Below are 61422 nucleotides of genomic sequence, written 5' to 3' on the forward strand. Positions count from 1 at the left end.
GAGAGGCGTGTCTAGTACCATAGCTTGGGAGGACAAGACCGCCCGTTCAGAGTATGGGAAAGTATCCCCATTGCCTTAAAGGACAGCCAATGATCAAAAGCATGTTGAGAATATGTCGAGAAATGACTAGTGCTGAGTCTCTTTGTAGACCTGCATTGCATGCTGGTAAAAACTAAGAAAAATGGAGTGGATGAACTATGGAGATACAAGGTTTCTGTCCAACAGCGTCAGTATGTTTTTCTTCTTTTTCTGTTCTGATGGACAGCTTGAAGGCAGAGAGAAAGACAAGGAGAGAGAGAGAGCCCTGTGGAATTTGATCCCTGGCCGGCACAGTTACATACCTGGGGTCAAGTGGCAGTGTTCTCAATCACTGCTTTATCTTTGGGCTCATTGGAGGGTGGTTATGATTCCATGGCCGATGGTATTGTTTTTGCAACAATGAAATCCAATAAAAGACAAGCAGTATGTTTAAATGGAACAAGAAAAAAGGTTTGGAGGTGAAACACAATTTGGCCTTGTGGTTGGTTTGGCCTGTCTGATTTAACCAGCGGCAAGCCTGGCACTCAAGGCCAGCATGCAAAGACAACTGCTTACAACTGTCACTCATATTCTCTCTCTCTCTTTCTCTCTCTCACTCACTCACTCAGTGAATACAGTACACACATGCACGCCCGCACATACACAGAGACACAGACACACATGCACTCAGACACAGACTCCACTGACTCTGAGCTGTCAGGCATGTGAAGAGAGGGAACAAGCATGCGGGCAGGGGGACATTGGGGAGGGGACATTTGCTGCCCACTTGTACACACATCTAGGTGACATATCCCTCACCTGCCTGAGTGGTTTATGTGACTGCTATGATGAGTTTACAGCTACTGTTCCACTTCCATCTCACACTAACACCACACACACACACACACACACACACACACACACACACACACACACACACACACACACACACACACACACACACACACACACACACACACACACACACACACACACACACACAGGGCAAACATTCCGGAGAATGGATGGTCTTCATACAAAGACAGGAAGTTGTCATAGCAGGCAAGTGTGAAATCTGGAGATTTGTTGCTGAGACTTCACTGCTCCTGAAGGTTGTTGTGGTTTTGCAATCTGAATGCTGTGTGAAACGTGTGATTTCCGTTGTGTCAGTGGGTCAGGGCAGGTTGTATAAAGCCCAGCTGTGTCTTTAAATGACTCTTTCTGTCAGGTGTTCACTGTTCAAAGATTCCCATCTTTACTTGTTTGGGGGGAGCCCCAAAAGATTTAGCCTCTTGAACCCTAGAATCCCTATACTGGGGGGGAACATTAGCGGAAAAGAGCAGATCTGCAAGCTGAGAAGCTCACAACGCATCACATTGCAATGCGCTCTGATCTTGTTGTAGATTGGCAATTTTTGGTGAATAGATTTAGTGTAGAGCAGGGGAAAAGAGCGGACCAAGTACCTGGTCGACTAAGTATTCGTTTACTATAGAGGGTTTAAGGGGTTAAACAACACAACACAGCAAAACCTCCTATGTCAACGTCCTGCCCACCACCTGCACCTCTTCGCATCCACCCCCCACCTCCGCTTTTACAGCCCTTTGTCATCTCACCATGTGGGGAGTGAAAGGTCAACAAAGCCCATGGAAATCCTTGCTCCTTTTGTTTTTAGTCATTCAAGATGGTTGATTTGATTGATGAAGCATCACCATGCTTCAGGCTCACAAGTCATTTGGTCTACATATACCATCACATATGGGCCACGAGCTAAGCTTAATAACTGCAGCCCATTTAAACGTACTCTTACATGATGCTGTCACCACTGCAGCTCATCAGCTATCAATCTCCAGCCTCCTCCTGGATTAACATTTACACCCATTAGTGTGGGTAAATTGTCATGTTCATTTCCGGGGAAAGCATCATCAGTGTCATTTTAGATTTCTTTGGCTATTCAAAAATAGCAGATCTACAAGCTCTTAACGCAGCACCGAGTGCCGCCCTACGAGCTTGTATAGATCTGCTATTTGGGAAAATTTGTCCAAATATTTCAACATACATATTTTTTAAAGCGAACATTTGTAACTCAAAACTTTGCTTTTTTTTTGGGGGGGGGGGGGTCCCTGGAACCAAATGTTTTGAGATTGGATGGGTGGATAGGATTTAGAAGACATTTGTAGATGCTTTCCCGGATTGAATGGGTTAATATCTCTGTATCCTTTATGGGGGGGTTTGTGAGCCCAGAGTTCAGACGGTGTCATGCTTGCACAGATTTGTTGTTGTGGAACATTACAGAACCAGACGTCATCGCAAAAAAAAGAAAGGTTTTATCCCTCGACGAGAGTTAAAAAAACATCTGAATTATGGTCTTCATCACACTGCATTGATAAGGACATCCGGTTAGGTGTCACTTACACATTTATGATTGCATGTACAGTATGAATGATGTACACCTCCTACTACTTCCATGTGTTTGTCTAGTTCACACACGCGCACAGATTGCTGCTATAGTGTGTATGTGGTTTGTGGCAGAGCAATGAATCGGAAACCTTGGAGGGTGCAATCTGACTCCCCCCGAGGCTCTTGCTTGACACATTCACACACACACACACACACACACACACACACACACACACACACACACACACACACACACACACACACACACACACACACACACACACACACACACACACACACACACACACACACACACACACACACACACACACACACACAGCATTGCCACGTGCCAGTGTCTGTGTGTGTGCGCTGGCAGTGCCAAGAGAGGCTCGTGGGCTCTTGTGTGAAGTGGGATTATATTAAAACGTCCCCTGATGGAAACACTTTCCTCCACTGCCAGCAATACCACCAGAGGGAAGGATGGCTGAATGGGAAGAGAGAGTGAAGGATGGAGCAATGCGTGTGTGTGTGTGTGTGTGTGTGTGTGTGTGTGTGTGTGTGTGTGTGTGTGTGTGTGTGTGTGTGTGTGTGTGTGTGTGTGTGTGTGTGTGTGTGTGTGTGTGTGTGTGTGTGTGTGTGTGTGTGCGTGCTCGCGCGTGTGTGAGAGAGAGAGAGAGAGATAGCAAGAGAGAGTGGTTAAGGTGTTTAACCCATTCAGGCCGGGGACGCATCTCTGTCATTTTAGATTTCAAAATTTATTTTCTTTTTTAAAAATAGCAGATATATAAGCTCGTAGAGCTTGTAGATCTGCTATTTTTGAAAGATCTTTGCTTCTGGAGGTCCCTGGAACAAAATATTTTACAAATGTTTGCTTTAAAAAATATATATTTAAAGATTTGCACACATTTTCACGATTTAAAAAAAAACTGATAATTTTGAATAGCCAAAGAAATCCAAAATGACAGAGATGCGTTCCCGGATCGAATGGGTTAAACCAGGCAATGATGGACTAGGTGAGGGATGAATGGGAACACTGCTGGAGAGAGAGGGAGCACGAGGACACCATGAAGGAGTGAGGCAGACAGAGGGATGGGATGGAGGAGAGATGAGTGAAACTGGGGGGATAAATGACGAGAAAGGCTTGGTTGGTGAACCTGAATCGGGTCGAGGTGAGAGGAAGGGAGGTGGGCACAGGGTTAAATGAGAAAGGGAACATTTTTCAAAGGGAGGGGGCACAAGTGGAAAGAGACGATAGATGATAGAAGAAAGAGGTACAGATAGGGAGGGATTGAGATTTCGCCCTGAAACCAAGGCCATCAGCCATCTCCTCCTTCTCATCAGCTTCCCTAAAGCTCTCTGCCTCTTCCTAACCTACCTGAGAGACCACAGGGGTGATTGCATGTGTGAGTAGTATGTGTATCTACAGTATGTATCTCATTGCTTGTTTACAAGCAGTCAGCACATACAGTATGAGACCCTTTTGGGTTTGAGTGTGAGTGAGACTGTGAAAGTCCTGCCAAGGCATGCTTGGCACAGATTTAGGAATTCAGGATTGGTTAGCAGCAGGCCAAAGGAATACTGGAACACTTTTCACACTGGAACCTCATTACATTGGTATTCTCACAGATTTAGGCATGTACGAAACAGGTTGCAATGTAACATCCATGTATGATTTATGACCATATGAAGCAGAGACTGGCGAGCTAGGCTATAGCTGGTGTGAGACTGGACTGGAGCCCTCCTTCGTGTTTCACTGGAGCCGGAGCTCCACCTGCTGGTGAAAGTTGGCGTTGTCATGATCACTACCGGATTTGCTGCCTGATACTGGGCCTTTCACACTAATTCCAAGGTTCCTCTGCTGAATCTGTGCCTGGTTTGGGAGATCATTATGATTACCAACAAACCTCTCACTGCGACTAGTATCTATAGACTCGTCGCATCATTATGGGTGGCAAAATATGTGCAGGTGTGCAATGCATGTCCTCGCCCCAAGACAAAGGTACATGTTGGGTCCTGTGGAGACTCGAGCGCTTTATGTACCCTTTAAGTGAATAGGAAACCTGCTGTCCTCCTATCACAAATATAAAAGAAATGTGTACTAAACCTTAACTTTTTCTTCTCCTCGACAGGCCCAAAAGAATGAGAGGGAGTCGATCAGGCAGAAGCTGGCACTGGGCAGTTTCTTTGACGATGGGCCAGGCATCTATACCAGCTGCAGTAAGAGTGGCAAGCCCAGCCTGTCCTCACGGTAAGACAGCTAACATGTCTTAAATCACTTGTTTCTCAACATGGGGTCCACGGACCCCCAGGGCTCCTTTAGAGGATTCGGGGGGGTCTTCAGCTAAATGATTGATAGTTAGGAACCAAATGGACCCTTGCGGGTATGTGAGTCTCTGAGTGTACAAATTGATATGTACACTCAGAGAAATGGACACTGTGGATTGTACAGTATAGATTGGGATAAACATCATTATCAAACGGGGGTCTGTGACCTCATGCTTATCAATCTGGCCGTCCATGAAATTAAAATGGTTCAGAATCACTGTCTTACATTGCATCACCAGTCACCACACTCTCACTTTCACTCCGTAGTGTGTGGTTACTATGCACTTCTCAGTGTTCCTGTAAGCTTGTTTTTCTCTGTGGCCTGTGGGGTTTTGGAGAAGCACAGTGCTGATTTATTGCTCGGTTGGGTGTCATTCAAAGCTTTGTTTTATTAACCACTGTATGACACACTTTCAATTGATATGTGAATAAGAGAAAGGGGAAACTTACACTGCCAAATGACAGTGTATTTATGCCCCAGGCCTAAACCCATTTGATTCTGGTGGGTTCAGTACCTGTGGAGGGTGATGTCACATCAGAGAAAAGGAAGAACAGAGAGAGAGAGAGAGAGAGAGAGAGAGAGAGAGAGCGAGAGAGAGAGAGAGAGAATGAACACTCATTCAGCTCAATTGCTCTCCTACATGCTAGTCTAGTGCATTTGATTGGAAAGAGCATTGGTAGGGGACAAAACACACACTTACAATTCCTGTGATCCAAATCATGTGTACATTTCCAGCCACAATACGATGATTGATCCCACAGAGTGAGTGAGTGAGTGAGTGAGTGAGTGAGTGAGTGAGAGAGAGAGAGAGAGAGGTGAAAGTATAATGAACGGGAGCACATGAAGAATGTGTGAATAAGAGAAAGGGGAAACATACACCGCCAACTAATGAGGGTCGATTTAACTCAGATAGTGTAGAAATGGGTGCATAAGGGTCAATCTTACACTCTCTGAATTACATTAACTCTGAGGACTAAAATAAAAACAGAGAGAGAGAGAGAGAAAGAGAGAGAGAGAAAGAGAGAGGGGGGAAATGAATGCACTCATCCAGCTTGATTGCTTTCACTTCCCAAAAAACACACACATTCATAACTCCTACATACTAGTGCCTTTGACTGGAAGGAGCGTTGGTTGGGGACAGAAACACACTAACAATTCCTGTGATCCAAAACATTTCCCATTATTTTAGCCAGAATCCGATGATTGATCCCACGTTCATCTTTAGGGGAAAATATAGTCAGATGATAATAATGCTCTAGAAGTAGAGTGATTATGTTCTGGTAAACAAGATTAGTCATAAGCCTAGGATTTTTTAAATAGTATCTGAACATGTGATGTCCACTTGTTATCAAATGAAGTGAAATTAGCAGCTCCCCCAACACTGTATAGCTACTAGTTACATGGAGTTTTTTGATGTGCCCTCTGCCCACAAAACCCATTGATCACACAGGTCTGATTCAATTTGGAGTGATTGGATCCGTGCTACGTAATCGATCATCTCTCTTTGTAATTACTGCATTAAATAAGCAGATTATTGATCCATGCTGAGCTGGATCCACATCTAGCAGAGTTCTGCTCCTCCGAGGCCCAAGCTTTCACCCCCCCACTCCGGTCGATCCCAGACCGATTGGATCAGACCTACCAGAGGCATCCTCCTGGATCGATCCATATTGAAGGCAGGAGGGGCGATGTTTGGAAACACAAGGCCTCGTTAAATCTGCTTCAAGACAGCACCGTACTCTGAAGGAAGCTAGAGTTCATGGCAGAACTCTAACTGTCTATATGTTGACAATTTCCTCTTATCTTTGGCCTCTCTTTAACATGTATACATATGAACGAAGCACACAGATACTATAGATACTATATCTCTGCTGTCGGGCAGAAACCATGTCCAAAATATAATAACTTTTCAGGAAAAGAAATACATGTTTTTAGACAACACGATACTGCCTCATAAAAATCGGTATGGTGACTTTATACATTGTCAGATACTTGAATGTATCCCTATATTATCACCCCTTTACCCAAGTACAGCTCAAGTGGAGTTAGGAGGTTTTTGACCATTAATGTGGTGATAGTATAAATAAATAAATATGTTTTGAGGGGCATAAGTTCAAACCGATGGGGCACGGCGGCCATGACCTTCATGGCCTCCATGAAATTCCTGCCCTGCTATATACAGTATATGTTTGACATGTATACATACAACGCACACACAATTACATAATGTACAATGTAAATTATATACTGAATGTTTGCTGTGTCTTGGTGTCAAAGATCAGCCTGTTACTGCTGTTTCAAGGCATAGCATTAGATCTGGCCAGAAGTATGTATTTTATGTACACCATACAATCCTCAGTGTTAATGTAACTGTGAGAGTGTAGCCAAATGGACCTTTGCATTTGTACACTACACAGGATTTATATGCTGTCATTTGTATTAATACAAGTGTTTATATTTATATCACTGCCATTTATGACCCTGATCCTAGTCTATTATTATATCGGTGACCTGATTTGACTCATCCCATTCTAATTATGACTTCTCTCCCTCTTTTCCCTGTGTCTGTGTGTCTGTCTGTCCCTAGGCTGCAAAGTGGGATGAACCTACAGATCTGTTTTGTCAATGACAGTGGCAGCGACAAGGACAGCGATGCAGATGACAGCAAGACAGAGACCAGTCTGGACACACCACTGTCCCCCATGGTACATCCTTACCCACTGTCACATGCACGCACACACACGCGCGCACGCACACGCACACGCACACACACACACACACACACACACACACACACACACACACACACACACACACACACACACACATAGGAACTGGGTATTTTGCCTGAGAGTATGATAGGTGAAGAAGCAGAACTCTTTGAGAACTCATGAAGACGTCGTAAAATAATTTCAAGTAATTTGGTGTACAGCAGTCAAACAATATTCAGGATGAAAGAAACGAGGGAGAGAGAGAGAGAGATTTGTTGCGAATTAGAGATAGCTGTCAATTCGTGAGTGTGAATCTCCTTTGCTGTGCTCTCTCTTTTTCTGGGCCGTTAACCATCCAATCCAGTAGCTGCAAATGAGAGGTGAATTCAAACCCATGGCTACGGATGACTGGCCACATTAACCCTCCTGTCAACCTGAGACATGCTTAACACAGAGAGAGACAGAGATAGAGAGAGAGAGAGAGATAGAGAGAGAGACTGTGATAGAGTGTGACACAGAGAAAGAGAGAGACACTGAGAGAGAAGGGGGTGGAGAGAGAGAGGATTACCATCATTCTCTATGTTAAGCACTCAGGTGTTATTCTCCATACAGTGACACATCCTTGTCAGTGAAGATCTGTATCCTTTTTTTGGGGGGGGATTTATTTTTGGGCTTTTATGCCTTTATTTGACAGGACAGTAGGCTGACAGGAAATGGGGAGAGAGATGGGGAGTGACATGCAGCAAAGGCCGTCGGGACTCGCAACGCACTGTCAGGCTACATTGAGCAAGCGGTCCAGGCCAAGACCTGTATCCTACAGTATATTAACATTGGCTAATGGGAGGCTGATGGTAGACCGGCCGGAGGACCAAGTCATCACGCTCATGTCACAATGACTCAGCCATAACCAATGCAGCTACGCCCAAATATGGAGTGTGTTGTGTAACTTCATTGTGTCGTCATGGCATCAGGCGCAAACAAATCAGTCAGCTCCATATATGGAGCTCTAGAACCATCACTACCGTATGGACTTTGGGTTGATATTCGTGACTAAATATGGCACCGGCCTGCCGCGGAACATGACAACAGAAGGGCGACAGGTGTGAGGGAAGCGTAGCGGCCGAACCTCTAGTAAAGTAAAATCCTCTGTGTTCATTTAAATCTGACCCAAATGGACCCATTTAAACAAATGAATGAACACTGAGGATTTTACTGTACGTGTACCAAATACCAAAGGCCTGTTGATGCTAATCCCCTGTCTTTGTTGTTTCTTGACCTCCATCCCCACCACCACCACCACCACCATCTCCCCATTGTCCAATTCCTTCTCCTCTTTCCATCTATCCGTCCTTTCCCGTCCCCCAGTCGAAGCAGAGTTCGTCCTACTCGGACAGGGACACCACAGAGGAGGAGGAGGAGTCCCTGGAGGACATGGACTTTGTGAGTCGACAGAAGAAGCTGCAGGCGGAGGCCAAGCTGGCTCTGGCCATGGCCAAACCCATGGCCAAGATGCAGGTGGAGGTGGAGAAGCAGAATCGCAAGAAGTCACCTGTGGCCGACCTGGTCAGTATGCCACAGTATTAACCCCAACGCAAACACCATAACCTCTATGAAGGATTCATATCAACACGCCTTTCACCAGATGTCGCAGTTTTTTCATTTGAAATTACAACGTTGGCTGTATATAGAACAGCAGTAACATAGGTTTAGAACGATACATCCTACAAATCTCGTCGTGAGATTTAGTTTTGCTTTATTCCATGAGAGCTGTTTTGTGTGTGTGTGTGTGTGTGTGTGTGTGTGTGTGTGTGTGTGTGTGTGTGTGTGTGTGTGTGTGTGTGTGTGTGTGTGTGTGTGTCTAACAGAATTGACTGGTTGAATGGAAAGATCACAAGCAAGCAGATTCTGAGAGGTGTATCAGCAATGCTGCAGATAATGATGTGCCCACTTCTATTGCTCCTTTCCTCCTCTCTTCCTCTGCACCCGTTAGGAGGCATGAGATGTCGGTGTTCATCATTATTTCATCCATTTTTTTCTGCCTCACTGCCCATTCAACAGCACACACAACACACACACACACATTCGCACACAGTCTTGTACATGCATACACAAACTGTATCCACATGGGCTGGCAAGCAGAGGTCTTAACTTATTCCGAGCATAGGGGGCGGCTTGGGTCCATCTATAATTCATCTGCTGGAAAGCAGCATTGACTTTAGTGTTTAGGGACGTGACGGTGCCAAGCAGTCAAAGGAGATCAATGTCACACCAGGACAGAACACAAGTGTTCATTAAAGAGTTTGAATTATAATAATTATTCTATTAAATTCAAACTTTATTCCAGACACTCGGGGGGTCCATAGAGTACATTAATAAGCCAGAACACACAACATGAAATAAATAAACAAGCAATTAAAGAATTACGATTGAATTAACCACTTCAACCCTATTGCTCAAAATAGCAATGACAGGGTTAATGTGGTTAAATCAGGCGATGAAACTTTATAGCTTATAACACCAGAGATTGATTTGTTCTTTGCCTCCACAAGCATCCTTTTATTCTAGCATTATCAGTTAACATGTTCAGTTACATTTTAAAGTACAGTGGACTGTTTGAGCCATTTATCAAGAGTGGGCCAGCACACTAAAGCCTCATTTATACTTCCACACACAATGGTGTTGCTCACCAAAAATTGCACACTGCGATACATCTCGTTGTTTGCTTGAGAATGGGTTATTTTCGGCGAGCAACTATGAACTATAATAGGCTTAAGCTTGTGTGTGCTAGAAGCTCTCGTAAGCCTGTATTAACAAATCAAGCTACACATGTTTGTGTGTGTGTGTGTGTGTGTGTGTGTGTGTGTGTGTGTGTGTGTGTGTGTGTGTGTGTGTGTGTGTGTGTGTGTGTGTGTGTGTGCGCGTGCGCGTGCGCGTGCGCGCGCGTGCGTGCGCATGAATGAAAAAGAGAGGGAGAAAGAGAGAAGGGGAGCTCAAATACAGGGGAAGAGACTGGTTTCACATCACACAGCTGCCACCCTGCCAAGTCTTACCGCAGATGGAGGGTTTCTTCCTCTTCTTTCTCAACATGTTTAGAGTCCTATAGACTGGACGGATGGCAGCTGGCTTGTGTCATACTTGTGGCATGGCAATAGTATGATCAATCTACCACAGAAGTTCCAGCAGAAAGTAGCCCCGTCTAACCGGCATCGCCCACCCGACTTCGCTGTAGTAGAGCACCCCTCGTCCCTCGTCTCTGTTCCGTAGTCACACTGAAACTGTGACACATTGACATCAGCATCAATGTGAAAGAGGAGTGAGAAACCGTAGCGCCCACCCACGCATGTGAACACAGAGCAAGCACAGGCAAAGAGGGAGAGAGAGAGAGAGCATGCACGTTTTCACCCTGACAGTGTGTCAACATAGTATGACGTGACACAGGCATGTAAAGAGAAAGGGTTTGTATACTTTTCTCTCTTGAAAATCAGTTAGTCATGGACTTGCATTGCTCTTAAATACATACTGCAGATACAGCAGGATAAGAGGAAAGCGTATAATATATATATATATTTAAATACAAGAAAAAGCTAATATAAGGACTGATAACTTGTGTTGAGCACCAGGTGTGCGTTATTTTTTGTGTTTTCTGCAAGGGAATGGAGATGCTAAAACATTATAAGTTTGAGTGTTCTTCCCTGTAAGTGCTACCACTTACAGGGAAGTAACACAGATTCACAGATCTTAGGTCTTAGGTCTAGACGGGAGAACCTGTCTCCATGTCCAAACCAATGTTTAAGCCCATCCTGCTTGCAACATTGATCATGTGTAAAGACGGTATCGGCTCTTTCTCAAAACACCACACCAGCTTTGATCATGTATTAATGTATTACAAATGTTTGTATTTGTACTGCAGTATTCAGTGTTTGCACAATATACAAATTCATCATTGTTATTATACCTAAAATATGTTGATGTGAAAAAGACAGTACATATTGTAAAGTATGTGGTAACTGAAGTTAAGTGAGCAGGTATCTACTGAGCTACCCACAATATTTTGAATACTGTAAAATCACACATCATGCATTCAGGCAGGAGTGGAAATACTGCCCCCTGCCGGAGATTTTGGACTTTATTATGTTCACAGAGTGTTAATCAATTTATAATTTACAATCTAGGCATTTAGCAGAGACTCTTAATCCAGAGCGATTTACAGTAAGCAAGGAAAACACGAGGTAATCAAATGCATAGAAATAGTAATATAGGATTATAGTTTAACCAAGAACCTATCATCAGTCTAAACAGTAGAATATTCAAAATAAATCTATAATCTGTACTTTGAAACTATGCTCACTTAGCACTTGGCGTTTCATCAAATGAAACCATGCCTGTGGCAGACTTGAGTCTAGGACTGGGTCTCAAGTCCAACTTGAGTCCCGATTATTACGTTATGGTGCCCCAGGGGGGTGTCCACACCTAAAGTTTGATTTTGATTTTATTTGGATCTCTTTTAGCCGAGGCTAATCTTCCAAGAGTCCAGCAAGCAGAAATACAATACATTACATACGTACAGTGTACAATACTGATAAAAATTACAATAAACATATTGCAACATAGCATAATGTAAAAACAGTACCAATATACAGAGTTACACAATAAAAAGATGTAACTCATCTCACATACAAACCTACTACTAGGCCTTAGGCCTGTTGCACCTAAGGGATGACCATGGATACCCATGGTGGACTATGCATGGCAGGGGCGTCCTCCTCCCTGAGCCAGGCCTAGACCTGACCGCATACCATTGTAAAAACTATTTATTACTATAAAAATAGGACACAGAAGAAAAAAGCACGAATCATTAAACAAACATCCAAATTATTGCAATGAGTTCCATATTTTGACCGCCCCTCTTCCACTCTACCCTACTTCTAGATCCAATGTATGAAATTGAAAGTGATAAATACCATATATTTACGACGTCTATGTTAAAGCTAAACTATAGGCTCTTTAAAAGGGATGGGGATTTTTCAATTATTTCATAGATTGAGCGATCACATTTTCTGCTCGCTTCCATATGTATTACTGGCATGGGGAAGAATCTATTTTTGAACACATCTTGGCTGCGCAGCACCACTTGTTGTATCTATAGACAAAATGTATGCATGTATGCACGCATACCGCACATTCACACATCAATACACAAAGGTTACCAATCCATCATAATAAAATCTTAATATTTAGCCTATTGTTAACTACAAACATTCATGGTGTCAGATATAATGCAACACGTTTTATTCTTAATGTTGTGAGTCGTGACTCACCATGAGAAAATTATATGAGAAAAGCCCATCATAAGAGCTAGGGGATTATGGCAGAAAAATACTGTTTGGAATCGTATTGCTATGGAATTTAAACAAGCATAAGGCCTACTGCCTGAATCTTCTGGCTGAGACAAAACAAGATAGAACACCAGACTCAGCAAGTAAAGTAGAAGCCTAATAATAGAAGCAAAGAAAAAGGTTATTTCCAATTATATGTAGTCGTTCTTGTTCAGGAGAACGAGTGCAATATATCCACATCCATCTGCTGACAATAAGTCCTGATGATGTGGAGAAAATGAAGGTCACAGGTATATAGAAAAAAGATTGAATAGGCACTTACTGTATAATAGATACAAATGAACAATGAAGTTCTGATTGTGGTTCAGATGCTTTGAGCAATGGTAAGGGTCCCTGAGTGCTCGCCTGATTCAGTATGGATCATCTGGCCCTGGTCACAGTAACCAGTGATTTGTGACTTGACTTGAATTGATGTTGTTGTGCTTTCTCACAGAACCAATTTCATACATTTTTATTGTGTAGACTACTACTTGAATCCACTTACAGTATGAGTTTCAGTGGCGGGAAAATTATGTAATGTGAATTTAGAGTTTGGAATGATGCATGCATGATATGCACGACATAAGCTATGTAACAACCAAGAGTTTGGACTGGCTGACGTGGCCTCACACTTGAGATTTGGGACATGGCTTTAAAACCATTAAAACCGGGAAAGAATTGTCATTTTTTTTATTTTAGCTATATATATGTAGCAACACAAGTTTTTCAGAACAGTCTTAGGATTTAGAACAGTGGTTTACAACAGTGGTTCTCAAAGATAGCAGATAGACATGGTCACTGTGAGCTTGTACATCTGCTATTTTGGAAAATTCTTGAAAAAAGTGTTCTCTTCTAGGGGGTCCCTGGCACAAAACGTTTTCAGATGGGGGGTCCGCAGCCAAATACATATCATTTTGGCAGTCCTTGATACAAAAATGTTTTACGAGCAACTGATTTAAAAGCCATTTGTAGTATCTGCCTCAAGTCTTAATGGGCTAAAGTGACTTCAATATTATGTCTTCCTTTTTGTTATTGTTGTTGTTGTAAGTGCTCATGCCTTTCTGTGTCTCTTTCACTGCAGCTTCCACATATGCCGCACATCAGTGAGTGTCTAATGAAAAGGAGCCTGAAACCCATTGACCTGAGAGACATGACTGTGGGACAACTCACAGTCATAGTCAATGACCTGCACTCTCAGATTGAAAGTGAGTACCACACCAGTGTTGCCAGAGTTTGCGAGAGAAATAAGCCACCAGGCATATTAAAACAAGCCCAAAAGAAGCGACTAGGCTACATGAGCACTTTAAACCTATATGCTTCGGCTATTTGAAAATTGACGATCTATGAGCTTGTAGATCTGCTATTTTCAAACAAATCTTTAAAAAAGCGATAATTTTTCTTATTTTTCTAAACATTTTAACAACACTAATCTTGTATAAGGGTCCCTGGCACAAAATATTTTTAGATGAGGGGGTAGGTGGACTACAGTAATACATATTCATTTGGGGGTCCATGACATGAAAATGTTTGAGAACCACTGGTTATACAACATTAGGAAACAAGCCCAAATAAGCAACTACATTTTACAAACAAGATCAAAAACCCGCAACCGGCAAATACCAATAATTTACAAACAACTTTACAGAAAAACAAGCCCAAAGTTGCTTATAATAATATGAGCACAATCAATATGAGCACAGTGGATCGTCGCCCAAACTCTGATTTGAAAGAACGGGCCACAGGGTCACTACCAGACCTGAGAAAGACTCATACCCACCTCTATCTTATGCAATACAGTACTTTCAGCGATGAAAGTCAGTTCAGAGAACTGCACCACATGGCAGTTTCTCCATTGCTTATGATGTTACTGCTGACCATTGACCCTGGTACGAAGATGAATAATCGTATATCTTACATTTGAAAGGTTCCAAAATCCCCACAACTTCAAAGAAAACAGAATAGATCTTGTCAACAAACGTTTACATACTTTCTCTTTACAATCTCATTGGACTGTTTTCCTGTTCTCAGGCATTACTGAATTACTCTTATTATTATTATTATTATTATTGTTACTTTTTCTCCTACCGCTGTACATGTCACATTCCTACTCCCCTTTCTTAGTCAACTTCCTCCTGGGTGCTTCTGTGTTTATTCATACTAACAACAACACTACATGTTTAGGGCAGTGGTGCTGAAAGATTCTGCTGTTATTTCTATGGTTAGTCATGGTCAGTATCATGAGTATAATGGTTGGTATCATGGTCAGTATCATGAGTATAATGGTTGGTATCATGGTCAGTATCATGTCAGTATCATGGTCAGTATCATGGTCAGTATCATGTCAGTATCGTGGTCAGTATCATGTCAGTATCATGGTCAGTATCATGAGTATAATGGTTGGTATCATGGTCAGTATCATGTCAGTATCATGGTCAGTATCATGGTCAGTATTATGGTCAGTATCATGGTCAGTATCATGGTCAGTATCATGTCAGTATCATGGTCAGTATCATGGTCAGTATTATCGTCAGTATCATGTCAGTATCGTGGTCAGTATCATGTCAGTATCATGTCAGTATCATGGTGAGTATCATGGTCAGTATCATGTCAGTATCATGGTCAGTATCATGTCAGTAACATGTCAGTATCGTGGTCAGTATTGTGGTTAGTATCATAGGCTTTTCTCCTGCCTGACACCATCCTGTCTCTGTTCCAGGTCTGAACGAGGAGCTGGTGCAGCTGTTGCTGATCCGGGATGAGCTTCACATGGAGCAAGACGCCATGTTGGTGGACATAGAGGACCTCACTAGGTAGGAGGGCTTAGAGAGACTATTCTCCCTCATTCTCGCTGCCTATTCTTTCATTCATCCGACCAAGCCAAAGGAAACAGTCTCTGTCTTTGAGTAAGGTTGTCTAACTATGGGCTGTCTTGTCTCTCTTTCTCAGGCATGCTGAGAGCCAGCAGAAACACATGGCCGAGAAGACCCCTTCCAAATAAGATGTCCAACCCTGTTCCACCCCAGACTGACCTACCTACTCGAAACTAAGCCTCCGTTCCAACCTACCCACACCAAACTAAACCCCTGTTCCAACCTAAACAGACCAAACTAATCCCCTGTTCCAACCTACCCAAATCTTAAGGTCAATACATGCTCCTTCTGACATCTGAAAAAACATCCGTTTCGGGCGGTCTAGTTCGGACTATCAGGACATCTGGGGGTGCAGGAGCGTCCGGGAAAAGAAAGTTGTGAATGACGTCAAAATGTAGTGATCTTCACCTCCCTTTCCAAAAATAAAAAATAAAAAAAGTTCAGACATCGGAAGGAGCATGTTCTGCGCTTAAGCCCCTGCTCTACCCTTGTCCCTAAACCAAACTTTTACCCCAATACTCCAGCCCGTGTCCACCCATATCCTAACCCCATCCTTTCCCATGTTTTTCCTCCTTCCTATCTCCACCTTCCTCTCCAACCCCACTGATTCCAGTGGTGGCAGCAGCACAGAGGAAGCCCCCCCCCCTTTCATTTGCTTCTGTGGTTTATCCCAGCGCTAAGGACAGTGGAGCACTTCTTACTTCCTGGGAGAGGAGGAAATTGATTGTGTGTTGTCATGGATACTGTCCCCAGCTTCATGTGCAGTGATCGGCCTTGCTTCGCTATTGTTTCTTTTTAACTTTCTACATTCGCCACTAAATTATAAATGTCAAATGCAAAAATTGTGGGGGAAAAAAATTAAATAATAGTGAGACATTTAGTAGAAAGTCAGTCATGATGAGAAAAAAAAGAAACAACATTGTATAAAATCTATGAAAAACTAACTTCTTCAGACCATTTTAAGTTGGAAGGTACAGTAATTTTAAAGTATTTCAAAGTCAAACTGTTTTTATTCTGCACAAATGGTAGTTTTCAACTGAGAAATGTTTATTTGAAGGTGCTAAAAGAGTGTAAGGAAACATGCCTGCCTTGTAGTGGAGTCGTAGCTTTTGGTAATACGTTCACTCTAATTGCTCTTCAACATTTTGTGAATGTTGATTTTCTGACACAAGTCATTTTAAATGAATACGTGTGTTAATATCGTTTTCATCTTATTGTATTCAGAATCTTTATTTGAGGGAAGAAATGTTTATGTACAGATATGTAAAATAAAGAATAAACTTTGTTTCATAAATTGTTTGTTTGTATTTTTATTTTATACAGAGAGCACATGTAAGAATACATGCACAGTGTGCAAACGTGACAGGTTTAGCAAGCTAAGTGAGCTTCCTCTTTCTGATTAATGTCTAATCACGGTCATCACGAGGCTACAAAGACTACATTTCTCACTATACATGAGTCATCCCAATTTCTCTCTGTCCCCCTGTCCCTCTCCCTTCACTCTCCAAGAAATTATGTTATGCAACAATAGACTGGATTACAACTCAAATGGGAACCCCCAACCAATTAGGGCACCCCCCCCCCCCCCTTAAACTGAGCTTTGAGTCTTATTGTAATGAAAAGTCACAACATGGGCACCCCCTTTCACCAATGAAAGTATCATTGTTGTGTATAGGCAACCTTCTCAGCTAGTGAGACAGTTTGAACATGTATTTGACTAACGGACTAAAATGTTTTTGGTGAATGTCAAGCAATATTCAAACAGTCAACCTGTATTGAAGGAAGTTCCTTAGGCTCAGAACTCAGTTATATCAGAACACCTACTACTGTATGTAAGTAAACACAAATATGGTGCTGATTCATACATATACTGTATCTATACATTGATGTTTCTGTTGTCAAGGCAAAAAAAGAGAACAGGAAACCCCTATCAACTGCTCACTGACCACAGCAGTATCAGGGGATGCACTTCCACTTGAAAGAGATTAGCAAAATAAAGGCGACAGAGAGAATTTCAGGGGCAGATGCTGCATGATTTCATGAATGATCAGGTGCCTGTTCAATCCCAATCATCTTTTAAACAAACCGTTCATGGCTCACAAACAAACTGACAGCAACCCAACTGCTATCAAAATGTATACCTTCATATGAATGTTATTTAGAAGTTGCACAAGTTGCACAACTTATGCTTAAAGATGAAGCAAATAAATGAAATAATAAATGACACAACAGGAAAATAAAACAGCATATCAAAGGTATACACAGTGAAGTCCAGGGTATTACACAGTCAAACAGCATTAAAGGCCAAAGAGAAGGTCAGTGTCATATCAGTATCATGGTCAGTGTCATGTCATGTCAGTATCATGTCAGTATCATGTATCATAGTCAGTATGTCAGTATCAAGGTCAGTATCATGTCAGTATCATGTCAGTATCATAGTCATTATCAGCTATTAAACAAGCTATTAAACAAGCTCAGTGCTTTTATGACTTATCCAGTTTAGTAGACCTTGTATTGTGAATTGTACTTCTCATGTCTTACTAAATAAAGTACATCAATCAATCAATCATAGTCAGTATCATGTCAGTGTCATGACATTATGGTCAGTCAGTATCATGCATGATACTGACATTTTACTGACCATGGTCATTTTGGTATGGGCTTATACTAAATTATTTAAAATTAAAATAAACGTTTGGCAACTTTGTGCGTTGAACTTGGGAATTCACAGGATGCTACAAATTCTTGATACAGGCAACAGGTTTAAGTTAGGCTATTTAGTAAATCCAAGCTGAGTTTAATGAGGAAGGAGTGACAAACGCACAAAGTTATATCATAAAGACTCATCACATTAATCCAATACATGATGTGAACATGCACTCATTATCAGACCTACATTTATGTTTCAACTTCTTGTTTATGCCCAAATTGACTGGACATACAGCTTTTGTAGCCATTAGTAGCAATTGCTGAAATATGAGACCTTCATTGTCGAATGTTCAAGCATGCTCTTAATCATGTAGCCTACTCTTTATGTAGCAGGGCTAGGAAAAGCAATGACTACGCCACCCACACATATAGGAGTGAGGGATCCTTTAAACACATTAACCATATACTGTATATATATAGATATATAGGACTGAACAAGGTAAGGTTCCCCAGGAAGGTACGGGTTCAGAATTAACAGAATCAGAGGCTGATGTATCAAAATGTGTCAAGTTTATTCAACAGTTGTTATAAAAATAGTCAGGTTAAAATACAGAACGGAAGAAAGCGGTTAGTGTTAGAGTTCTGCAAAAAGGGACTGAACTCAAGAGGCAAAGGGGGCAATAAGGGTAAGGGCTTCGGGGCCTCTAAAGTAAATACACAGAAATTAAACAAATCAAATCCAAATAATGCAAAACCAAAAGAAAATAAAGTAAATAAGTAACCAAAAGCAAATAAGCAAATCAAAACAAACTACAAATAAGCAAAACCAAAACCAGTCATGCAATGCTAGCTAATGGCCCAGTATAGCTCTGTCCTCAGTCAACCCTATTGCACTCAGTCTAAATAGTATTTATATATATATATGGCACGGTGGGAAAAACAGTGATTTACAGTTCAGCTCCTACAAAAATCAAATAATAAAACATTAGACCAACCCTCCAACAATTCATCACTTCATTAGGCTCCTATAGCAAGATGACAAAATACAGAAAAATAACAAACATACCCAAATAGTCAATGTATGCTCATGGCTCCAATTGATAAAGGCCTGCACAGCCACAGAGTACTGCTACTCAAAGGACCTGGAGGCTTCTGGAAGTACAGATATATATTAGTATAATTAACAACAGGCCTAATATTGTCAGCCTATCTAAACTCTTATACATATACTATTGTTACAATGAGTTATAAAAACCTTGTCATTTGTTTCAGATTGTCTTACCGAGAATTAGTCTGTACCCCTCATGCCTCCAGGTCTCTCTCACAAACACTCAAACCAGGCTTCTGGCTAGACAGGAGGCCACAAACCTGGCCACCCCTCTTTATGCACTTTCCTTAAAGGGCCAGTGCTACATTTACATGAGTGATTCTCAACCTTTTCAGGCCTCTGAAAACCTTGAGGCATTACATTTGAGAGACAGCGTGATCCCACCCAAACCGACTTGGCGGTTGCCATCGCCCCTCCTGATTAAAAAGGTCTTAAAAGTCTGTTAATTATCACTTCACTGTCATCTGGGGACCCGCAAAAAATCATGTGGGGTCCCGCCCCACAGGTTGAGAACCACTGCGTTGAACACTTAAGACTGATTTTTTTTTACATTTTGGGGAAAATAGCCAATTTTACATCGAGGTGTCCACCTCTTCCTGTTACCATCCCCACGACGTCTTCCCCACAATAACAAAATGCACAACAATAAAATAATAGCCTGTTAGTGTCAGTGCACGTGTTCGCCACATGACGTCACATGGCATGCTGGGAAGCTGCACATTTTAAATGCGAATACAAACAGCTTATGTCGCTTTATGTTTCTTCATAATTCTGGCTTGAGAATTATGATATTGTCATTAAAATATATGAGTTTATTTATTGGGAAGTCCTGACACCAGCAGCACAAAGGACCAGAGTAAAAAGGACCCCAAAGGAAACAAGCCAATGGCTTTCTTGGTTTTGTTTTTATATTCCTATTGGTTGACCTTGTATTGAACTGTACTTTCATGTGCTTTTTTCTGCAAACTAATATATAAAGTATTCAATCAACCAATCAATCAATCAATCAATCAATCAATCAATCAATCAATCAATCAATCAATTAAGCAGAACAGAGCACTTGCACACACATTCTAGTTAATGATTTAAAATTTAACCCTTATCAAATCAGTGGTTCTCAACCAGTAGGCTAGTCCGGGGGACCACCAGTGGTCCTTGAGGGGGTTCAAGCTGGTCCCCAGCTAAATGATGGAGAGTTGGTAACCAAATGGACCCTTTATTAGAACTTTAACTCCTGAAAGTAAAATGAAACAAGCTCTCAAGAGTTAAATTATTGTTAAATATCTACCTACTTAATTTACAAGAAGTCTACACAATTAGAGAATGTAGACGAAATATTCTAAGTCTTGGGAGTGAGAGTCTAATACTCATCAAACGGTGGTCCGTGGCTCGAATGCCGAATAAATAATGGACCTTGGTATGAAAAAGGACACGTTTGTCACCATGACCTGCCTGAGGAGATCAGGCTATAGCACACTATTCTCTCTTTCAAACCACTTTTATATATATATATATATATATATATATATATATATATATATATATATATATATATATATATATATATATATATATATATATATATATATATAGCTTTTACCACCTGATTAGCCTACTGTTTGTTTTTGCGTTTTCTTTTTATATTCGTTTTTTTATAATAAACATTTTATTTTATTATTTTATTGTGTATTGTTGTTTTATTTTTTTCTCGAAAAAATGTTCCTTTGATGAAATCCTTTGTAGGTCATAAAAAGTGTCATAATAATAATAGGCTAATAATGACAATACTTATTGTTATTAATAATAATAGTAATAATAATAATCACATTATTATTGTTGTTATTATTATTTATTTATTTGTGTTATTAGTGTAATAATAATAATAATTATTATTATTATTATTATTATTATTATTATTATTATTATTATTATTATTATTATCTCATAGCCTTGCATGCCTTCAATCGAAACAAGAGGTGGTTTCTTTTTCACTTGGTTGCAGTTGAAGGAGGATGAGAGAGAGTCCCGCTACATTACAACAGAGGAAATTACATTATCATGACGCTTTACTTTTCTTTTGGTTCACTACCGTGACTGCCTTGTTTATTAAAGCTCACTGGGGAATCCTTTCAGTTGACTATATAAATGACATTAACCCAGTGCAAAGACACACACACTTTTGCAGGATAACTAACTGGACACACACCACCACCACCACCACCACCACCACCACCACTACTTCATCTAAAAGACGAGGAAAAACTATGGCAAACTTTAATTTGTGTAAGATTAAATTAACTAAAATATCACAAAATCAATATTTGCCAGGATAAAACACAGCTACATTTTTTTTGTTCATGAATGCTCCGCCGGTTTTTTGATCGATTATAACTGCAAAGTAGCCTACTATAATAACTCTCTCACAACGTGTGGCTTCAGGTTGCGTTTTGAGCTTGTAGATCGGCTATTTTCAAATAGCCGTATAGCCTCTTTTGGGCAGTGGTGGAAAAAGTACTCAAATTGTTTTACTTAGGTAAAAGTATCAATACTGCAATGTAGAAACTCTCTATTTAATTTTGTTAAAGAGTGTTCTTAGCTCTAGTGTTCTTAGTTCTAGTGTTCTTAGTTCTAGTGTTCTTAGCTCTAGTGTTCTTAGTTCTAGTGAAGAACAGAATGCTCTTCTCCTGCAGATCTGACGAGCCTTGTGCTGCTGGTGGCTCTGAGCTGGAGGACCTCCTCAGGAGTTCCAATACACCACCAGCCCAGTGGAGGACTGGACCGTTTCTCCTCCTCATGCTCATCATCACTCTCCAAACTTCTACGACATGTCAGTGAGCTGGTGAAGGACGTGAGTACATTTTGAATTAGTTTATTATTAGTCTGTCTGTCTGTCTGTCTGTCTGTCTGTGAGAAATATCTCACTCACTCACACATACTGTACTCTCTCACATACAGTGGTGGAAAGTAACTATAAGTACATTCACACAAGTACTGCACTTAAGTATCATTTTGAGGTATTTTTACTTTACTGGAGTATTTCCAATTTTCTATACTTTTACTTCTACTCCGTTACATCTAAAAGGCAAATATTGTTATTTTTACTCCACTACAATTATTTGAAAACGTTAGTTACTAGTTACTTTGTAGATTTGAATTATTATTGCAAAACATACATTAACCACTTCAGCTCTATGTAACGCGTTGCTTGTAGATCTGCTATTTTCAAAAGATTTTCATAAATTATATGATACCTTGTGAAATGGGACATTCTGCATAATGAGTACTTTTGGTACTTCAAGTATAGTATAGTGTTTCTACATTGCAGTATTGATACTTTTACTTAAGTAAAGAAATGTAATACCTTTTCCACCCCTGCTCAGACATACTTGGTATCCTCTGTGTTGCAGGACAAATTTGAAGGCGAGGAATGTACAGTGTTGGATGACAGTATGATGGAATCTCAGACAGTACAACTCTGCGCACCCATAATTCCACAGGTAGGCCTACATTAATACACTACTATAGGTTTGTTTTTGTTTTTTTAGATTTTTACTGAAAATGATATTCAACATTTTCTATTGAGATAAAAGGGCATGCTCCATGACATTTACATGCTTTTGAGAAACAAACAAAACCTTTATTTAAACAATTAATTTCATCCTCTAGAATTCAGCTTGCACATCACAAAGGAATTCACCATTCAATGAGGTAAGAACTGTTATAAATGTCACGTTTTCTAATAAAAGAAATTACAGACTAATCAGACTTGCTCTTTAATGACACATGAATGACAAGTTCATCACTCTTGTTTGTCACACAGAGTGAATGTCTGGGGAGTATCATGAAGGACTTGTCCTACTATCATGCTGCTATCAAGACCTACATCGATGCCCAGTCAGCACCCTCAGCAAACCCTCTGACTTCAGCAACAAACAACCCACTACTAAGCGTCACAATGGGGACAATACAGGATCTTAAGAAGGTGTGTGTGTGTGTGTGTGTGTGTGTGTGTGTGTGTGTTTGAGAAAGAGAGACAGAGAGTGGTGTGAGTTTGATAGATTTCTTGATTGACAGATACAATTGAATATCGCAGTACGTTAAAACCACTTAAACCCGCTATACTTAGTAAAACAGACCTGTTTGCAACTGTACTTGGACCGCTTTTTCCCCCATCTATACCAAATCTCTTTGCCCAAAATAGCCGAGCTACAAGCTCACAACATGTTTCTTTGCCATACATTGCGAGCTATCGATCGTCTATTTTTGGCAAAGCCAAATGGTGTGTGTGTGTGTGTGTGTGTGTGTGTGAGAGAGAGATAGTTCATTGTTCCAATTGAACAGAGGGTGACTATCTTTGTTTCCATTAATAGAGTGAGGTAGTGAGTATTAAAGACAGAAACAGTGAAAATCAACTGGGAAATAACAGCCTCTACATGTTGCCTTAACATTTATTTTCCTCGGTTTGCACAGAACTGTAGCCAGGTGCCAGATGAAGGGGATCATTCTTCACAGGTATTTTTTTGTATTCCTTCTTTTTGTCCGTTCCCCATTTAATTCAGTTATATATATATGACCACATTAGAGAAAATGTTATCAAAACCACAATGGCCAAAAAAAATCCTTGTGTCGATGAAAGATTGAACAGCATCTGCTTGGTCAGTGCCATTACATCACTGAATTTAAATGAGCGACACCGTTGTGCAACAAAGATTCAAGACGTAATGAGACTTCATGTTATGTCATTCCCTGTTGTTTTTAGGAGGGACTCGTTTCCGAGATGTTGTGGACCACTACGTCTACCACGTCTACCTTTGACAACAAGGTGCAGATGTGTAAGGTGATGAAAGCCTTCCGTAGCCGTGCCATCACCATCAGCAGAGCTATGGGCTACATCTCCTCTGGAGACCACAAGAAGTAGACGCTCTTCACCATCTTTACCATCAACATAATCACCACCACTGTTGTCATCTTTAACATCACCCATGACAAAGAAATCTATCATCTTTGAGTTATTCACTACAAGTGTTTACAACTAATTATTTACTAGTGAACTACACTAGACAAAACACTGGTTTATGAGCAGCTACTGAACATACAGTGTATGGGGCTGTTGTTGAAATATCTTTCTAGTAATGTATTCCACAATTTGGGGGGGGAATATCTATTTATTTATTTATTTATTTATTTATGTATGTATTTATTTGAATGTGATGGTATTTATTATTTGTCTATTTATAATAAAGTATTTATTGCAATTTAATGTTGTTGCCAGTGTCTGTGTCCCTGAAATCCATACATTTTTAAAATTAGGCATGACTGACAGGAGCTAGTAATATACAGTAACCTGGTGAATGTTATGCTATTATATAGATGAGGTCATATGCATGCACACACACGCACACACAAATCAGTCATGTTTGTTTTTGTTTAGTTTTTTTAGACATTTGTACCCAGAGTCCTTTCAGGGCTCAAAAAAACTGATGTGACACATTTGATAACTAAACCAAGAACAACAGACAAGTGCACAATGTTTATGGAAGAATTTAGAACATTATTTCATTGGTTGTTCTGACATGAAACTCACTTCTGTTCTGACATGTTGATTTTAGATGAATGATTGATCAAGTTGACATAAAAAAATATCTACATGGTTGGTTTGTAAAGAAATAAAAACATAAAACATAATTAACGGTAACTGAACATGCCAGCTACACCCAAAGACGCAGCTAATAACAATAATGTTCAGTCATGCATACAAAATGCCCTTTGCCTCTTTTTGAGCAGCTTATATTTTGTGTAAAATTAAGTCAGTCTCTGTTCACAAACAGAAGTAGTCTTTCCTGATTTGGGGGACAGTAGGAATGTATCAGAATTCAAGCTATACAAACTAATTAATCAAGCTTTTCAGAAATAAATCCAACCAGATCTACAGGTTGAGTATTGTCAAGTATAAAGGGAGGAGAGACATGCACAGCCACACCCAAAATTGGGCAGGTGCAAAGCGAAAACACATAACATGAAAACTGAAAGAGAACGCCCGCACACTGTGGGCTCCAGTTGTAGGAATGTTTTTATTGCACCCGAGTGCTGCAGTGACGTTTCGGAAGGGCGAGAGCCCAAAACGTCACAGCAGCACTCTGATGCAATAAAAAAATCCAGTGTGCGAGGGTTCTCTTTCAGTTTTCTGGGTATTGTCAAGTAACCATACAAATAAACAACATTTAAACATCATACAAAATACAAATGAAAAAAGAAACACATGAAAAAAACGTTACAAAAACAGGTACATATGTCCGAAATGTACAAAAGAAATGTATAAAAAGCTAAATATTCAGTCAATTAAGCTGTGGTCATACATGTAATTAAGTGGTAATTCCTGATTGGTTACAAATCCCTCCCTTTTTACAGTTCCAGTGCAGCACCTTAATTTACATCTGTAACTGGCTACATGATTAGCTACCTAACATATTCATGACCTACCTTTATATAGGTTGGACGTACAGTACATGATAAGCTACCGAACATCTTGATGTTGAGGTCGGTCTTCTCCACTCCTGATAATGCTTAGCATCAATGGCTTGGTAAACATGGTAAACCTGTATTCATTACAAGTACGTAGGGCAAAGTCTACACCTGATCAATACATGAGTCATTTCCCACTGAAGTACCATTCAATTGGAATAAAGGTAAAGCTTTGGAGAAATACAAGGCATTTGTCTTGCTGACTGGAGCTCGCCCTACTAAAGCCCAGTCAGTATAATCTGGTCTTAGCATAGGCCAGCCCATGTTAAGACCATCACAAAACATTTCACATGGCGTTTCAGTGTATCAGGCTGAGCCCTCAATGCCAGCATGCCTTTTTTACCTGATTCATTCTTCTTGACCATGAAACTCATATACATCTCATTTGTCCATCGCGTCTGAGGATAGAGACAGAAAGAACGTATTCACTTTTTAGCTTGTCTTTAGTTCAGTCATTAGTGTCAATCAGGAATTAGCATATTATATTAGTCTATGTCAGTGGTTCTCAAACGTATTCAACTCAAGGACCCCCACATGAATATCTATTTGACCAGAACCCCCCCCCCCCCCCCCCCCCACTTTGAGAACCACTGGTCTATGTAGCTCTGTAACTGCGTGTATCATACCCAGTATTTGATGGACCTCGTTAGGCAGGTCATCCAGATCATTTAGACTGTTCCGCAGGTTCGACACGGTGGCTTCTCCAGGCTGCCTCCGGCTCTTCCACGTGACCAGCATCTTGTGCTTCTGCATGGTGACGTCCTTCTCAGCTGCCTGGATGTCCTCCAGCTCAGTGGTGCTCAGGTCCAGGAAGATGGCCACCTGCTTCCACTCCTTTCCCAGCCGCTTGGCCACCTGTAGCAGCTGCTTCTCCGAGATGTCCTGGCATCTCAGGGCTGTTCGCAATCCGTCTGGAAAAGGAACATGCATAGAAATAGACAGACAGACAGACAGACATACTTACTTACTTACTTACTAATGAACTTGTTTACATCAAATAAATACTATAATCATGCCATAGAAGTGAGATCTTAGAACGTGATGCAGGATATTATAGTGAAACCAGAGGTGGAAAATCACCTGACTCATCTGGCCATCGAGGTCTTTTGCTGTGAAATTCTTCCTCTGATGTGCTGCTGCTCCGCTTCCTGCCTATAAGGCGGCCTGTAAGACAGGTGGAGATGCCCGTCAGTCACACTGGGCTGTTGCAATGCTCAAAAGCCTGACAGCATTCTAGGAAAATACCAATTTGAGATCAAGACTTTAAATATTCTGCCAAACTACAACAAAGACAATGTACTTACGGTCTGTCGTTTTCTGTGGCTTTTTAACGGTTCTGTCCTCACAGTCGCCTGACAAAACCACAAAATACAGGAAGTGTCATCACACTATAATACACACAATCACGCCCGTACACTGTCACTGACATAAGAAGAGCCTACCAAATAGACCTGTCCAGTTGATTCCATTTATACACTTCGGTGTTAAATTAACACAAATAATTTGACTGTGTACCTTCTCTGATGGTTGCAGACCACACATTCTGGTCAGTGTCGGTCTCTATAAGAGACAATTTGAAGGGAGGTGGTTGCTCAAAGACTGCCTCAAAGTAACCTTTCTTTGCAACGACATCCAGGGTAAAGTCCAAGTGCTGCATAGACACAGATAAACAAACCTTTTAACTCTGGCATTTACACAAATACATTTAACATATATACAGTATGCACGGCATCCCCATTTTGGGGAAATTCCAATTCATAAGCTCAAGACCTATTTCTTCACTCTTGCTTTTAGTTGATTTTTAAATCTCTGTGTTGTTATTCATATCCTCACTGTTTTGCCTGATTCACTGCCTTTTGCTATTATTTTAATGTTGTTTTATGCTTTTGCTTTTCTTTTTTTGCTTTATTGTTAAATTAGTTGTACTTTTTCTGTAATTGTATTCTTGCTCTGTAAATCATTTGAGCTGCATTTCATGTCGGTGTCGGTGTCATGAAAAGGTGCTATACAAACAAAGTTTATTATTATTATTATTATATTATAAGATTATTATGCCAGTTTAACCATGTTCAACCTGGTAACCCCAAAGAGAATAACACAAACAAATAAATACTGTACACACACACACTTCTTGTTTTTTCCTCTCTTTCCTTTCAAATTGCCCCCCCTGACGCCCCCTGGTGTCCTCCACTTTGAAACCCTATAGGAGCATAACACTGTTAGCATGCACACAAACACACACCACAGGTACGATCTCCCCGTCTGGCTCGCTCGTGAGACGATACGTCCTGCCATCCAGCTTACAGGTGGGGGGCTTCTCAATCTTCATGTAACGCCTGTTGGAGCCGCACACATCCTTCTGAATGACCTGAAACACACCAGGAGGACATGGTGGGGAAGGAAAAAAGAATGGAAGAGGAAGGAGGTTAAATACTAATGTATCAATACAAACAGCTTTTACGTTTAGTCGGTGTGGAAAGACTGAAAGCGTCTCTGAAAAAAAGGATGAAACTAAGTCATTGGTACAAATCTCTCTCACAACTAAGCACACACTTAATGCACATAGTGATACACAACACAAACACCACTTTTTTGGGAAGTGAAAAATAGCATGTCATTCTTATGGTTTTCATCAGCATAAGCATCATTGTGAAAGAAGAAGCGTGAGTGGTCCAAATTCTCTGGTTACAGGACTCTATTCTAAAATTTTACACTGATGGCAGTGCTGCCACTAAGTTTCTATTTAGTGACAGTAGCACATAATTTGGTTGCACAAAATAATTGCAACTGAGTGATTCAAATCACTCAGTTGCAATTCAGCTTTCTTTGGAGGTATTTTGTATAAAAGAGCAGAACCTTTGCCCACCTAATTGATCAACAGGTGTGTCGGAGAGGACCATAGGCCGACTATCGTAGAAGATAGGACTTACAATTAAAAAATATGCATTCGGAACAAAAAGGTTTTGGTACACGGACCTTCATCAGGTTATCTGATCACACAGAGAAGAAGGTCAAACATTCACACACTGGTTTAAAGCTCCCAAAAAATATGTATTTAATGGTTAAATTAATGGTTAATTTAAAGGTCTAAGGAAGACCTATGAGGTCGAAACGTTGCGCCATTAAATAAAATAAATTTTGGGAGCTTTAAACCAGTGTGCGGATGTTTTACCTTATTCTCCCTGATGTCCAGCACCTGGCCTAAATACAGGTACAAGATGTGCACACTATCTCCTCTGTATCTGTACCTCACACACGCACACGCACACACACACACACACACACACACACACACACACACACACACACACACACACACACCTTTCCTCACCTTGATTTCAGATGCGTCGTTGGTGGCCAGATAGATGCGGAAGCTGAAGCTGTTGTTGTTGCTGCTGCTGCTGCTTTCCCGCTCCTTGTAGATCAGCACGACTCCGTGATGTGCAACATGACTCGTGTTGACGACGGGACCAACAGGTGACAGGGAGGACACGTTCCACTTAACATGGCTACCTGAGTGGTCCACCGTCGGTTCAATGGCTGGACGGTTGTCCTTCATGTGCAGGACACTGAATGTCATTGCCTCGTCTGGTTCTGTGGTGTGGAGGAAACCGGTTGATGCTTAAGATGGGAGAGTTCTGTGGTATCAGCAAGAATATGCATGATAACATTTGAATATTTGAAGTTGTATCTACTACACAAATGTTTACTTTATGTATGTATTTATCTCTTTGTCAGTGTCTTTCCTGTATTGTAATGTTGTTTTATCGCCTGTTAAACGTTTTCTGTGGGGACTACGGATGAAAATTGCACTTCGCTTTTTTTCTTGGTGTATTCACATTGCATTTTTATGTAGTGTTCATTAATATGCTCTGTCTCATCTAAATAAACAAATAAAGTAAAGTACAGAAGTGTCACCAGTAGATAAACATGACAGTTACCTGGTGTGACACCACCTCACAGTGCAAGTTGCCCAAACATCTACAATACATACTCTATTATTGGAAAAGTTGGATGTTCATAACAATATCGCAGGGGCCAGGATGACATCATCTTTATTCATGACACTATGAACATGGAACTGAACATGGAAGATGTTCGACAACAATATATCTATGCCCCAACACCCTGGGGAACGCTAGCCTATGTTCTCACCTGCCAGGCACAATGAGTGGGGGAATTGGATGGACTTGAGGACGGACGCATCCTTTTCCACTGTGTCAACGTTGAAGATGGGTCCGGCGAACTTCCAGGAGTCTGGGAGGAACTTGCCAAACTTGGACCAGGACAGGACTGAGTATTGCAGCTGAACCTGCTCTGATACCTCGAACACCAGGCCTGTGACCGAACACTCATATGAACCCTCTCCTTCAAGCTGTACCCTGATACACACACAGACAGGCATAATCAAAGACTCATAAAGCCAGACCACATCAGTGGACAGATAGAGACAAGATGTCGACACTCACAGTAAGTGTTGTTGACGTCCTTTAGAGATCCTCCTGGGGGTTACCAGCTCGCCATGGCTCTATACAACAAACAAAACAAACAGCCAGTCATTAAGAGTCACCAAGGAATACTTCTGGAATAATTGCACAAGAATGATGGGAATTTAAACAAGACCAGAAGACCGGTTCTGCCAGACCCCCCATGTAGGCTGTCTGTCCCTTTTATGCCCATGTATGGACGAAAGGGGGACAGACGAGGTATTTTTTGCCCATGTATGGACGAAATGGGGACAGACTTTTTTGCCCATGTATGGACGAAAGAGGGACAAAGCCTCATGTAGGCCGACCCCTTGGGTCTGGCAAAAAAAGGAATACCAATAAAAAGGTTACAAAGAGTTATCAAGAGAGATACACATTACAATGACACTATCTGGTGTGGGCAAACTAACCTGCGGTATGGCTTTGCATCTTTCACAGCATGGTTTGACATAGTACATCTCATCTGTTGGAAAAAATAACAACAGTTAGCCAAGCAAGAAAACATCTCCATGTATCTCCATGTACCTTCCCACCATCTGAAGTGTACAATCATCTCAGTTGAACCTGTTCGTGATTAGTTAACATGACATACCTATGCCTTTGGAGCCCACTGGCTCAGGTCCGGCAGTTGATCCTGTACGGCAAAAGAAGAGTTAGAGGCCCTTGTCCACTGCATCAGAATGTTAATAAAGTGTTCCAACTGCATTTCCATTTGGCTCTGTTTGGAGGCAATCGTGCCCAGGCGGCACGGTTTGTGCTCAGCATAACCATACTCAGCCAGATTGGCTGAGTATGGTTATACTGAGGCCAGTGGTGGGAAAGCATTCTGACTCTTACATGCCTAACTCTGAATATTTACTACTGCCAGACAGTTGAGGAGAAACAACAGTACATTTCCAAATCCACAACTTATTCATAGAAGACTACAGTCATTGTCATCTATAGACTCTCAATTGCATGCTATTACATTGTTGATTACAGGCTATTCGGGCTCATAATTGTCACCAGATAAATGGTTTTGTGTAAAAATACAGTCACTGATTGGCACTCAGCAAACCACCTCTGTTCCAATACCAAATACCAAAAACCTTTGATTGGTAATGGTCTCGCTAGGCTCAACAGATATGGGTCTGATCCGCTGATGCAGCCAGGCACCCACCCATGCACCCTCATGGTCTCAACTAGACATCCCCCTTGTCTACCATCTCCCCGGAGGGACTCACTTGTGATCTGGACGCTCTATTTGCCACCATTTGTTTGTCAGTCCACTGTCCAATGTACACCATCACAATTTGATCCACATTGTCCCATGTCTAATCAAGGTTCAGGCGATTGGTAATTGCCCAGCATAAGCAAACTTAATAACAACATTTCAATGTAGTATAATTACAATTAATAAAATAAAATAATGAAAACATACACTTTCTTATCCTGTCTGACTCATTCAGACAGGAAAAAAGAAACAGACAAGAACTCTCATGCCCACAGTATCAGCCCAGCTAGCCGTATTCCCACAACTGGGCTCCCCATCAGAGGGTCACAATGACCTCGGCGGTCGACTGCTAGAGATGAAGTCTCAACTCAGCCAACGCGAGTGACTCCCGAGAACAACCAGCTTGGCCGGGGAACTCTGTCCAATTCTCAGAAGCAGCCTTGGCTGCACTGCCCATGCCACAGTTGATAACAAAGAAAGACCCCGACTCAAAAAGCTTTGGCTGCAGAGGAGCAATTCCTCAGTTAACCAACAAGCCAGCCATGTTCCCAAAGATAACACAGTAGTCTCAACAATCTGACGACTAGGGTTTACCACCAGTGGTGAAGGAAGAACTACTGAAAGTCTCTGGTACAGACTGCTTGTAGGCTGGGTAATTTCAAAGTTCAAATCTCTAGAAGATGACTTGGCTGGGCCTGTCACAATTATTACATAATCGTCTAATCGCAATTATTTGAGATGATCGCAATAATTTTTTGCATAATCGTCATAATCGTTTCCATGTTGAAATTCTTTCACACATTTTCAAATATTGAAAAAGCAGAAATAGCAGATCTACAAGCTCACAACGCGTTGTAGAAGCTTGTAGATCAGCTATTTCTGCTATTTTTTACATGTATAAAATTATTTCAGTTATTTGTCATATCTGCCCCGTGCAATCTTTTATTATGAAGGCTTTATATGCTCCAAATCATGTTCAATGCCAAACACACAATTAAATCGTTAATCGCAATTATTTGAGTGCCAATTAATCGCCAACTTAAATTCGTAACCGTGACAGCCCTAGACTTGGCTTGTCTTGGTCTTTATCTTTCGTTGTCTTTGAGTTTTCTAGTCTGGCGTCTCTGGAGCAGAATGTCAGTGTTGTCTCTTTTAATGCTGCCTCTTTTGTTCTTTTGCTACAGGAACTGCATGGGACACGTCCCCCCTGTAACCCACATCCGCTACACCCTTGCTAGGCTTGGACTTAGTCTTGTTAATTTGTGTGCCTCTCACTCACCATTACTGGAACCCTCAACATGATGTTCCCCGGGCTCTGCAAAGAATATCAAAGCGATATCATCCTTTCTAGGTGCACTGAGATTCAACTTTAGAGTGATTATGATTATTAGTGTTGCTTCCTACCTCTGTCTTCATCCTTCTCAGCACAGACTTCTGCTGAGACCCACAAAAGGAGAAATGAAAATGAAGGGAGATAGTTAGGAGATCAGAGGCAGCCTAGATGCTTGCAGTGATAAAGGGATATGAATCAGCATCTCTCACCAGAGCACTCATCCTCCTCTTCACGGCCTTCTTCATCCTCGTCTTCCTCTGAGCTTTCCTCTGAGGATGTGCCTGTGTTCTCTTATTAGTTAAATGGGAGAGGGAGGAAAAACAAATTAATTTCTAAGTAATGTGCAGTGGGAAGATGAATTACACCATAAGTAACTACTGTATGTGTACTGACAATTGTATTTTTTTTATATATATTATATATATATATGTTATAACTAATTATTTCTCCAGATCATAAGCATCTGAATGAGTTGTGAGAAATTGTGTAAAATATATACCTGAGCCACTGTTGTCACTTTCAGTCAGGGCATCTGTAATAACACACAATTAACCAATTAGCATTTGTTATGTTGTGAGAGCTGAGAGGTCAATTATTCACAAGTTGTCTCCTCTTTCTTTCCCTTCCATGTATCTTGAAACAAATGTGGCTTTGAGGGACAGTACAGCTATGAGCTTCACTGTACTGATTCCTCACCCAGGGAAGAGCAGTGACATGGCTGGATGGGACCTGCCTTTTGTCAAAGCTAACATTCTCTTGAGAATAATTAATACTCAAGGACAAGCATTAACATTAGTGGTTGCAACAATAACGTTGTTGCTGTCTGTAAACGCACTTGACTTGCCACGTGCCTTTATCAGTAAATTGCCTAATTGACCGCGTTATATTGTGGTAATATTGTAAGTAGGCCTATGTGTCCTGATATATTGCAACCTACTGTAGTCTTGCTAAATAAAATGTCAATCAATCTCTTATTTCAATTTGACCACTTTATTATACCTCATAGATTGGCTTCCTTTCGATGATTAAAAGGTCCTACTCTCTCCATTCTATGGTGTACTTATAGTTCATACAAGTATATTGTACTTGCATATACTGTATGTGGCTATCTTTCTAAAGTTAAACTTTCCCAGCACTAAGTTTGTTTCTAACCATAACTCCTCTCCAGTGAGAATATAACCAAAACAATACAGACTAAGCATTATATCATAAAAGTTGGAAGGTCTGTCAACTGAAAAAAAAAATCTCCCCCTGACAGGGAAGGGAAAAAAAGAACTTTAAATTAACCTAAAGTTATTCTCCCCTGTCTAATAAATCCAATGTTTATATTTTCCAGCAGCGAGAAATATGCTTTCTCTTGATAACCTAAGCCTACTGTAACTGTATTACTTCTTTACTCAAGCTGTTCACTATTGGGAACTTCCCCTCTCCTTACACAATAATAAATTAACTTGGGCTCTAAGTCCCCAGTTTGATTTCCGGCTTGCTGGAATATTTGCTGCATGTAACTCCCCTACTCTCTCTCTCTCTCTCCACTGTTAATATCAAATAAAGGCACAAAAAAAACACATAACTTTAAAAAATAAGAATTTACAGTATATCTGTACAAACACTTCATTAGTTACAGACAATGAGTCAAACTGATTTACAGCAATAGATTTTTCATCGATACCCTCTGCGAGAGTTGAAGTGCTATGTAAAGCAGTCTCCAGTAAGTGCAGTGAGTGCATTAACATTGTGGTCCATTTATATAGATTGAATGCGGGGAAGCTGCAAGACTTTTTTTTTGCCCGTCAGTAGTGAGCGTCTGTGGACGAGGCCATCTGGCAGACAGCCAGCCTGGCTAATGGATGGAGACCATCCTCTCTGGGCTGCAGAGTTTTATCTCAGACCAACAATGAGGCACGTCCATACCTGCTCCGCTCTAAGCACCTCCCTCATCAATCTCTCTCTCTCCACATCTGTCTGCTTCACCTCTCTCTGCACCCTCGCTCTCCCTTCTCTCTGCTTGTCCTCACGTGCCTCCTGTCCTCGCCTATGTCTCTCACTGGCTGCCTCGTTTAGAACAGTACCTCTCCCTTTCCACTAGTAGCATCATGTCCTTCAGCTGACTGACAAAAAACAGTAGAGCACGCACGCACGCACGCACGCACGCACGCACGCACACACACACACACACACACACACACACACACACACACACACACACACACACACACACACACACACACACACACACACACACACACACACACACACACACACACACACACACACACACACACACACACACACACACACACACACACACACACACACACACACACACACACACACACACACACACCCCTAAGATATTTTCATGGTTGTTGACTGCCATCTACTGGTCGACAAAACAAATGGCACAACCAAAAGCTGAAGGCTAGTGGAAGGGATGACATAACATAAATTAAATTAACTAAATAATACCGCTTCTGATGACAACTCTGGAACTCAAAGACAAATATGAGGTATGATGTGTGAAATATCAAACACATAAAAATATGAATCCCAAGGAGGCAAAATTCCAATGCAAAAAATGAATGAGGAGGGAGAACAGTGACTGTACAATGGAAAAGAATAGTTTTTAAATATGTCTATTTTTACAACTTGAGTTTAGGCAAATGAACACACAAATCTTACAGACTACTCGACAATGCATTTGGAGCGGAAAACTCTTCCTCGGGCAAGTTGTATGTTCGTTTGCCTAAGCAAAACCATTGCTGATGCTGAGTTCTATATGTGTCTATACTGTTTTTAAGTGCCTGTAAGAGACAGACAAACTCTACCGAACCTGAGGCTTCCCATGCAAATGATAGGGAAAGTAGAGAGGACATGGGATGGGACGATTGCGGGTTTTTTGATGGCACGATCATAGTGAGATAAATAATCACGGTTTCACCATTATCACAATTATGACATGTAAATCTATTCCACAAAATTATGGATGAGGTAGAAGAGGTTTTATTATATTTTCACCACAACATGTCTTCGTTGCTTTTTTAACAGTTGCTGCCTTACAAAACACAAATAATACTGTAGCCAAATAATGCAGTATCCAAATAATAAATACAAAATAATAATTAAAATAAACAACTTATCTCTTTGGAAGGATTAAACATCCATGTAGGCAATTTATTCCCCACAAGATTACACTGAGCCTCTATGATTAATGAATTGTGACTTTTTAAATCGTGGTTAATAGTAAAACCAGATAACAACAGTCCCATCCCTAGAGAGAACTAGAGTACAGACAGAGAGAATGGCTAACAGGAAAGGAAGAAGAAAGTAGTTTTAGACACAGTCACACACTATGCAACCGCAGGCTTCCCATGCAAATTATAGGGAAATTAGAGAGGACTTTATAGGGAAATTAGAGAGGACTAGAGACAGACAGACAGACAGACGGGTGGCTGGTAACAGGGAAGGAAGGAGGGAGGGAATAAAGATGAGATAAAAGTGACAGCACAACAAAAATATTGAGAACTGACTAGGGTTGTTGAAGACTGCTGCATCATTCCATTAACAAGTAGTGTAATGAATTTTCAAGATGAGAACAAGAGAGAGAGAGAGAGACAGATAGGCTGACACAAACAAGAGGAAGAGATATTGAGCGTGTAACAAAGTGGCTTACTGTGTGTACCTTTTTGGTCAGAGGCAGGGATTTGTCCATCACTGTTGGGTAAAAGATCAAATAATATTTCAATGACTTTTAATTAAACATCACCAAGAACCATAGACACCTTACAGCTCCTGTGAAAAAGATATTGTGAATCTAGAAGGGATCATTGTATTGTTCAACTGCAAGCCCATCTGTATAAAGGAGAGGGTAATACACCATTTCCACCCACACCCACAGACACAGGCCTACGCTCATCCAACTGAGGCACAAAAACAGGAAACATGTGCAAGCTGGCCACAACTCATGTTTCTAATTTCCTGACACCATCTCATCCTGCAGTGCCCCCCCCCCCCCCCAACACACACACACACACACACACACACACACACACACACACACACACACACACACACACACACACACACACACACACACACACACACACACACACACACACACACACACACACACTTTCACAATGTAATGTTTGAAGAGTGGTAAAGGAAGCCGGTCATGGGTGGTGCTTATGTTGTGATGATAGACACTGTTGCGTTGCAATAAAACTGAAACACCTCCGTCCTCCACTAACTACAGAAGCAAACTCTACATGACTGCCTATCAGGTTCAAAGGCCAGCCATCGGTGGTTATTGCAGCTGGAAGTAAGGCATGATTGTTTAGCTATTTCAATTTGTTCGTAGATAAATGACCAGCGGTGCACAAAATCCTACTCAAAAAATAAAGATCCAATGTCAGGTATATCTGATGAAAGGCTTGGGGCGCAGGATGAGGTTGTTGTCAAACAAGTGGTAACAGGTTTGAGGTATGTGTGTAACCAGAAAGGATCACATCTTAAATCCTGGTTCCAACAACACTAGAAGAGAACGCTCAACACTGGCATGTGTGCAGAACTAGGTCACGTCTAGACTTTTTTTCCTCAGTTGTAAAAATGCTAAATGAAAGGTGAACGTAGAGCTCTGCTGATGCTGCTTTGCAATGAGAGATAGATAAGAGCTCTTGAGTTTTTGGCCATGTATATTTATTGCCCAGTTATTTGGCTTTTGCTAATCATTGATATGCCAGAGAGTGGTTTCCCATTGTTTTCAAACATCTGGCCAGGAAACACTGTTTATGCTTTATTCAAGGTCAACTTATCCCCTCATCTCAGCCAGGCAGGTTTCGACATGACAGCAATGCTGTAGGTAATCAGTTACTATAGTAATTGTTATCTTTAGGTAAACTTTGCCGCCATGTGTTCCCTCAAATGTTTTCTTTAATTAATTTGATCTAAAATGAATGCTCCCCGTTCTGTGTTCTCACACTCAGTCTCGAGTTTCCATCCTCTCAATTGTGTCTGTTTCTGCTTCTCTACATAAGATAACTAACTACATTATCTCTGTCCTTTTGTACGCCTCTGGTGGAACGATAAAAGCCACAACATTTGCATGTTCCACCAACTTGACCATAAATACAGTGAGCAGTTGAAAGTATGTGTGAGGAGATAAGCTACTGCCACTTGCCACTGTAGAATTTAGTTTTTACATCATTTGTACAGCAATACTAACCCTAACTGCAAAAATAGTAGATCTACAAGCTCACAACGTGCCGTGTGGCAGCATGTCGTGACCTTGTAGATTGGCAATTCTCTGCTAATTGACATACAATGAAGAGTGCATGGTTTTAACTTTAAGGATGTGTAGGATTCTAGCACCAGGGCCAATTTGTTTTGTTACTTAATGGTTTCCCAGGCTTCATCTCTGAGAGAACGATATCCAGGCAACAGCATGATAGTGTTCCCAAAGGACAATGAGTCACCTCACCAGTAGGTATCACCCCTATCACCTGTCCTATTCACATGTCTACCTGCCGTGCTCTGCAACAGCACAACCGATTACTAGCTGTTGGTACGAATGAGCTCAACATTACAAACATTATGTTGTGTTCCAATGTTGAATGCATAATTAAGTAGATCTAATTTTTCAAGTTTTATTACGTACTGGATATACTGTATATTAATTTGCCCATATAGCCCAGCTATATAGGCCTATTACACTGGGTATGATGTTTATGCATGCACAATTTCAGTGATGGACACGTGTGTGACAAGCCTTCAATATAATATCGGAACAGGTAGATACATTTGGCTTTTCTGCATTTTGCTGACATTCTCATCAAGGGCAATGTACAATGAGTGCAGTAACACTAGTGTGTGGTAGGGCTGCACAATTGAAAATCGTGATTATTAAGTTAGGAGCCCTTGCATGAAACTAGTTGTGACATTGCATTCCTTTAAATCCTTACATACATACATACATACATACATACATACATACATACATACATACATACATACATACATACATACAGGTACATGATGTTTTTGACTCTCACCTTTCTTTTTCCATTATTCCATTGGCATACCTTAGATCACAACTATGCAAGGTCTAACGACTTTCTCATCATGATAGAAGATTTCTCATCAAGATGTTACCATAATGGAAACCACAACTACCGAAGCTACCTTACCAAAACAACACATTGTTTTGATTTGGTAGGGTAGAACTGGTAGAACTTGATCTCCTCCTGACCTCAAGTAACACTGTCCTCTGAAAAGCCAGCAATCTCTGTAATAACCATATGGCACGCACCCAATCACCTCTGCGCCCTTTGTTCATGTAGCGTGCGATGGAAGCACTAACTGTACTGATAAGACCCAATTATTGAAATCCCAATTACGGAATAGACTTTCACCATGCCACATGTAATGCCTGTCTTAGCCACCTGGGCAGTCTTACGGTTTTCTTCAGAATAGGTAACCTCTTTAACCCTGGCAATCAGGCTTTGACTTTTTACAGGGGCCAGTTCCAAATTTCAGCCACCTTTAAGTGCTCTTTTAGAGTGGTTTTGGTGGCACAGCAGTAGAATGGATTTAACCCCTTGTTTGAGCCAAATCTGGGTTGAACGTGATTTGTGGAGCGACCTCTGGTGTTGTGATTGTGGGCAGCTTTTATGTTTTTCATGTATTTTGACAGGTACCTAGTGTCCACATTGTCACCCACTTTTACTGTGAAGCCGTCGGCCACTCGGCCTGGCAGAGGTTTATTTTGGACCTAGCCATGGTTCACATGACGCTTCATGTTTCATGGCTATTTTGGACCCAAAGAGTAGGGATTCAGTTTTACCCAGGTGTAATGATAGTTTGTTATCAGCGAGCCAGGTGCAGATTTATCTTACCAGCTTGCTACCTCTCTGACTGTGAATAAAGTTATCAAGCTATTCAGTTTAGGTGCTGCGATGCTGTGATCTCTGACTGCACCTGACTTTTAAAGTGCAGTAGGCCTACCAACATAAGTCATTGTCTGCTTTGGACGGCACATGGAAACATGGTGAGGTCTGTTTGAGGTCCACCAACTGCCCAGAGACATTATTTATGTAGACATTATGTAGTGGACTATGTAAAGGGTGAGGGCATACTGTTCCTCCCACAAAACTAAAAACTAAAGGCGATCGAGCCTTTGCTAGTTTTGCACCTAGGCTATGGAATGACCTACCCTTCCACCTAAAAACTGTGGCCTCTGAGGACCTTTTTAAAAAACTTTTAAAGACTCACCTATTCAAACAGGCCTTTATATAGCCTTTTATGTCTACCAATCTTTGTGAGCTTGTGCTGTAACATAATCCTGTATTGATTTCTTGATTTTTACCAGCTGACTGGTAAAATACTGATTGTTTTATTTTATCTGTTTATGTTATTACTGATATGTTATGCTTTTATATGTTGTGAAGCACTTTGTGACTCTGATGTCTGTGAAAGGCGCTCTACAAATAAAATGTACTTACTTACTTACTTACTGTAAGTGTTCTCTGCTTTTAGCGGACTGATGCTCATGAAACGCAACCTACAATGACTGTAGTAACATTGTAGTTCTGTGCCACAATACAATGAGCTATGAGGAGCTATGACTCTGAGCCTACATGTGTTGTAAATTGGTGAGGCGTACAAGTCAACACACTGGAACAACAAAGGAGCAACGACAAGCAGCAATCAGCAGCGTATCCTGTAGCCCTGGATTTAATTAGAGGTAATTGTGGGGCGATCGTTTCTATTCGACTATCAATCAGTCCGTTTATAGTAGGCTAGCTGCTCAACGACCACGCCGCCTGCGTTTTAACACAAGTCGTTTGATGCATATTGATATTTCCGTCACACAGAATAATGCAAATAATAATAATTTAAAAATTACGAACATAAGTTAATCTTCTTACCCTTCTTCCAGGTGACAAGCTGCTCCATAGTTCTCCATCTCCGCCACCATCCTCTCACACACTGTGGTCTGATTCACCTCATTCACCTTTGCCCACTCCCTTTGGCATCAATGCATCTCAGTGCCAGCTTTGTCCAGGCAGCACTACTACTACTGTAATGATTACAGCACAGCAGTATCACAGTGTAATCGGAACCCTCGTGGCTCAAATTCTCGCTTCTTGTTTATTCGGGCGCAGCATCCTTTTATCCAGCCGCAAATAAAACAAGTTCCTTTTTTATCTTAAGCAAACAGACACAGCTTCTGGCTGCAGCTAACCGTCTTTTACTGAACAACGCAAAAATATAAAATACACTATCATTCTCTAAGCAAAACAAAAGTGATCTTTACAAGCATGTCCCCTTTAAAAGTTTCCAAATAACAATACAACGGACGTTTTTCTGTGCAGATCGGCGCTACTGCGCAGGCGCGTGGAGGAGCAACACACAAGAAGCGAGCGAGCACTGCAGGTGGGCGGGGCTACATCATCCCGCGTTAATGTATAACTCCGTAGTACGAGAGTGTCGCTCAACGCTCACTTTCCAAAAAGAACTGAACGTAGATCAGTTCTTTTTGGCGAACGACACCCATGGGCTGTGGTGGGATAGTAATGGATGCGCGCGCGCGCACACACACACACACACACACACACACACACACACACACACACACACACACACACACACACACACACACACACACACACACACACACTCGCGCACACGTTTACCCTCACGAGTCATGACATGAACATGATGCCAGCCAATTGTGTCCATTATTATTACATTACATTAGAAACAAACACACATGGAAAGAAAGGTTATTATAGCATGTAGCTTCGGGCGCTGACCACCAGTTACGTGCAGTAGTATTCGTACGTTTATATGATATCTCGCATATCATATCTCTCTATTTAACACGGTGCTGTGCCTGTGCGACGAGGTTACTTTGAGCGGGAAATTAGTTGAGCAGACCGCAAGGATGCACTACATCCAGCACACCACAAGATGTCGCTTTAGACAACGGAAATGAGGGCACATTACTACAACGCTTACTCATAGGCTCTATTCACAGCAGCCATATTATGAAGACATTCACCAATGATACTAATGAAGGCTCTGTTCCATTCTGGTCAAACAGAGTCAGGTCAGGGTGCTGATATTGTGCATGTTGGCCCACTGGAAACACTCCTGTTACACCAGTGGGTCTACAGTTGGGGTCCAGGAACCCTCATGGGCTTCCAAATGGCCCCTTACAGGTGTGTAACTCTCAGAGTTATGGGCGTCGTGGAAACCACTGTGCTAGACTAAATGGAACAGAGCCTTCATTAGTATCTTTGGTAACACCTGTCAAGGAAGTGATAAAATGGATAATGTGCATATAGCCTATTAACACCATGCTCTAGAACTTAACATCCCGTGTGTGTGTGTGTGTGTGTGTGTGTGTGTGTGTGTGTGTGTGTGTGTGTGTGTGTGTGTGTGTGTGTGTGTGTGTGTGTGTGTGTGTGTGTGTGTGTGTGTGTCAGTGGGGGAAAGTCACTAAGTATATTTACTCAAGTACTGTACTGACAACGCATTCTCACCCAAGAAGTGTGTTGGTACTGAAGTACAACTTTAAGCTACTTTTACTTGAGTATTTCCATTTTTCAATAATTCATATTTCTACTACATCTCAGAGGCAAATATTGTACTTTGGTGCGTGCATGCATATCTTCTGTACAGCGAGAGAGACAACACACCACATCAAACTTAGGAGGACAGACAACCAATAGGAGAGAGATGAGAAGAAAGACATGATTGGACAGGAGAAAGGTCAGGACGAGAGAAGATGAGAGGAGAGGAAATTAGAGAGAAGAAAAGGGGGGAAGGAAGGATGGGAGGAGATCAGTGTGGTATCTGTGCAGACAATATGGATTCACATGATAATCTCAATGGATCATAATCATCAAAAGGTTGTGCAAAAAGTACAGGTTTTATTAGAAAGTTCTTTTGAAAGCTCTTTCTCAAAACTAACCACTAGTATGATCTTGACTTGGGTTAGTGCTCAGTAATACAGGGGGGGGGGGGCAGGATATTTTTTTAGAGATGGACCGACCTGTTTGGAAATGGTGATGTCATCTACCCTCGAGGGTTAATATGAGCCCTCATTGTACAGACTCATTATCCATCTATCTCTCTCTCTCCCCCCTCTCTCTCTCTCACACACACACACACACACACACACACACACACACACACACACACACACACACACACACACACACACACACACACACACACACACACACACACACACACACACACACACAGAATGACAGATACTCATACAGGAAGCACAAACTCGCACACACACATCTATGCTCAAACCTCTTTATGACGCACACATACATTCACAATCGTACACACGCACTGGGGCACAAAAGGTGTCCTCTTACTCTAGAGATGAGGAATGCCATATCCTTTCAAATTGAAAGGGCCATTTTGCCATCCAGGCTGAGTTATCACTGGAAAGATCCATGTGACAAAGGAGCCTGGACTGGTGCAGAGTCAGACCTGCATAAAGAAGGGCAGATAGAAGGAAGTAGGGACAAAGAAAGAGCAACACCTGAAAGCCTAAGTTATACTTTATCGTACACCGGAAATAGCTGATCTACAAGCTCACCATACGTGGCTCTGCAATGAGTTGTGGGCTTGTAGATCAGCGATACGGTCGTACTGGAGTCTAAATTGAGTCTAAACTCTTCCATGAGAAAATGGGAGAGGGTCCAGCCATGGAAGAATTTAGAAGCAACCTCATTCAATTCCCTACAATGGCATTATGTATAATGCATGGGTCTAATACTAAGCAGGTCTCTAAAATCTTTTACTTAGCAATCAATAGGATGACCTTTTTATAGATGGTGTAAAAGCATGCCACACAAAAGAGGTGTGTTGTTGCAGCCGGTACTAGCCAGTGGTAGACAAATTATATACTAAAGTAAAAAGGCTACTCACTATTCAAAGTATATGAAGTACAGTTTCTTGTTAATATCATTGCATTGCTATATTTAAATTTAGAACATTTCCCCCCAAAAAAGTTGAAAAAAATATTTCAGAAATGTTCTAAAACTGTGAAAATAGCAGATCTACAAGCTCACACCACATCGCTGTAACGCATTGTGAGCTTGTAGATTGACTATTTGAAACTTCAGGGCTTCAGTGGTTAATTCATAATATTTTTGTAAGTTTGGGTACGTCAAAAGCACAATATTTCTATTTGAAATGAAGCATAGAGAAAGTCATGAGCTTTCAAAAGTGTACAGTAGGCTAAACCACTGCTAGCAGCACATGGAACCACACTGTGAACTAACTTTGCAGCGATTTGACTTGGAATGTGTGGTAGGCCTAGCAAGATAGCTTCTTAGCCTGGGACTCCAATGTTGATGTCTTGAAGTTGAGACTGAACTTAATTATTAGCAATAGTGCTACTTGGATATTATTTACCTACTTAAGCTCAAGTTCAAGATATCTTTTTCATGTGCACGCACACACACACACACACACACACACACACACACACGCGCACGCACACGCACGCACACACACACACACACACACACACACACACACACACACACACACACACACACACACACACACACACACACACACACACACACACACACACACACACACACACACACACACACACACACACAAGCTACATTGGAGACAGTGAAATTCTTGTACTACACTTGTACTACAAGATTTCCTCTTTTAAAATTTGTCCTGTCATTAATAATGCATTTAGTTTTGTATGCTTCCCCTCTTTGGTGAGTTTTGATGTCAGTGTGGTTTCTGTGAAGTTATTATTATATTATATTATTATTTATTTTCTTGTGGGGTGAGATGGGTTTCTTAGGCCTCTTGGGCTTACTTTGTCCTACACACATAGGTTGTATTTCCTTTTTTGTCATTTTGTGTTTGAGTGTATTTTAGCATTTTCTTGGGAAAATAAACTGAACCTTAGAAGGTAATGCAAGTGATATTTTTGGTTAGAACAAAATGTTTTTTTTGTTAAAAAGTTAAAGCTCTATATTCTGATAGTAATCATTGCAGGGGTCTTCAATGTTTTCCAGGCCAAGGACCACTGATACAGCTGAGACAGATGGAGAAGGAGGGACCCCCACTACATATTGTATGAAATTGTTTTGCAGATTAAACCTTTTCATAGCTAGCTTCATTGACTATCTTCAGTGTTGTGTAAATTGTTTTTTTGTTTATTCCATATGTTTAACCACTTAAACCCTCAATACTTGGTAAACTTGGCCGTGGCTCTGTACTTGGTTTGCTCCTTTTTCCCTCCACAGGAAACCTCTTTGATCTACAAGCTCACAATGGACTTGTGATTGGCTAATGTTACGCAGAACAGGGATGCTAGGGTTCAAGTGGTTAATGTAAAAAGATTTGGCGGCCCCCCTGTGGTAACTCTAAGGACCCCCTCGGGGCCCCGCGGCCCCTGTTGAAGACCCAAGGACTAGAGTGTTTGTTCAATAACCAGGATCCCCTTGTGTCTCGAGCTCTTTAATACAAAGAAAATACATTTCAGGTGGGGTTGCCGATTTCAGCCAATCAGGAGCATTTATCAGATTCAATTTCAATGTTCCAGTTCCAATTTTGTCTTTTGTTTCATCACTTCCAATTTCACTTGTTTTTCCTGTATTCTGTATGACTTCTCTCTCCTGATTGGATTTAATTGGTATCCTGACCTGAAAATGCAGTTTCTGTACAGCAATGATTGCTATCAGAATATAGAGCTATCTAACTCTTATTTTAACAAAAGAATATTACATACTACACCTTTAACTAACCTGGATCCTTAAGGTCCTTTAACACAGTGTGACAGCTACTCAAAGGTGTGTTGTCAGTATACTTGAAAATACGTGTGAATCGGATATTAACATTTTCCAGGCATTTTCAGACTATCTGGATATTTGTATTAGAAATCGAGTACTCAGTATATGGGACTCAGCTTTTGATTGTTTACACACTCAACTACGATACTGCAATAAAGTACAATTTAACACATAAGTTATAACCTAAACACATCTTAGTACATACACATTACGAAACAATTATGGTGATGTACTTGTTATATACAATGAAAACTAATATGACAGTTACTAGAGATGGCTTTTATCATCTATCTATAACATTATATAATAATAAGACATTTGTCCAAATTATGTGAAATTGAGTCTTGCACTCTCCTGTTGAATAATGTCCATGTGAAGTGCAATAGCGTGAACACAAGCATTTTTGTTTTTAATTTGCCCCATTTGTGAGTCTTACAGTTTATCACATCGTGGTTTACAGTTTTTACACGCATGCATGGGTTCTTAAAATGAGACTGCGGGGTGGGTTGGTCCCAAGACGTCCTTGAAGTTATGTTTCATATGTCAACTTGGTGTTTATGGTGGTTACTTGTTGCATACATACAGTTATATGTGTGTCCCTGGGGTTGTTTGCGTGCAGATCTGACACCTACACAGATGAACTTACGAGGCATCTGGACCGAGCCAATGCTCCTCTTCCGACCACAGAGGCACCAATCCATGAAAATGGATGGAAGGGAGAGAGATGGAGGCCATGATTTAAACAAGAGACAAAGGGAGGAGGGGTGAGTCCCTGGAGATCTGAGATGCGAGTCCATGGGTTGCCTCCCTTCTTCCTCTCTTTTTCAACATTCATGGACACCCTTCCATCTCTCACATAAACTGGTTTTCTGCTTGCCATTCTGTAGCGCGTTTTGAACGATCCTTTCTACCCATACATCTCCTCCATATGTTCTAAGGTTTCAGCCTGAGATCCATCTGCCTTGTTGTCTCGCTGTTGTTGATTTTGTATTTCTGAGCCCTCAGGGAGCTCTCTCCACATTTTCGCAGAGGCCACAGTGCTACGAGTCTTGGGACAAGATGTGGGCGTTTGGTGGGAGGGACACGGATGAGGGCCGCAGTCTAAGTCCCCTTCAGAGGCCCAGACCCCCCCTTACATGAGTGAGTCAGAGCAGTAGTGCGGAGGCAGGGGGTCAAAAATTCCCCCTGCCCTTCGCCTACAGTCTCAAAACACATGGGAATGGGAAAACTCTCCTATATTTAACCTCCAGGTGTCTATGCGGTGTGTGTGTGTGTGTGTGTGTGTGTGTGTGTGTGTGTGTGTGTGTGTGTGTGTGTGTGTGTGTGTGTGTGTGTGTGTGTGTGTGTGTGTGTGTGTGTGTGTGTGTGCGTGCGTGCGTGCGTGTGTGAACTCCAGGATCTGAGTCATCTGTCGCTTGGCATTGGTAGACTGGTTATCTTATAGGGGTGAAGGAGTGTGACCCAGTGGTTAGGGGAAATTGTGGGCTTTCCAGTCTGCCCCCCTCCACCCCCTATTGAAGAATACCAACTCATTCTACCACTAATCTGTCTGGGGGGGGAGTATATGCTCCACCTGTGTGTGTGTGTGTGTGTGTGTGTGTGTGTGTGTGTGTGTGTGTGTGTGTGTGTGTGTGTGTGTGTGTGTGTGTCACTCACACACACACACACACACACACACACACACACACACACACACACACACACACACACACACACACACACACACACACACACACACACACACACACACACACACACATCTGTGTCTATGAAATAGAAAGAGGTGACGGGAAAAAGACAAGGAAAAGACAAAACAAATGGAGGGAAGAAACAAAAAATCACGCTGGGGATGCACATTTTGTCCCAACAAATGATGTTGTCCCACCATTATAAGAGAGCACAATTACTATTTAACACTGTTATGTTATAGAAAATATCCTAATATAAAAAATACCATTACATTAGCAGGACTAGGACTGGCGATGACCTGTGGGTGTTATTGCCCAATGGAGTTGATCAAAAGTTGAACTGTGCATCAGCAATTAATGGCAACCTCATCATAGTTACACTCGCTTATTCAACATACTTTTTAAAAAAAACTCACGGTCAGCACAAAATCTCAAAGATTATGTTGTGACTTGTGAGTGCTGTGTAGGACTCATTTTAGATTAAAAAAAAAGGGGATTTTTTTATTTTGGTCTTTCTCTCTTCTAAAAGGAAACTGTTGGCTTCTCTGAGAGCGTTTTAGCCTTTCTCCTCAAAGTAAGTCTGGATTATGATTCATCTCCAAGCCAAGAAATACACAACGCTGAGAGAACACGCCACATAAAGGTAACAGGCTCACTCTTTCTCTTTCAAAAACATCTACTAATGTACACGTCTATAAACAGTCGTCTGAGGGAGTTCTGTGGATCAGCAGATTAAAGCAGAAATGTTCACGCTACATTCTGAGTCCATCTTATGACTTATGTCACATGCAACCCCCCACACCCCATTCGTTTTCATCCTTTTTTCTTTTCTTTTCTTTTTTCAAAAAACAACACAAATGCACTCTTTGGTTGCTCTGTACATAAAAAGTGTAGGCTACATGCCCCCCTCTTCCTTCATACACTCACATGCACTTAGAAGTCATCTGAACCAGTAGAGCGATAAGATTAGGGGAAGTATGTGGGTGTGAAATAGCTGTGGTATGGGACTTTCTGGATTCACACAATCTACCCCCTGACTGCAGGTCCTGCTTTTTATTAGTCCAAACTGATGGGAATCCACAGGATGACACCCACACACACACACACACACACACACACACACACACACACACACACACACACACACACACACACACACACACACACACACACACACACACACACACACACACACATACATCCTGCGATTCTGGACTTAATACTGCAGAGACACTTAAATACACAACACTCACGCACACATGCATGCACGCACGCACGAATGTGCGCGCACACACACACACACACACGCGCGCGCATACACACATGCACACACACACACACGCGCACGCATACACACACGTCACATAAAAAAGCGGCATTCAGTGTATACTGAATTTGAGCTATGCACGCAACAAATCCTTCACACACACTCAATTATGTCGCTACATCAACTTCATGCAAGATCTGGTTTGGGATCATTTTCTTATGTTTCCTCAAATCAACACAGTTTGTATTTAGTGAAGGTGAAGTTGGTGCCAGATAAGTTGCCCCGAGGTTAAGGCTTCTGCTATGGTGCAAACAAAGAGAAAATCACAGCCATGAGTGACTCCATTAACAAAGTCCAAGGCCTGACAGGGCACTCTTTGTGTCATAATTAATGCAGACGAGATAACCGTGACATTGAACACTGGGCGGTCTATACATCAACATCTCTGACAAGAATATGAACGCTGCCATTCATCACTACACAGGCCTAATGGAGCCCATAAGGCTGAATTATTAAGCACAACACAAGAGGCTCTTGTGCCACATTAAAGGAAACATACAGAACAGTACATTTATTGTGGTAATATATTAGGTGTTATTGCTTTAATTGTTAGCCGGGCAGGAGGCTACAACTTTGTGTATTCATTTAAGCTAATGCAGTGGGAGCACATTCTTCTTTCTGTGGCTAGTGTTAACAGCTCTGTCATGCTGTTAAGGTTAAGGTTCAGCTTTAGTTCTCCCTGTCATCATATCTCCTCTTCGCTGATTCACTGAATCAAAACCCTGTTGCTCTGTCTCTCTGTGTCCGTGTTTCAGTCTGTCCTTCCCTGCCTACATCCAAGAATTCCAAATCTCATCATCTCTATTAGATTGTAGAAAACTTAAAAGAACATGCTATGGGCAATTTGGGCATAATGAGGAGGATGGTGTGGTGGGGACATCATCCAGAACACTTGTCCCTTTCTCCATTTCCTAAGGGGATATGGTTGATCTCCAATTAGTGTGATGTGGCTGCTGAAAGATCCTTTTAGATGGAGGGAGAAAAAGATAGATGGACAGAGAGAAATACATTGAGTATATTCAATCAATCTTGCTTACCCAGGGCCTGCACTTTGTGGTGGCTTTCAGGGAATTAAGGGAACATGGAGACAGGAAGTGGTACAATGATACAGACTTGTAGGCTGCTAGATGATAAACAGAAGAGAGAAAAGAGAATATTAAACATTAATAAGTTGCTGTTGAAACACTGTGAATACTGTGAACAATGACAAATGTAAAATGTGCTTAAATTAAGTATTAATTAGTAAAGCATGATATGTACGTACGTACGTACGTATGTACGTACATACATACAGTCATACATACATACATACATGGAATCCCCATCGATGATGTCGCGGGTAGGCAGGTTTCTGAACTGTCCATAGTCCACCAATGAGACGTAGAGTGAGTAGACAGAAAGTGTGCCATCCTATAATGAGCATTAGTGAGGACTAATTAAGAAGATATGGTTGACAATGGGTGAATTGCTGTAACTTAGACTGCTGTAACATCTGACCCCTTCACAGGATAAATGATAGTACATGAATAAACTGCAGCATTCATGTGTTATATTCTTTGAAGTTTGAAAGTCATCTGCTATATGCTATGCTATTTATTGTTTTAGGTTTAGGTTGAAATGTCTTGTCTTTTTGTTTTGTTTTTCTTAAAAAAAAACATAACAAAAGTTAACATTTAATGAAGTTTATGCTTACAGCTGTTTTTCGCCCTCCACCTGCAATGGAGCATTCTTTTTACATTTACCAGTTTATTGATTTTTACATCTTCATATTGCTGTAATATCAACAACATTGTCAAAATAATTGTCAAAACAGGGGAATATAGTGGGATTTTTTTAATTGTTCATTTGTATCATATTTCTGTTAAACTGTATGTTGATTGTCCTGACAACTGGTCTAGCTGGGTGTGGCTTACTCCGTGGTCTGACGTCCTGCGTCAAACCTTTTGCACATCAATGACTTTTGTTCTGACCAGGGTGTCGGTGAGACTCCCTCAGTGGGCGGCCAGACTATGCCATACTGTGTATTGTATTGTACTCTTTGTTTTCTCTCTGTTTATCCATCACAGTCTCATTGACACTCCTAACTATTTAGAATAGGATGTAAATATTTAATTAAGACCTTTTGCTGTCATTCAAACAGGATGGTCCCATTGTAATAATACCAGAAGTTCTGCCATAACAATCCACCCGGATTTTGTGCTAATCCGGTTTGAAGTGAAATTATGGCCTTTACATTTGAGTTTGAATCAACAACAACAGTTCACCGGCAAATTCTGTAAGTGTTTTTTTGTAATCAAGTGTGTCATGAAAAATAGCAGATCAACATAAGCTCACAATACGTTGCAATGCGACTCGTTGTGAGCTTGTAGATGGGCTATTTTTGCTTTTATTTTAAACGTTTTTTTAAACATTGCACCTATGACAAACCCAAAATATGGATGTTGGGTTGAAAGTGGTTAAAACAGACTCCAACGGACTCTGTGGGCCCCCGGGCCCCACTTTGAGAACCACTGGCCTGGGCTATTGATTGTATATTTGTTTATCTGGTTAAAGCAGTGCACCCTGCTATCACGTTTCTCTAATAGACGTAGATTACAGGCCGAAATATGATGCTGCATAAATTAGGCAGCATGATGCTCCACTTCCAGTGAATTTCATGTCATAATGCTCCAGTAATTGGATTTGGCACATTGTGCATTAGGCCTTGCTAAGGAGAGGAACAAACACAGACTGGCAAAGAGTAATGTTAAGGGGGAAATGTTCCCAGTTCATAGAGAATCCTTCACATTTTACAAGACTCACAACAGTTTTTAGATTCAAGATTTGTATTGTTAGATATGAGTAGGTCTATACAAGAATAATATCATTTAGCATTGGTTCCTCAATATGATAGCAATATTATAGCAATAAAAAACTATAACAAATAAATAACAATAATAAAATATTGCAGGAGTAGTTCTACTACTTCTAAGCTACCATGCTATTGTAACACCATGTGGGAAGAGCCACAGGCCCATGAGGGAAGACCCTTCAGGCTGAGCTTCTCTGCTACATTCATCCCCGTTTGACTCCCCGGCACCAGTGTAACGCCCGAGATTCGAACCTGACTCCTCCACATTTATGGGAAACCAAACATCTACCACTAGGTTGAGAGGGAATCCCCCTTTTGACCTGGGGAAATCCTTTTGGCCTTCAGTCTGAGCTGTCATCAGTAAGATCCTCTTTTATTTAAGATGCAGTAACAATCTACACACAATAAAATTGTCATGTTAATGTAACGCTGGTCCTTTTTTGCTATAAAATTGCTATAAAAAGTATTGAGCTAGTGAAGACAGTGTGCAGGTGTTATATATATATATATATATATATATATATAATTATTTTATCACCAACAGACGTTGCCAATATTGCATTCAGGTGTGCAAAAGACTTTGGGTTACACTCATAGAGTTAAATTAACATTGATAATTTCACTGTGCAGTATGCATTATTGTTATCATAATATCATATAATTATAATAGGACTTTAAGTAAAAACTAACTACTGCAGCCATTGGTTCATTGCAATAGATCAAGCTGCATATAGGTTGACTGACTTTAGGACTCTGAGTTCAAACAACTTCAATCAAGAAGCCAGTTATTTAAGCTCATGGAAATTAAGTTATCTGGAAATGTTCCTGGACGTTGCATGCATGCAGCAGTGTGTGGCCCTCCAGTGTGATGTAGGCCAGTGGTTCTCGACCTTTTCAGGCCGCGACCCACCAAAATAATCATATTTGAACCGGGGACCCCCCACTTTGACAAGCACTTGGAATGTAGGAGTTGAGGCATTACATTTAGTTTGACTGGGTTCTCATGCAGATAAATATTGTGATAATAGCTGATCTACAAGCTCACTATGAGTCGCATGTTGTGAGCTTGTAGATCAGCTATTGTCACAACGTGTGCCTCTTTCTTATATTATTTGATAATTTGTCCAATGGTTGACCAGTTTTTTATACTGTAGTATAGTTTATTGATTACTTTTGATGCAGTAGTGGTCTTTTTTTCTTTTCCTTTTTTTTTGCTTTAAATCATGTGGGGACCCCCTTGGGGATCCCGACCCACAGGTTGAGAACCACTGATGTAGGCTATGTGGTATGAATCCAGGCAGGCACTCCTCTAATGGGCCATTTACAACCCCTTCAGAAGCATACATATTTTATGAGCGCATGGGGGATGGTCTGTTGGCACCCCATTGCAAGACCATCAACCTTACAGGTTGCATCATGTGGCACTGCATGGCACCCTTTAGTGACTGAGAGACTACTTATGCGGAGTCACCTGCTTCGTGCAGACTCCTCAATGTCAAACAATGACGACCATCTTTGCGGGCTACACACGGGAAGGGGGCACTCTCTACTCTACGGGGACATAATAGTTATCTTCCCGTAATAATAACCCAAGATTATTCATGATTACTATCTGCCTGCAACGGATAGATCATATATCACCGATCCTCCGTTGTGAGGCTCAGTGGGGGGGCACCTGCTATCCCGCGCCGCTCTGCAGTGACTACAGGACGGATGAGGAGAGAGGTTTGGCGCACAGCTGGAGACTGGAACCTGTTACCACCTGGAACTACTTTATTATTAAAACAATACAAGTATACGCACAGAGGACGCGCGCACTTTAACGGGGACCATCCATCCTCCTATTGGACGAGATCGGACCGAGATTTAAAAAATAAAATAAATTAAAACATAATGATGATGTCCTGTTTGCCGGGCAACGGCCGGACAACGAGCACCTTTCTGTCGGCATGTCTGCTCTCGTGTTGCCATGCCCTGCGGAGCTGCGGAGAGGAGCTCCAGTGCGGCGAGGGCCAGCAGTGCTGCCCGCCGGTCTTCTTCAGCGGCAACGGCAGCGTCAGCTCCCCGGTGCGCTGCTGCAAGCTCCCCATACACGTCTTCTTCGACAACGTGGGCTGGGTGACCCGCAAGCTGTCGGGCATCCTGATCCTCCTGCTGCTCTTCGCTATGGGCTACTTCATTCAGAGGATCATATGCCCGCGGCCCCGCCGGCGACACCCCAGCGGCGGCCACAACGACCGTCCCGAGGAGCCGGGATCATCGCTCTTTCACGGGCATGCCACCGCGTCTCAGGACTCTCTGCTGGAGAGGTATCCGGAATACAGCCTGGGGGACTTCGGATCTCCGATGATCCTGTTGCCCGCTTACGACGAGGTGAAATATTTGCCCACGTATGAAGAGAGCATGCAGGAGAGCATGCACAGGGACCGGTCGGATGATAACTTGCTGTGTGAGAATGAAAGGACGGGACCCGGCAGAGGGGGCGCAGCTGCAGAACAGATACCCGGCCAACAGAGACAGGATGCCCCGGAGGTGTCGGAGTCAGTGTCAGGGCACCAGCACAGTTACCGGGGATCCAGGAACTCTGTCTGATGGAAAATATATAGCTACAATTTTGCAGTAGCCTACTACAGTGGTGGTTTCATCCAGGTCCATTATTTATTCGCATTCGAGCCACGGATCCACTGTTTGATGAGATTTTGCCTCTCAGACCCAAAACAAAACTTAGAATATTTTGTTATCGTTGGATAAGATTGTGTCCACAATTCCATGCTGTATTGATGTTGGTACCATATAGGAGAGATAAGAGGCAAACGTTGATCAAAATAACAATTCTTCTACATTCTCTAATTGTGTAGACTTCTTGTAAATTAAGTAATGCAGATGTTTTACAACCATTTAACTCTTGAGAGTGTAAAATGAAACCAAATGGACCCATAAGGGTCCATTTGGTTTCATTTTACACTCTCAAGAGTGAAAGATCTATAGGGGTCCATTTGGTTACCAACTCTCCATCATTTAGCTGGGGACCACCTGGAACCCCCTCAAGGACCACTGGTTGAGAACCACTGGCCTACTAGGATATTTAGCTGCAGAGACCATAGTCTGGCCTGGCTATTTCTTAATATATTAGCAAGACAATTATCTTGCCGACTATATAAACTCAAGTGCAATTAATGCTGAATCTTTGGAATAAAGGAAATAATAACTGAGAAAATGTGTGTGTTTCATGGGATTGACGACACGCCTTTTGTATGCAAATTGCCTGTTTGGACGGAGTAAAGGAGATAATAAAGTAGGAGAAGGCAGCTGATATTGGCCTTTTTGTGTCAGACAGCTCATTTGGCAGCGGTACAATCGCATTAGGCAGGGTTGCATTGGGCTTTACTTTAGTGCTTAACATTTCAGTGGCACCATGAGGCAGTTTCTCTTCTCTCCCTTTGTCTTTCCTGAGCTTGATCTTTAATCTGAAGACAAGTTATTGTCTAATGTGCTTGAGAGATCCACAATTCTTAGGCGGTGGATAACAAATTTGCATCCACTTGTCGGAAAAAATAGGCCAAATTACATTGCTTTTCTGAGCAGTCTAAAATGTGAGCTGAAACGATGAGGGAAATGCATGGAACTATTCTCTATATATTATGTGTTGTGGCATCTGTAAATAAACTCACATTTTATTAAATGGTTAAGTTAATTTGCCAATTTTACCAAAATGACCCATACAGGCCTGAGCGCGCGCTCACACACACACACACACACACACACCTTCCTGATAGCTGGACGATTAGCATGTTTAAGCAGCCTTGAGTGTGAAAGGCCTACTCCAAATCCCGAGGCAGCAGCAACAATGTAACAATGTCGAAGTGCTCTGAAAGTCTCACAGGGCCTTAAGCTTCAGGCCACGTACCGTAGGCCCTATATCACTTTATTTTAGGTTCTGGATTCGGGCAGAAGGGCAGAGATGAGGCTTCAGCTGGCACAGTGATGCAGTGTGGGTGCCAAGAATGAACGTTACATTTTGATGATGAAAGCCTGTGAGACCAACTGTTGCCTCAGCAGCATTAGTAGGACAGCCACAGACCGTACGACACAAAACACAGACAGGGGTCAGGCTGACAGGAAACAAGGATGAGACCGACTTAGAGGATAATGATGACTTTGTGGATAGACTGGGAGTCTACTGTATGCCGACAGAGGGAACAGATTGACAGTCAACTACACTTAAGTGATCTATTGCATTAATATTGTTAATGATTGACCTTTAATTGTCTGCATTTCTAATGACTAATGGCCAAGACAGGAGACGGGTAGCAATATTTTAGTAGTCCCAAATTGACCACTCGCTGCACTTCACTAAATGGCTATACAGTGACTCTTGTTCTCGTAAACTAAGACCGAATGGCATGAATCATTTAAATCCATTAAAATCTCTATTAATGTAACATTTGAAAAGGTCCATTTGGAATTAGGCATTACTTTATGTTGGCATTAATTGTAAACAGTCATACTTGCGCATCCTCCAGTTCAGATGCTGTAGAACCAATTCATATAGTTGGTTCTCTCATCAACTGAAGTCCATTAGAGGTTGAAAATCTGTCCACCAGAAAAACGACAATAGTGTCCGTTATTTACACAATTCTAAATGGGAAAAGGTGAAAAACAGTCGTCTTAGCAAGATATCCTGCCCTGCTGTAATAACCTTTACTCTGTTTCTTCTATAATCACTGATACTCCCCGCCATGGCACTCACCCCCCCATGTCCACCTTATCAGTTGACCTAAACTGATTTATCTTAAGAGCTTCAAAGTGGATATTAGCCATTAGATTAAGTGACACAGACTTGTTATAGTATTGGATTACCAAGCAGCATATCCAAGCATCCTCATTCACCTGAAGTAAAGAGTAGGATATTTTTCAACTATTTCATTATTAAGTGAGGGTCAGTATTTAAGACACTGCAAACTTCCATGAAACAGTGCGATCTTGTACAGGACAACCCATCTTGATCACTGTAAATGAGAGAAATTCTGTCTGTGTACAAGTAGTGGCTTGTGTAATCCAATACTGTTAAGCCATGATGGCCGAGCTATATAGAACACCACTCATGTCTTTCTTTGGGAGAAGGGAAATTTATGGGTGGGTGGAGTTTGCACTTAAAAAGCATTAAATCCACGCTTACAAGACCACAGATGGATAGATGAGGAGGAGTGTAATGACAATGAAATGTCATACCCTTTCATCATGCCCTGATGAAGGCCTGACTGCTGAAATGCTGGTGAATTATCAAGGAGAAATGTGTGCAGCTATTGAAGTTCTTCACTATTTAAATGGTATGTTATCCCAGCCAGCACCTCTATTTGGGAGTGTGTTCTTTTTTCCTTTTTACGGTGACAATGAAATGTACCACATATACTTGCTTTTGAATGAATGCTGTCCAAGTCACAAGCTGTGTTAATGTTGGATGTCCCTCTCTCTCTCTCTCCTCCGCAGCCATTGTAATTCACCCAGGACATCCCGTAATAGTGGGCTTAGGGACCTTGGGTTTAACCAGTCTTCTAGAGTTCCCAACATTAAACTTTAATCAGATGGTGTAAGACTTGGATATTCTGAGCTTCCCACAGTCCCTGGTATGAGATCTGGCTATGACAAGGCGCTTTGCGTTTTCCTCAAATGCACAGAAACACTCACAAACTAGTATGTATTCTCACTCACACACAGCAATAATAAACAATAACAAACAAATAAAAAAAGTGACCCTAGAAAAGGCTGCTCAGACTGCACGCGCGCGCGCGCACGCACGCACGCACGCACGCACGCACACACACACACACACACACACACACACACACACACACACACACACACACACACACACACACACACACACACACACACACACACACACACACACACACACACACACACACACACACACACACACACACACACACACACAGCAATAATAAACAATAACAAATAAATAAAGGATTGAAGGAATAGTTCTAAGCTACCAGTTCTGCTAGTTCTACAAATATAATTAGTGATTTAGTGCCTTTTATTTCTTAATGGATAAAACAGCAAAGAATATTAATTAGCATTAGCCTTCTCATGAAATCATTATGTACAGGGAGGCTGTTTTAATGACAGTTGCCTTGTTTGGGCATAAAAGTAGAAAATTAACTAGCTAACGTTTTTTTTTCTTCTTTCTTTTTTCTATCAATCTATCTACTATATTGTATATTCAAAGATTATTTACTGGATATCGTGACTGTCTGAGCAGCTGAATCTTAAATATATAGAATAATATATATAAGCATATCATCTAAAATAAATCAAATAGAGCCAGCACTAATAATATAAATGCATTGGAAACAATTCTGCAAATGATAAGATGGGGTCCATAATACAAGACTGGCTGGTAAACGATGGCTATACACATGATTCAGATACATCTTAAGCATTACGTTTGCATCTAAAATCAATACATATAGACCTTTCTTTCCATTCCTAATGAATAAATAAAGCCATTACTGGTCCTGCTCCGTAAAAGATAACTTCACCGATATGTTATACATAATATATAAACTGAGTATATTGTAAAGTGAAAATCTGACATAACACTTCCCAATGTGTTCAGTGTAGAGCTTGTGCTGGACAATCATTGCCAGCCTACGTAAAACTCAGTGAAATGTGCAGTTTTGTGTTGGCTGGCAGTGATTTTCCAGCTCAAGTTCTCGACACACAAAATGCACTGGGAAGTTTAATGCCCAGTGGAAGGACTCTGCCAGCCTATGTAAAATGTGTCATCCGGACATATCCGAGCCAGGTGCATAAGTCAGATTTTCATATGTTCCCTTAACAACAGAACAATAGGATTCACATTAAATATTGACAAAGTTCCAATCTAAGAAAATGATATGTATCCATATATGTATCCTGATATACTGTAAAATACATCACCGATGTACTAAGAATCCCTGACTGAACTTTTGATGCATCCCATAACTATAGTACATAAGGTACAGTACACAGTATTGTACCAGACCACTGAGTTATTAGCAGAGAAAGTGCATACTCATACATACTTCATACATGCATGTAAAACCTGACTCCTGGCAGACGGTACATCGGTTCTCTGGACTAGGGGAGTGTATCCAGAGTCGATCATTGCTTATCACACATACAGTACAACGGAGCTGAAAGTTTTGAGCTTGAAGAAAGAGAGAAGGAAAGAGAGAAATACATAGTTAAAGGGAAAACGAAATAATAAGATACATGGGTGAGAGATGAACCTAATGTATACAATTTTCCCCTCCTACATCTATTCAGTTGTTCTCTGGAGTTTTCAACCACTGGTACAGTATTGGGGCCCTTGATATAGTATAATATGTACTGTCCAGAAGTGGCTGTGCTACAGAGGACTTGTTCCTGGACAGTCAAGAGACAAATAGTCTCCCTCATCTGTCCCCTTTGTCTCCTGGGCCACTAGAGGAGATGGATAGACTGTAATAGTTCACTGATGCACTGGCTCTCAGCCAACCAGGGGGTGGAGCTGCATGGCAAGCAGTTGGTTTCACACCTCAGCAGAGACGGAAATAAGGCAATAATTCACAGAGTAGGCCCGTGCATGCATGCAGGTGTGTGCACACATTTGCACTCACGCCTGCATATAAGCATATAATGAATCTATAAAGCCAAGGACATAGCTAAATATATAAGTAAACATATTTATTTTTTTGCATTAGACAAGGCTTCACATTTGTAATTGCAAAAATATCTATTTGTAGAAAAACTAAAATCTTTCTTACAGGAAACAGAAACAATAATAAATAGACATTCAAAATAACAGTAACCAGCCTTGAGTTATGCAATGCACTGAACAAGAAGCTGACATGACATTGAGGCCAAATCATTTGGATATGCGGTAAAACCAAACTCTGCGAGTATAAAACAGACCCTTAGGGCTCTGTTTGGATACATAAAGGATGTGACTTTGTGGAGATGTTGTCTGCAAGAGAAATGTGGAAATATGTACAACATTTCCACACATCTTATCAGGTGAAATCAGCCTCAGACCTAGATACAGTGACAGAATGGTATGTATAACATGTGTCATACACCCCAAAAAGCTGCAGTGGTGATGTGTGTGTTGCCAATGCCCAAACAACCATCATTTTTAAAGTAGTGTTGTACTGGTAAATGACAGCATTGGATATTGTCCTCTGTATGTAGAACGTGTTCCTTTACCCAGAGGCCAAGCCAAACCACTGAGGAGGAATTGTCCGTTTCTGAAATGTTGACTTTTCAAAGAAAAAATATAGGGGAGTGGGTCCCCTGAAGGTCAACGCCGTGAAGGCAAGTTACTCCGAACAGAGACACTAGCAGCTTTCTCTCTCTCTTTCGACAGCTCCATCTCTATCTTTGCCTGGATCTTCTCCCAATCCACCTCAACCTGAAAGACAGAGAGAGAGAGAGAGAGAGAGAGAGAGAGAGAGAGAGAGAGAGAGAGAGAGAGAGAGAGAGAGAGAGAGAGAGAGACACACAGAGAGAGAGAGAGAGAGACAGAGACACACACACAGAGAGAGACACAGAGAGACACAGAGAGAGAGACACAGAGAGAGAGAGAGAGAGAGAGAGACACACAGAGAGAGAGAGAGAGAGAGAGAGAGAGAGAGAGAGAGAGAGAGACAGAGATTGAGACAGAGAGAGAGAGAGAGATGGGACTAAGATAAGACTGGGCAATCTGCCTTAATCAGTGTAACACAAGCTGAGGAAAATGGCTACAATACACTACGCTAAAGTCAAATAGTGTACTGTAGATGACAAGTTGTTACAGCCTACCCCTTCAGCATACTGCAAGAACCTCTTATTGGTCTCCTTCCTGCCAAATGTCTGTAGAAACCTCTCTCTGTAGGCCAGCACAGTATCCACATGGGTCTTATGTTTCACAGCCAGCTCCAACGCTCTGCAGACAAAGAAAGATACTGACCACTGCACATTTCAACTGCATGAAAACAATATGAAAACACATTCAGCTTTGTGTTGCTGCCATACTCGAGCTCCACCCTATTGACAGGCATTTATTCATTGACCGAGTCTATGAAGGACATAGTCTGAGGACACAGCAAATGTCCCAGTGGAAGGACTCTGCCAGCCTATGTAAAATGTGTCATCCGGACATATCCGAGCCAGGTGCATAAGTCAGATTTCCACACGTCCTCCCACAATAGAACCACAGGATCCAGGTTAAAAATCTGCTAATTTTATCTTTAACGTTCTACTTTTAGCCTCAACTCTATAAAAAGTGACCCTTCATACGGAGCCCTAGAAAAGTCTGCTCAGACTACACACACACACACACACACACACACACACACACACACACACACACACACACACACACACACACACACACACACACACACACACACACACACACACACACACACACACACACACACACACACACACACACACACACACACACACACACACACACACACACACACAGTGCTACCTCTCCCAGTTGGAGAGGTCGATGTTGACCTGTATGGCCTGGTAGATGAGGCCAGCCTGCAGCAGCGTGGCCTCAGCCTCCTGGACATGTCCACTAAACAGCAGCATGCGAGCCACAGATGATTCCTTAGAGGGCTGCTCCTTTATAAAGTTTATGTAGTGCACTCTGGG

General features: G+C 41.4%; 4 protein-coding genes across 13 annotated transcripts in view; 2 read left to right on the forward strand and 2 right to left on the reverse strand.

The window, feature by feature from the left end:
• schip1 (schwannomin interacting protein 1) overlaps positions 1–16994 on the forward strand; it is a 63211-nt gene extending 46217 nt beyond the window's left edge. For all 4 annotated transcript variants that reach the window (XM_084065429.1, XM_084065428.1, XM_084065431.1 and 1 more), the window contains 6 exons: positions 4548–4666; positions 7332–7449; positions 8821–9018; positions 13912–14035; positions 15547–15640; positions 15777–16994. In XM_084065429.1, the coding sequence (XP_083921555.1) occupies positions 4548–4666; positions 7332–7449; positions 8821–9018; positions 13912–14035; positions 15547–15640; positions 15777–15828 (705 nt within the window). In that variant the 3' untranslated portion in view covers positions 15829–16994. The remainder of the gene's footprint in view (positions 1–4547; positions 4667–7331; positions 7450–8820; positions 9019–13911; positions 14036–15546; positions 15641–15776) is intronic.
• A 7993-nt stretch (positions 16995–24987) lies between these two features.
• Positions 24988–41364, reverse strand: LOC311050420 (uncharacterized protein). 7 transcript variants are annotated; one of them, XM_084064502.1, is made up of 17 exons: positions 40938–41364; positions 36695–36726; positions 33512–33544; positions 33222–33302; positions 33084–33116; positions 32959–32994; positions 31059–31100; positions 30877–30929; positions 30449–30507; positions 30135–30361; positions 29311–29573; positions 28222–28347; positions 27495–27630; positions 27284–27331; positions 27060–27143; positions 26606–26890; positions 24988–26377 (listed from the first exon to the last, which is right to left on the reverse strand). In XM_084064502.1, the coding sequence occupies exons 1-17, from the start codon at positions 40985–40987 to the stop codon at positions 26361–26363; spliced, it is 1605 nt and encodes a 534-aa protein (XP_083920628.1). In that variant the 5' UTR covers positions 40988–41364; the 3' UTR covers positions 24988–26360. The 7 variants fall into 7 exon arrangements, with proteins under 7 accessions (XP_083920628.1, XP_083920627.1, XP_083920626.1 ...); XM_084064501.1 differs by having other exon boundaries at positions 33084–33113; positions 36686–36726; XM_084064500.1 differs by having other exon boundaries at positions 36686–36726.
• Positions 41365–53285: 11921 nt separating this feature from the next.
• Positions 53286–54566, forward strand: c15h3orf80 (chromosome 15 C3orf80 homolog). Its single transcript, XM_084064516.1, has one exon. It carries the CDS (start codon positions 53629–53631, stop codon positions 54325–54327), a length of 699 nt encoding a protein of 232 aa, XP_083920642.1. The 5' UTR covers positions 53286–53628; the 3' UTR covers positions 54328–54566.
• A 4878-nt stretch (positions 54567–59444) lies between these two features.
• Positions 59445–61422, reverse strand: part of ift80 (intraflagellar transport 80 homolog (Chlamydomonas)) — a 58730-nt gene continuing 56752 nt past the window's right edge. The window contains exons 16-18 of the mRNA XM_084064916.1: positions 61253–61422; positions 60577–60700; positions 59445–60187 (exon numbers count right to left, since the gene is read on the reverse strand). The exon at positions 61253–61422 is cut by the window's right edge and continues 27 nt beyond it. Coding sequence (XP_083921042.1) covers positions 60077–60187; positions 60577–60700; positions 61253–61422 — 405 coding nt within the window. The 3' untranslated portion in view covers positions 59445–60076. The remainder of the gene's footprint in view (positions 60188–60576; positions 60701–61252) is intronic.

This window comes from Gymnoscopelus microlampas (genome assembly GCF_963454915.1).
Source record: "Gymnoscopelus microlampas genome assembly, chromosome: 8".
NCBI lineage: Eukaryota > Metazoa > Chordata > Actinopteri > Myctophiformes > Myctophidae > Gymnoscopelus > Gymnoscopelus microlampas.

Bases quoted from the DNA above. Each gene is read 5' to 3' on its own strand.
- c15h3orf80 (XM_084064516.1), top strand. From the start codon at position 53,629: ATGATGATGTCCTGTTTGCCGGGCAACGGCCGGACAACGAGCACCTTT.
- LOC311050420 (XM_084064500.1), bottom strand. From the start codon at position 40,987: ATGGTGGCGGAGATGGAGAACTATGGAGCAGCTTGTCACCTGGAAGAA. The intron at 36,727-40,937 runs GTAAGAAGATTA...TTTACCCAACAG, and splicing joins GCTTGTCACCTGGAAGAAGG to TGATGGACAAATCCCTGCCT. The intron at 29,574-30,134 runs GTGAGAACATAG...TCCACACCACAG, and splicing joins CCACTCATTGTGCCTGGCAG to AACCAGACGAGGCAATGACA.